The following is a 71,004-nucleotide window of genomic DNA, read 5'->3' on the forward strand; positions in this document are numbered from 1 at the left end:
ATAATCCCTCATAGGCATGCCCAGGGCCCATCTACCAAGTGATTTTTAGAATTTTCAAGTTGACAGTTGACAAGCTAAAAATTGACATTTTAAATTGGGCAGTGGTGTTGTGTTGGGGACTACAGACTCTCATACCCTGAACTTTCTGTGACCCTTTGCCTGCCGGAGTGAACAACTAGTTTTCCTGTGCTTGCAGCTGCTCTGAGCACGAGACCCTCATGAGTTCCTGATGGCAGGGGAGTGGTTTCTGGTGGGCTTGCAGCTGAAAAGTCCCTAGAGCTGGGGTGTGGCCATTAGTCAAGGAGAGCCCCATATAAGCTGCCCTAGAACACAATAAAATTGGCATTCTTGTTTCAAGAATGACCCATGTCTCTGTATGCTTTTTAATCCCCAGACTCTTGCCCAATCATGGTTCCAGGTGGTGCAGGCACCACAGTGGCACATGCCTTTAAACCCAGCACTGGGGAGGCAGAGGCAAGAGGACCTCTGATGTAGGATTTCTCTCTGTATGCTGTGAATACCATTGGTTATAAAGTAACTGTCTTGAGCCCCTGATAGAGTAGAATAGAGCTAGGCAGGAAAAAATAAGCTGAATGCTGGGAGGAAGCAAGTCAGAGTCAGAGAGACATCATGGAGCTGCTGCCAGAATCAGATATGCCAAAACTTTGCCAGTAAGCCACAGCCTTGTGACGATACACAGATTATTAGAAATGGGTTAAACTAATTTGTAAGAGTTAGCCAATAAGAAGCTAAAGCTAATGGGCCAAGCAGTGATTTAAATAATATGGTTTCTGTGTGATTATTTTGGGTCAAAGCTAGCCAGGCGGCTGGGCGGCCAGGAAGAACAAGTTGCCTCCTTCACCTACAGATCTCTGTGAGTTCAAGGCTAGCCTGGCCTACAAAGTGAGTTTCAGGACAGGCTCCAAAGCTACAGAGAAACCTTATCTTGAAAAACAAAACAAAAAAAAATTGACACTATAGTTGGAAAGAAAATGACCCCCAAAGGGAATGGCACTATTAGGTCGTGTGGCTCTATTGAAGTAGGCGTGACCTTGTTATAGGATGTGTGTCAGTGTGCAGGAGGGCTTTGAGGTCTCTTTTGCTTAAGTTTCACTCAGTGTGACACAGAATTGATTTTCTGTTGCCTGCAAGATGTAAGACTCTGAGCTACTTCTTTAGCACCATATCCGCCTGTATGCTGTTCTGTGCTGCCATGGCGACAACGGACTGAACCTCTGAACTGTAAGCAAGCCACCACCATTAAAAGTTGACCTTCATGGGCTGGAGAGATGGCTCAGAGGTTAAGAGCACTGACTGCTCTTCCGGAGGTCCTGAGTTCAATTCCCAGCAACCACATGGTGGCTCACAACCATCTGTAATGAGATCTGATGTCCTCTTCTGGCCTGCAGGGACACATGGAGGCTGAACACTGTGTACATAATAAATAAATAAATCTAAAAAAAAAGTTGTCCTTCAAAAGCATTGCCATAATCATGATGTCTCTTCACAGCAATAGAAACTCTAAGACACTAACCGCCACATGGGTCAAATCTCAACAAACTGAAAAGAATTAAAACCATACAGAATATATTCTCTAACAACAATAGACTCAAACTAGAAATCAATGTTAAAACAATAATGGGAAAACATCTGAATCTTTCAAAGCTGAACAATACATGTCTAAATAGTCACAGGTCAAAAAAGAAGCCTCGGAGAACTTGTTTACTTTTGTGTGCACTCGTGTGTGTGTGTGTGCGCGCCAGCATACACATGCCACAGTGAACGTGTAGAGGTCAGAAAACAACTTCCAAGACTGGGTTCTCTCCTTCTACCTTCAAGTCAGGGTGTCTTGTTTCTGCTTAAGCTTTGCAAATTTCCACGAACTTCTAGGTGATTTTCCTGTCTCTGCCTCCCATTCTTGCTGGGACATGCTGGGAATACAGATGCACATCATCCCACCACAGCCAATTTTGTCTTGTGTGCGTGGTACTATATTTCTACTTGGTTACTTGAAAGCTTTATTTCAGAATTGAACCACAGAAGAATCTTTGTTTGTTTGTAAGACAGGGTTTCTCTGTGTAGGCCTGGCTGTCCTGGAACTCACTCTGTAGATCAGGCTGGCCTTGAACTTACAGAGATTCACCTGCCTCTGCCTCCCAAATGCTAGGATTAAAAGCATATGCCACCATGTTTGGCTTGAGAATTTTTTATTATTACTTTATTTTTTGAGATTATATTATAATTATAACATTTCCCCTTTTCGTTTCCTCCCTCCAACCACCCCATAAAGCTACCTGCCATCCCACCCCCCTTAAATTCATGACCTCTTTTTCTTTAATTGTTGATGTGTGTGTGTACATACATACACACATACATACATACATACACACACATACATACACATATATATTCCTAAATACATAAATACAACCTGCCCAGTCCATATAATGTCACTTCTATGTATACATTTTTAGGGCTGACTGATACTGGATAATATAAGCTATTGGTGTGATCTTCCCTGGGAAGGGCTATTTCTCCTATCTCGGCATTCCTTAGTAGCCTGTTGTTTTTTTCTAGGGTTGAGGACTTGGTGAGCTTTTCCTCTCCTATGGTATGATATCTATGGGTATCATTATTGTTCAGGATGCTTAGACACCCATACTGGTGAAACTTCATGGGTGTAGCTCCTCTGACATTTCTAGAACACACAATCTCACACCAAACCTCTTGTTTCTCTGGTTCTTAAAATCTTTCTTCTGGGGCTGGAGAGATGGCTTAGAGATTAAGAGCATTTACCGCTCTTCCGGACGTCCTAAATTCAGTTCCCAGAAAACCACATGGTGGCTCATAACCATCGAAAAAGAGATCTGATGCCCTCTTCTGGTATGCAGGCAGAACATATAATAAATAAATCTTTCGAAAATAATCTTTCTGCCCCCTCTTCCATGAACGTTTCTGCATTTCGATCAATTGTGGTTTTGTGTAAAGGTCTCTGTCTTTTGTAAAGATTCCTCAGTGAGGGATGAGAACCACACGGATCTGTGGGTATAAGGATAAGTGTTTAAGATGTAGTTAGTGATCGTGATAGTTTAGTAAGCTGACGGCTGTAGGTCCTCCTCCAAGATGCACAACTTCCCTAGCCCTGGGTAGGTGGTCAGGTTTCTAGTGCCAGGCATGATTTCCTTCTTGTTGAGAAGGCTGTGAGTCTAATTTGAGAGCGGCTGGCACCTGTGCCACTGCTGCACCTAGGGTTATTGCGCCATGTTGATTGTTGTTCTGGTTCAAAGGTGTCATAGCTGAGTACAACTATTGGTTCCTTCCCTCCTTAGAAAGCTTGCATGGTGCCTTCAGGTACCATGAAGTTTAGTTCTCTGGAGGAGGCTTTCAGGTCATTTTTTCTTTTAAATTGTACAGACTCTTTGTCAAATACTCTTTTTTTATTAATTTATTTTTATTTATGTACATTGTGTATTGCCTGCATGTATGTCTGTGTGAGGGTGTTGAATCCCCTGGAACTGGAGTTTATAGACAGTTGTGAGCTGCCATGTGGGTGCTGGGAATTGAACCTGGGTCCTCTGGAAGAGCAGTCAGTGTTCTTAACTGCCAAGCCATCTCTCCAGCCCCCAGTTTTGTTTCCTAAACTTGGATTCTGGAAATCAAATTCAGAATGAATTCCGTGAAGTTGTCCTCTGACCCATATGCTTGCTATGACATGTGTACCCACACATACATCATATGTGCACACAATAATAAGAGTACAAAGTTTAAGTGTTATAAAAGTGTTTAAATGTTATAAAAAAATAAAACAAGAGCCAGGCAGTGGTGGTGCACACCTTTAATCCCAGTACTTGGGAGGCAGAGGAAGCCAGCCTGGTCTACAAAGTGAGTTCCAGGATAGCCACAGAAACCCTGTGTTGGAAAAACAAAAAAAAACTCAGATCAGGGCTGGAGATATGGCTCAGCGGTTAAGAGCACTGGCTGCTCTTCCAGAGGTCCTGAGTTCAATTCCCAGCACCCACATGGCAGCTCTCAACTGCCTGTAACTCCAGTTCCAGGACATCTGACCCTCACACCAATGAACATAAAATAATAAATTCTAAAAAAAAAAAAAACCCAACAAACTCAGATCAGAGGTCAGCAAGCTGGCGTAGTGGACAAAGGTACTCGTCACCAAGCCTGATGCTTTGAGTGTGATCCCTGGGACCCACAGAAGTAAAAGGAGAGAACTGAGCCCCACAGTTGCCCTCTGAACCCCACGTGCAAGCTGTGGAGCTGTGGTGGCTTGCACACACAGAAATACATAAATAAATAAACTGTAAAAAAATAAAGCTGATTTTATATTCAACACTCTCAAGAAAGAAATGTCCAAGCCCAAGTAGTTTCATTGAGAAGAACAACTAAAGATTAGAGAGTTTCTGGGCGGTGTTGGCACATGCCTTTAATCCCAGTACTCAGGAGACAGATAGGTAGATCTCTGTGAGTTCGAGGCTAGCCTGGTCTACAGAAGGAGTGCCAAGATGGCCAAAGCTCTTACATAGAGAAACCTTGTCACAAAGCAAAACAAAACTAAACCAAAAGATTAGAGTTGATAGAGACTGGAAAGAAGGCTGAGTGGTTGTGAGTGACTACAGCTTGTGCTGAGGACCCAGGCTTGATTTCTAAGTTGATCCATATCAGGTAGATCACAACTCCCTGTAATTCCAGTTCTAGGGGATCTGGTCCCCGTTGGCCTCCAAGGGCACCTGCACACAGGTGGTGCACATAATCTCAAGGGCACACACATAGTACAAATAGAAGTTTTTATAAGCGTTAATAGGCATTCTATATAGTCTGTTTTAGAAAACAGAAGAACACTTCTGTGTTAGTTAGTTTTCTGTAACTATAACAACATACTCCAGACAATCAGTTTACCAGGAGAAATGGTTAGGCCAAGCCTGTAATCTCAGTACTTGAGAAGCTGAGGCAGGAGGATCTCAAGTTTGAGGTGGGACAGGGCAACATATTGAGTTCAAGACTAGTCTGGACTACATAATGGTTTGGATGGAGGGGAGATGACAGACGAGAGAAAACAAAGAAGAGAGGAGAGAGAAAGGAAAGGGAAGAGTGGTGGTGGTGGTCGTGGTGGTGGTGGTGTGTGTGTTTGTGTGTGTGTGTGTGTGTGTGTGTGTAGGAGAGATTGATTTTGGTTCATGGTTTTGTAATAGTAGAGTTTGTGATACTTGTCACTATGGAGGCCAATGAGCAGAGATGGGGATTAAATCTTCAGGCTGTGCATTATTTGGAGACTCAGCACCTGAGGTGGCAATGGGGTAACAAGGATGGGGCAGGGGGGAAAGGAAAGAGGGTGGAGTAGGGAGAGGGAGGGTGTCCTAGATTGCTTCTGCTGCTTCGGTAAGCACCACGACCAAAAGCAACCTGGGGAAGAGTTTATTTCAACTTACACTTCCAAGTAAGAATGCATCACTGAGAGCAGTCACGGCAGGAACTCAGGGCAGGAACCTGGAAATAGGAACTGATACAGAAGCCCTGGGTCACGGCTGAGGACCTGCACAAGATCCCAGCAACATTCAGTCATGATTGGGGGAGGGCCTTGTAAGATGTTGCTAATATTCCTTCTCAGGAGGTACATAGGCAAAGTCTGCTCTTTTCCCCACATAAACAGAGTCACGATTCTGCCAAAGATGACTCTGGGGAAACAGTTCACTGAGCTTCCTGACAAAGCACAGGTGAGGGGTTCTTAAGTTGTCCCCCTGAAGGCGACACCTGGAAAGCTTCTATCCAACAGGTTTGAGGGATTCTCCAGTAGCCAGGTAGCTGGAGCCCCCTTCCCTGGTTATAATCTCCAACCCCTTCCTGAGATCATGTTCAATTAAGGCAGAGTTGCACACAGCAGGTAGTAGGTGCAACTGAAGACTCAGGGGAGGGCTTGTGACCCTCCTTTCTGCTCCACGAAGAGATGTAATAAACAGTAAACAAGTCCGGCTGGGACAATCCGTTCACAAGGGGGCCAGCTGAACTCCCCAGAGATGGTGGGTGTTTGCACACAACGCGGCGCCTGGCTCCTTCAGGAAAGCTACTGGCAGTTATGGCCGCTGAGCCATTGGCTAGCTGCCTTTGCTCTTGTGGAAAGCACTACACTCATTTCCGTGTGGGCGGTTGGGGGTCACCAAACAGAAACAACGAAAAGACACGATAGTGGAACGGGGACTTATTGAGGAGGGAGTGGGGGTGGGCAAGAGAGGGAGGAAGAGAGAGGGACACATTGCAACTTGTAATTTTTCTTAACTTTCTTTTTGAAACCTCACTCTGGAGCCCAAGCTGGCCTGGAACTAACTAGTTGTAGACCAGACTGGCCTTGAACTTGTGACGATCCTTCTGGCTCTGTCTCCCGAGAGTTGGGATTACAGGCCATGTACCATTAGACCCAGCTCTGTACTGGTAGTCTTCGGCCAAATATACCAGAAGAAATTAAGGCTCAGTGAAGTAAATTGGCCTGAAAGTTCTGCATCGTTTTGACCTCTGGTTCACTGATTGAACGAATGGGAGAAGAACCGCCTCTCTCCACGCTCCCTTCCAGCCGGGTGCCAGGAGTCCAAAGGTCACACAGCATAAAATTTATAATTTTTGTGGGAGGGATCGAAGTCCAACCCCGCTGCTGCACAGCTATTCACCTCGAGCCAGACTCCGCCCCCAAGTCTCAGCCCCAACGAGACTCATGAATATTCAAATTAGAAGATATTTAAAGCCGCCGGCGCCAGGCGTAGATCCCTGCCCCACGCCGTCCGGCCCCTTTCACTGAGTTCATCAGTCCTAGCGGAAGCGCCGCCAGCATGTCTGAAAAACTGCCCTACAAAGTCGGTGAGTCCCAGGGGTGCAGTCCTTCGTGGCGACTCGGCTCCCCACCCTGGGCTTGTTGTCCGTACCAACCCACGTCTGGTCGAGGCACCGGCCTCGGGGCGCCCGGGACCCCTAGGCCGCGCAGGTGCCTGGGGATTGGAGTCCACGCTCCGCCGAGAACTAGGAGTGGGAAGCAGCCACGGACTACAAGTCCCGGCGTGCCCTGCAGCAGGCGCCCCGAGCCGTGGCGCGGGCTACCATTCTTGGTTAGGCAGCGTGCTGCTAGTGGAGAGACTGGCCCTTGGGGAAGCGGCCCTAGCGGGTCTGGCTCCGGCATCTGGCGGGCTGTGTGGCCCCCAAAAAGGGTCCACCACCTTTCGGGCCTTGAGCGGGGCCGGAGAGCGCGCTGGTGTTTCAGGTGTTAGTGAGGAGAGGCCCGGAAGGCAAGTCCCCGGTGCACTGGGGACTTGGGGTCAGCTCAGTCTGTGGGACTATATCTGGTGGATGACCAAAAGAAAATTTAGAGTGCTTAAAAATTCCTCTTCGTTTCCTTCCGGTGATGGAAGGATGACTGAGTAAACAAACGTTCAGTTGAGTGTTTCCAATGGGCTCGGCACCGCCTTGTAACATTATTCTAGACTAATCCTTTTTATTATTATAGCTCCTTAGGGAAGGAACGAGTCTCCTTTTACGATGAAACTCCAGAGGTATAGAGGTTATTTTCCCAGAATCTTGCAACTGGGAAGCGGTTGGCTAGAATTTGTACCCAATACGTCATGACCTCAGGGCTCATCCCTTTCGCTGCTGTCTGTATGCAAGGGAACAAACACTCTTGGAACAACCCTAATGAAATTTCAGCACAGTTCAGTTCAGGCTAGGCTTAGTGACACAGGTTTGTAATGCCAGCGTTCACTTCTGCGGCGCACAGTGAAGTCCAGACCAACCTGGACAAAACAGGGAGACCCTATCAGAACCAAACTACAGACCAAACAAACAAAACCAAAGCAATTCAGGCTGGCTGGCTTTTAAGGTCATTTCAAGACGCCATAAAATTGGGGAGGGTCACGAGCATGAAATGGATGCTACCCCATTATACCGAGGAGGAACCTGAGGAAGTCTCTTGGAAAATTCTTATTAAAATGGTTAACCAGCTGCCAGAGTAGATTATTGTCTCCATTGAGTAGAAGCTGAAACTGAGGCCCAGAAAGGTTTAAGTCAGTGTTGTCCTGGTGGAACAGCTAGAATGGGAACTTGTCCTACTGAGAAGGGGTTGGAGGACCACAGCTTGAATGAATAGGAGGCTGGATTTGGAGGCTGGGGTCTTGACTTTCGGGGTGGAGGTCCACTAAGGAGGGCATGCTGTGCACTAGACCTTGTCCGTGTGGTGTTCTAATCCTTGGGTGTACAGTAAGGCTCGGCCTGATTATCCTCAGTCTGATGAGGCAGGTTTGGGAAGGGACACACGGGTCCTTTTGACTTGTTCTTTTTGACCTGTGTTTCTGGGAACTTCTGCGACCTCTGGTTCTCTTGGCACCAAGCTCCAGAGTTTGGTCACAGGGGCTTTGAAAGAATCATTTCTAGCTAGAGGGACAGGTGATAGTAGATGGAATGGGATTTAAGCAGGAAAGCACAAAACCCGTTGTCCTCTCCAGGAAGGCCTTGAGTCCGGCCTCTGACTGGCTGGAGACTATAAATGCTGGGAGTTAGACTAGCTTCATCTCCCTCCCTCCATCCTTCCCTCCCTCTCTTCCTCCTTTCTTCCCTCCTTTTCTTCCTTTTTGCCATCCTTGTCCTGGGCCAACCCTCTATGAATCTTTGCTCATTTAGTTTTAGCAGTAAACATTTTCTGAGTTCCTTCTCTTTGCTGGTCACTGGAGATATAGAAGTGACCCAGCTACAAGGTTGAGGCAGATAGACCTAAATAGTGTAGCACAGCCTCCTTGTGTGGGAGATCTGTCGCCTTTCACTCTTCATGCCTGCCAGCCCCGCTCTCCTCTCTCCCCACAGGTCTCTATGGTCTTCATGCTACCATTTTGTTTGCTTGATTTTTGGGCCTCAGCTGGCATTGAACTCATTAAACTTCCTTTATCCTCCAGAGCACTGATTTTTATAGGTACATGTCGTTATAGTGGGCCAGTAGGCTCTTTCAGAAGACAAATGATACCTCCTTTGGAACTCTGTAGATGACCTACCTCACTGCGAGTAAAGTCCTGACTCGTCTTAATGCTTCTGTTTTGAGTCAGCTTGGCCCATTTTCAAGTTTTTTTTTGCTTTCTCATTTTTATTATATGTGTATGGGTGTTGTGCCTGCATGCGTGTCTGTACCACATACGTGTGGTGCCCACGGAGGCCAGAAGAAAACGTTCTATCCCCTGAAACTGGAGTTAAAGACGGTTGTGACGCTCTGTGACCTGCTAGGAATTGAACCCCAGTTCCCTTGAAGAGCAGTCAGTGGTCTTAACCGTTAACCGTCTCTCCAGCCCCTCCCTTTCCAGGTGTTTTGAGCCAGGTACTGCATCTGGCATTAGTCTTCCCGGTTAACTGCTTGTGTTCAAGCGCGATGAGGGGAGAGGTCTGTGGCTGAGCTGCTAGTGACAGAACAAGGTGGAGAGAAGCGGGTGGTAGACTCGGGAGGGGCCTGAGGCCCAGGTCAGGACTAGGATTTTACATTTTTAGAAGTTTCTCCCTGGGCTGTAAGTGAGGAGCGTCATATGTGGGAACAAAGGGGACCAACTATGACGCTGCTTGTGGGTCCAGCTGAGAAGTGGTCCTTTAGGCTAGGGTGGGATGCTCGGTGACAAACAAGCTGGTGGAGGTGGGGCATAGTGGCCCATACCTTTAACCGCAGCACTTGGGACACAGGGGCAGGCAGTTAGTTATCTGTGAGTTTGAGGCCAGGCTGCTCGACATAGTGAGTTTCACAGAGTTTCAGGAACAAGAAACAAAAAACATGCTGACAGAAGCAAAAATGGAAGCGGGAAATCTTACATACAGGTTTTTGGCCGGAGTGGCAGATTGAGTGGTGGTTTCATTTCCTAAAATGGGAAGATTGAGGGTGTGTGGCCAAGCAGTCTTGAAGCCTCGTACTTGGTGGATAATAATTGGACACCAGTCCAGAGGTGCTGAGTCAGCAGTTGGATTTTGTGAGTCTCAAATTCCTGGGAGAAGTTTGCACTGGAGGTAAATACGTGGGAGTCATCACCCCAGGGAAGGTATTCACAATCATCCAAACAGAACTTAATTGGCAGGAGTTGGAGGGAAGGCATTTACAATCATCTGAATAGAACTTAATTGGCAGGAGTTGGAGAGGGACCCCAGGCCTCCTAGAGTATATCAGGTGAAGAGCAGCCAGGAAGGAAGGAGGGAGAAGGGAGAATCGGATGCCAAGGGAAAGCAAGCATTTCAGAGTCGGTAGTGGGGTCCCTGCTCCTGTGAGAAACCTGAGCATAAGTAATCACCTCAGTGGTGCCCGTAATGGAACAGTTGAGATCTGAGGGGTGAGAAAAATTAGGGACCAGGGACAGCTGGTCCTTTCTGACAGCCAAGAATGCCCAGTCTAATCACAGAGGATGGTGGAGTTCATGGATGGATGATTTTGTATCCTCAGAGAAGTGTGAAGTGATATTATCAGTCGATGGGGTGAGGAGGAGGGGATAAACTTACTAGGAAAATGTAGTGGGATTGCTAGGATGTGCCAGGTATCCCTTGAGTTATATGTTTATAGTAAGCAAGACCTTCATCCTGTGACTGCAATTCTGCTAGTTCAGGCCTTAGGTACAGTGGAGAGATGGCTCTAACTAGGTGGAAACTTTGGTTTTTGAGACTAGGTCTCTGTGAAGCTCAGGATGACCTCAAAACCATGGCACTCAGCTTCCCTAGTGCTGGGATTCCAGGCATGAAGCCACCCACCTAGCTTCGGGTGTGAGCTTCACCAAGTGAGGTCCCAGAGGCTAAGAGAGCAGGGTATCCTAAACTGGAAAAAGAAGGGGAAATCATGAAGGGGACGGGGTAAGGGACACCAGAAATTAATAAAACCAATGCTTTAGAGAGTCTGAACTGCTCCCAGTTGGTAATGTATATGGAGAAGACACGGCCAAAGGTGGTTGTTTGAAATTCAGATTTCTGAAGGAGCTCTCATTGTTGATAGCCTGGGGTCAGTGTGTGTGTGTGTGTGTGTGTGTGTGAGAGAGAGAGAGAGAGAATAAAGTATTTCTGTAGCAGCCTCCTTTCTTCACCTGTCATTTTCTAGGGTGAGTGAGAAGACCTGAGCTCCCCAAAGGTAAACATGACCCTGGGTGGCGGGGGGGGGGGGTGGTGGTGGCTCATGGAACTCGCCTTCTTGTTCCTGCAGCGGACATTGGACTGGCTGCCTGGGGACGAAAGGCCCTGGACATAGCCGAGAACGAGATGCCCGGTTTGATGCGTATGCGGGAGATGTACTCGGCGTCCAAGCCACTGAAGGGTGCCCGCATTGCTGGCTGCCTGCACATGACTGTGGAGACTGCCGTCCTCATTGAGACTCTCGTGGCCCTGGGTGCTGAGGTGAGGTCCACAGCTGTCCCTGCCCTCTTTGGGCTCAACCACGGGAAAAGACTGAATTGGTAGGAGATGTAGCTGGCAGAGCCTCTTCTGGTCACCTGGGTTTTCTCACCATTTCCCTCTGCTGGTCCCCTGGAACTGGGGCTATGGGTGGTTGTGAGCTGCAGTGTGGGTGCTGGAACCAAACCAGGGTCCTCTAGGAGAGCAGCAAGTGCCTTAACTGCCGAGCCATCTTTCTAGTTTGTGTACTGAGTCAGAATCTCACTGTATAACTCAGGCTGGCCAGGAATTCCCCATATAGCCCTGATCTTCCTGCCACTACCTCTTGAATCTCAGGAATATAGGTGTACCACCATGCTTGGCTCGGTGATTTGTTGCCTTTTTTTTTTTTTTTTTTTTTTTTAGCTCTAGTGATAACTTTTTACTGCTTTGGCTTCTAGTCATTCACTTGCCCAGAGTCCCCAGCCTTTCACTCTTGGCTTCAGGGCTTTCCTTTTCCTATTCCTAACAGGATGCTTCATAGTCACCAGTGCCCAACAGCCTTGTTTTCCTGGCCCTTCTAGGTGCGGTGGTCCAGCTGCAACATCTTCTCCACGCAGGACCATGCAGCAGCTGCCATTGCCAAGGCTGGCATTCCAGGTGAGCGGGCTCGCTGTGGGGTATGTGGGCATGGATAAAGCACTTTGCTTTTTCACTGACCCCTGTAGTAAAGGCTTCCATGTGCAAACAGAGGCCCTTAGCCTATTGATTTATAGTCCTCCCACCTCAGACCCCATGGAAGGTACTTACTGACCGCTGAGCTTGTGGTCTCGAAGGAAAGGATCTGAAGATTGGGAGCCACATGGAGCAGAGGGTGGGGACGTCCCTTAGGGGGACTCTGGATCATTTTCTAAGGAGCTGGTGAGGCGTAAGGCAGAACAAGAGTCTCAGGTGCACTGACTGAGGTATGGTAGTTTAGGAGCGACCAGGTTAAAGAGCAAAGACTTTGTCTCAGACTGTTGCAGAATGGTACATGTCTGTCTGGACTGAGGCAGGGTGGGAGTAGGGCTGATAGGACTTGTTAGATTAAATAAAGTATACAAGAATCTTTAAGCGGGCGGTGGTGGCACACACCTTTAATCCCAGCACTCGGGAGGCAGAAGCAGGTGGACCTCTGTGAGTTTGAGGCCATCTTGGTTTCTGTAGAGTTCCAGAAGAGGCCTCAAAAGCTACAAAGAAACTCTGTCTTGAAAAACCAAAAACAAAACAAAACTTTATCAGGGGACTGGAGAGATGGCTCAGCAGTTAAGAGCACTGGCTGTTCCTCCAGAGGACCCGGGTTCAATTCCTAGCACCCACATGGCAGCTCACGATTGTATGTAATTCCAGACCCAGGAAATCAATATAATTTCTGTCCTCCTCAGGCCCCAGGCAAGCACAGGGTACAGTGACATTCTTGTAGACAAAACACTCATACATTTGGGGGCAGGAGCTGTAGGTAGGGGGTCAGTGGGAGGGATTCCTCACAGGGCTGAGTGCCTGTCAGCACTCCCCACCTTGGCGAGGCTCAGAGGCCCTCCTTCAGAAGAGGCCTTGCTTTAACAGCATTATCTTCTACAATTGTGGGGAGGGAGGCAGCCGGCTACTTGGCCAGTGTCCTGTGTAAACAGGAGACTCTTGCACCCTACACCTGTGGAGTTCCACATGCTGGGAGGAGCAGCAGCCAGCAGCCTGCGCCCTTGCTTCAGGCGCTGCTTTCCAGGGCTCAGTGCTGCGTTCCCTAGTCTCTCTTAGGGTTTTATAAGTGGTGATGGCAATGCTTCCTCTTGGGGTTTGCATGGGGGAACCTGAGAACGGACCCAGAGCAGTTACTGTGCCTGGCACAGAGGAGGCTCCATCTATAGTAGCATGTGCTGGGCAACTTTGACCAGGCATAACCTGGAGTTACCCACCACTGAGACTGCCAGTCCCTCAAGACCTTTCAGTGAGCAAACCAGGATCTTACTGGTGCCCAGTGAGTTGGATGTCCCTCTGGGTGGGAGTCCTGTTCTGTAGGGGCCAGTACCCCTACTTCATGGAGCCCAGGCAGAAGGAGATGCAAAAGGGAAAATTATTTCTGGACACCTATGTCTAGGGCCATGCACGGTCTCTGTGTCACTTGATGTACGCTATTACAGGCCGCATTTATAGAGGAGGAAACTGTGTCGTATGAGTTTCTCAAGGTCACATGGCTGGAAAGTTCTGAGCCAGGGTTTGGGCTTAGATCTGCTTAGCTTTGGGCTGTGTATTTCCCACTGCTGTTTTGGTAAGGGCTGGACGTAGCTAGGCATGGGAACTAGGAAGGACACAGCAATGGCTCCCCCCTGCCGGCTGGCTCTCATGTGCCGCTCTCCTCCAGTGTTTGCCTGGAAGGGTGAGACGGACGAAGAGTACCTGTGGTGCATTGAGCAGACACTGCACTTCAAAGACGGCCCCCTCAACATGATTCTGGACGATGGTGGCGACCTCACCAACCTCATCCACACCAAATACCCGCAACTTCTGTCAGGTAAGCAGGTGGGCTGAAGGGAGCCTGCTCCTTCACAGACACGGATTCTCCATAGAACTGGAAGACAGGAGGCTCCTGCAGGCATGGAGGCTGTCTTCTGACCTGTGATGTAAAGCCAGGGTAATTGGGGTGGGGATAGAGCTGGCTGAGTTTATAAGCCAAGGCCGGCGCAGGGCAGGGCTAGGAATGGTCACAGAGAAACAGCTTTGTTGACTGTGACAGGGAGGAGGAGGATGGAGTTTGGAGAGTACAAAAGGCCCTGAGGTAGGAAAAGATTGACTGTACGAAACTAGCCATGGCTAGTAAATGAAGGGAGCCTTCTCTGGAGAGTACTCTAGGCTGGGACAGGACGACTGGGCATGGTGTCAGCACTGCACAGTGCTGGGTGGAAGATGTTGGGGGCGTGCGTCATTAGGATTCTGTAGGACAGCAGATGGTGCCTCCCTTTTGCTGGCCACGGTGACTGAGTGAACTGAAGGAGAGGGGACACTAGGGAGTGAAAGGGTTATGGGTAGAGATGTCTTCTCTGATGCTGTCCCTCTCTCGTTCAGGCATCCGAGGCATCTCTGAGGAGACCACGACTGGGGTCCACAACCTCTACAAGATGATGGCCAATGGGATACTGAAGGTGCCTGCCATCAATGTCAATGATTCTGTCACCAAGGTGAGCCCTGGGGAAGAGTCAGCTCCCGTTGTTAGTTGCCCAGTGAGCTGAGGAGTGGATCTCTGAAGAAGGGTGGCCAGGAGGGGAGATGGGGCAACAGTCTGAGGATGGTGAGTGTGCTGGGTCACAGCTGTGCAGGGATATTGTGGCTTTGGTTAGCAATAGCTTCAAAGTTAAGCAATTCTTAGACTCAGCAACCTGTCCTGGGCATTGATTTCCTAGAAAGACTTCTAGACCAGCAGAGAACAATGAGGCTGATGAGGAGGAAGGACATATTGGCTTTGTCTAGTGGAGAAGATTCTTAGGGGTCTGTCCAGGCTGACTGAGTGGGCTCAAGTCTCAGCCCTGTGGGATGCTTTAAGGCCTGGCCTCAGGGTCTTGCCTGTCCCCATGGTCCCCTCGCCCCTTCTCCTTTCAGAGCAAGTTTGACAACCTCTATGGCTGCCGGGAGTCCCTCATAGATGGCATCAAACGGGCCACAGATGTGATGATTGCGGGCAAGGTGGCAGTGGTAGCAGGCTATGGTGACGTGGGCAAGGGCTGTGCCCAGGCCCTGAGGGGTTTTGGGGCCCGAGTCATCATCACCGAGATTGACCCCATCAATGCACTGCAAGCTGCCATGGAGGGTATGGTAGAGTAAGGGTTGGCTGTTGGGGCTAGAACAAGGGTGAGGCCACCTTTGCTAACACACGCTCACTGTCCGTGCAGGCTATGAGGTGACCACCATGGATGAGGCCTGTAAGGAGGGCAACATCTTTGTCACCACCACAGGCTGTGTTGACATCATCCTTGGCCGGTAGGTACCGGGTGGGAGTCCTAGGGAGCAAAGGCACACAGGCTGGGGCTGTTCTTGGTCTCCGCTCTCTCACAGGGTTGGGCTCCCTTCCAGGCACTTTGAGCAGATGAAGGATGATGCCATTGTGTGTAACATTGGACACTTTGATGTGGAGATTGACGTGAAGTGGCTCAATGAGAATGCTGTGGAGAAGGTGAACATCAAGCCCCAGGTGAGAAGCCCCGGCCTTCTCCGCCGCGCTGGCAGTGAAGGGCTGAGGAGGGGGAGTAGGCTTGCAGGTTGCCCGCCATGGAAGCTGGTGTGACCTAGAGAGTGGGGTGTACGTTGGAGAATTCTGGTTTCAGAGCTAGGTTTGAGGTATCAGAGTTGATGCTGAGGTCTCAGTTGCCCTTGAAGGTATCAGCATGTGTGCGGTGCACAGTGACCTTGCTGTATGAGAAAGCCCACTTGTGCTTGTGAGTGCAGATCACATACAGCGGTGAACAAAGAGATAAGGCCCTGAGGGTGCTCACAGCCAGGCAGGCATGCGGGCAGCTGAAGGGCGTGGGCTGAGCTGGCAGCAGGGTCAGGATGGGGGAGGCCAGGAAAGGGACATTGCATGTCTGTCTAGAACAGTTCTGTGCAGAGTAAGCCATTAATTGAGCTAGAGAAAGGACAGCTTTGCTGCAGGGCATTCCTTTGGGGTTTATCAACTTAATTTGGCTTTTATTTATTGTTGGTTTATTTATTTACCTGATTATAAAAGTAATGTTCCCAGAAAATTTTTTGGATTTGTATGTTAAGAGCTTTTAAGTTAAGTTCTTTTTTGCCTTGTAGAGCTGGAGATTAAACCCAGTGCTTCATGTAAGCTAGGCAAGCATTCTCTTACCAAGTGATCCACATCTCCAGCCTTGCATTTGATCAAATATATGTATTTATACTGACATATGTGTGTGTGTGTGTGTGTGTATACACATATACACCCACACTGATACTAACATATGTATATATACTGACACACACACAAAGCTACATTTTACTCAGTCATTTTATGTTCATGTGTGTGTAAGCACATATATACTTGCATGTGGAGGTTAGAGGAGCCTATCATAGTTGATTCTCCCCTTCCACCGTGTGGTTCTCAGGGATTGAACGCAAGCAACTTTACCCACTGAGCCATCTCACCATCCTGCATTCAGCTTTTTAATGACAATTGAGAACATGAGACCAGGCCTCCCTCCAATGGTCAAGGCTCAGATTGCAGCCTAGTGTGTAGCTCTGAACAAGTGACTCAGCCTTGTAAACTTCAGTTTATTTGTGAAAGGGGAAGATGAAGCACTTAAATGATAGTCATATGGGGCTGGGGAGATGGCTCAGTGGTTAAGAGCACTGACTGCTTGCTCTTCCAGCACCCACATGGCAGCTCACAGCTGTCTGTAATTCCAGTTCCAGGGGACCTGGCACCCATAGCAAAACACCAGTGCACATAAAATAAAAATAAATTTTAAAAAATGATAGTCATATATGTATAAAGGATTCAATACAGGCTATATGGCAGTAATGACAGTACTCGCTGTTACCTCCTAAGTATGCCAAATGCTTTATAGGTCTGTCTGAATTCATTAAGTTCTCAGAACAGACTGGTTTATTGTATGTGCTAGCTCTGTAGGGTGGTTGTTTGGGGGCATTTCAGGTCATCTTATGCAGGGTAGGAGGTGGGCAGAGATGGGTAGTGCCCACCAGCCCTTACTGTTGCCCTGGGGACTTGCAGGTGGACCGCTATTGGCTGAAGAATGGGCGCCGAATCATCCTGCTGGCTGAAGGCCGACTGGTCAACCTGGGTTGTGCCATGGGCCATCCCAGCTTTGTGATGAGCAACTCCTTCACAAACCAGGTGATGGCACAGATTGAGCTGTGGACCCACCCAGATAAATACCCCATTGGGGTTCACTTCTTGCCTAAGAAGGTAAGCTCTTGACTTTACTGCAAACCAAGGCTTATGTGCTGGTTCCTGGGCTCCCTGTGTGGGTTTGCTAGAGCATATTAAGTGTTTATCTGTATGCCCTCTTCGTTGTCCTCCAGAGTCCTCAGTGCTCCCTGGAGCCACACCCATAGTGCCATGAGCTGTGGAGTGTGGCTCACAGGTCTGGAGCTGTGTCTCCATTCCTCAATTGTAAAGGGAAGGCAAGAGCACTTTCCTGAATATCGGCGAGGATTTCCACATGTCTGCAAGGACTGGGCGGGTACTTGGTAAAGTAGGCCGGGTGGGAGGTGAACAGTTGAAGAATATATGTGCCAAGTAAAGGGGTGGCTATCACTCGGCTGTCACAAGCCCAGGACACAGCTCTACCAGACAAGGCCTCTGAGCTTTGAAGAGAAGCCATATGCTAAGGTCTTGATATGAAATAATTTTTAAAAAAGGGCAACATATTGTAGTTTTTTTAAAAAAATGGATGTGCCCCATTTGGTTTGTTCATCTTTGATTTTGAGACAGAATCTATCATTGCCCTGATCGACCTGGATCTCAGTGTGTAGACTAGGCTAGCCTTGACTCCTAGGTCTGCCTGCTTCTGCCTCCTGAGAACTGGGATTAAAGGCAAGAGCTTGTCTTGGGTTTTTGTTTGTTCGTTTTGTGGTGTTGGACCTGGAGCCCAGGTTCTCCTACATGCTACATGAACATCCCTTAGCTGCATCCTAGCACTTGGGTGGTCAGCTGGGCATGTCTGTAAGATGCATGCATCTAAGGGTTCTTTGGTACCTTAGTTAATGATGATAGGAGGCACCATGATCTTTGTGACAGCTTCAAAGGTGGGTATTTATTATGTGTGCCCTCCAAATGAGGAAACCAAGCTTTAGAGGCTGGTGTGCTCTCCTGGGAATCCGGCTCCAGCTGCCCAGGTAGTCACCCCTATGTGGCACACTGGTAGGGTGCTGTGAGAAGAAAGGTGTCCCGAGCTAGACTGGCCAGGCATAGGAGGCCTTCATTCTGCTTCTAACAATAGGGATTCCAGGTTAAGCCCATCTTGCCTTTACTTGCATCTAGCTTGAACCGTTAAGCACTTTCTTTAGGCTCCTTGTCTGTTGATGTAGGCATCATCCATCCCTTCCTACATCTTGGGAATGCTGTGAAGCTCCAAGAACAGTGAACATAAAACTGCTTGGGAATGTAAAAGCACTCTGGCTGGGATGTAGGCAGAGTGTCAGAGAGTGCCTCAGCTGATAATAAAACATGTCCTAGGCCATAGTTCATTTCAGGATGCATTCTGGCTAGCTGCTTTAGTTAGAGGGTGAGGAGATGCGACTGGTGGTGCCACCAGAACTATATGATGGGAGGGTGTGCTTGGTTCTCTGGGCAGCTAAGACATCACACTGTGAAGCTGGCCGTGAGGCTAGAACAAGGTATAATGAGGACTTGCAGCCCCCACCCCCAGCAGTTTCTGTTGGCTAGGTGCAGGTAAGTGTACTAGAACATGACACTAACTCCAGATTTTTCTGTTTCTCTCCAGCTGGATGAGGCAGTGGCCGAAGCCCACTTGGGCAAGCTGAATGTGAAGCTGACCAAGCTGACTGAGAAGCAGGCCCAGTATCTGGGCATGCCCATTGATGGCCCCTTCAAGCCTGATCACTACCGCTACTGAGAGCCGGGACTGCCCTTCACCTTCCAGCTGCCATCCTTGGTCCAGGCCCTGCTTCTTTCCCAAGAGCACATGTCACCAGCTTCGCAGTTGCTTCACCAATGTTGTCCATGGGGCTGGTTACTGTCTTTGGCTTCTGTTGTGTCCTTCATACGGTTCCAGGTGTGGCAAGGGGAACTGAGAGTCTCCAGTCAGGAGCCATCCACAGGGGACATGAGCCTTGGAAGCCTTGAGGCTGGATGCGGCTAGTGGTGGTCACAAGCCCACGCACTTTACCATCCAGGCTCTTACTTGGTCTTTAGATCTGTGTGCTTGGTTTCTCAGCCTGGGACCAGAGAAGGCGCTCTACCAGAGAGTGGGAACCACTGGAGCTGGAAGGTTCCTCAGAGCTTGGCTTATTTACCATTGGGCCGTCTTTTTAAATCTCAGAATACTGAGGTTGGTACTTTTGGTCCCTATTTCACAGGGGTGAGAATTAAGAGATAATTAACCAAGAAGGGACAGGTGACAGCTGGAGGTTAAAGGGGGCTGGAAAAAACAGGCTAAGGTCTGTCACTGTTTTGTTACTGATGGTTTCTATTCCAAGCCTGGGTCACAAAGAGATTAATTTGGTTTATAGTGTTTGGAATGTTAATAAAGGAAGGTGGAGTAAATAAAATTTCTGGTTCCTAAAGAATTTTGACCCTTTATTCTATACGTAAGATATTGCTTACCACATATGACAGTTTTAAGTGTGTGTGGTGTACCTGTGCTCATGGAGCCCAGAAGAGGATATTGGGTGTGTGAACACCCTCCTTTGTATTCCTCTGAGACAGGGTTTCTTACTGAACCTAGAGCTGGTTTTTCTGTGCACAGACCACACACACACACACACACCCTTGCTGGGTTACAGTAGAACATGGCTTTCTAACGAGTGCAAGTGGCCTTACTGAGCCACCACTTCTGGGAGTCCTGCAGAAATGTCTTTTAAAAGATCAGACTCATAATTTGAATCACACAAAAACATATGAGAAATTGAGCTCCCTCTTATTTGCCCAAGTGATCATTTTCTGAACCCGTTTGACCTTGAAGTCCATTTAAAAACAACCCGCATGCATGGGATGATGATTTGAGTGCCCTCCATGGAATGGAGACCCTGGTGGGGAGGCTGGAAGTGAGAGCTACAGACAGATGGCTGGGATGTCCAGGTGTAGGCAGGTTCTCGCAGGAAAAGCTCTGCCATCCCGTCCCTCCCCCTTTCTGCCCAGCTTCTGGTTCCATGTCCGGCAGCAGGAGAAAGCCAGTGGAGAAGAGGTAGTGCTGGGAAAGAGGACTTTAGGGCTTTGTTGTTTTTGAGACATGGTCTCAGGTGAGGGCTTTATTGTTTTTGAGGCATGGTCTCAAGTGGCCCAGGCTGGCAAACTACCAAAGGTGACTCAATTTCTGATCTTCCTGCCAGTGTGATGTGAGTACGGGCATGCACAAAGAGGTCAGAAGACAACTTTCTGGGGTTGATTCTCTTCCATCTTCATGTGGGCTCCAGGGATCAGACACACTCAGCTCTCAGGCTTACACAGCAAAGCACTCTTTTCCACCCCATTTCCTCAAAGTTTTAAAGATTTCGAATAAAACCCTTGGTTCATTCAGCAGTCCACTGGCACACTGAATGCTCATTCCAGCTCAGGGTGTTGCCCCCCCCCCTTCCCGCAGTGTGTGTAACCGAGGTGTGTGAACTACACGCGTACGTGGTGAGTTTGTGAAAAATAACTGATCAGGTTTGGTAAAGTCAAATGCCAGGGATCCACTTCCTGACTGATCACCATAAAATGGCAAAACAGACTGGGAGGACAGACTGAGAGGACAGGTGTAGTCTCTGCAGTAAGGGAGGGGAAGGAGGAGGGTCAGGAGTTTAAGATCACCCTTGGCTACTTGGGGAATTGCAAACAGGTAATGATAGAAGGACAGGATCAAGATCTACTGAATAAAAGTACAAAATATGCAAGAATAAAAACTTTTTTTTTTTTTTTTTTTTTTTTTGGTTTTTCAAGACAGGGTTTCTCCGTAGCTTTGGAGCCTGACCTGGAACTAGTTCTGTAGACCAGGTTGACCTCGAACTCACCTGCCTCTGCCTCCCAAGTACTGGGATTAAAGGCGTGTGCTACCATCACCCAGCTAAAACTTTTTAAATATTTATTACATATACAATATTCTGTCTGTGTGTATGCCTGCAGGCCAGAAGAGGGCATCAGACCTCATTACAGATGGTTGTGAGCCACCATGTGGTTGCTGGGAATTGAACACGGGACCTTTGGAATAAAAAACAATCTTAATTCATGAAAAAGATCTATCCCCAGTACTACTTCTTGTACACTAATTGTGTGCAAGGTTGGACCAAAGAAACCTTGGTTTTGAGATGGCCTTGCTATTTAGCCCAGGCTGATCCTGAATCTACAGAACTCTTGCCTGGGATTATAGAGGAGTGCCCATTGCATCCTGTTGTTCAAGGGGATCTTATTCTTCATGAGAACTTACTAGTCTTGGCTCTGAGGCTGAGAGAGTTCATTTGCATGTGATAGCGGTTCTAGGTTCTACTAGGTTGGATTCTTGGAACTAAAATCTAAGACCTTTCTATATACCACGGGCCCAGGGTTGGGAGGAAAGGGGGGTGAGGTTTCAGACTCCTTAACATTAGAATAAGTAACTCAAACTGGAACTCTCTAAAAGTCCCTAAAAGCAAGGTTTCAATAGTGGGGGTTGCTTCACCTCACCCTGACAAGTAGACATGGGAGGCTGCTCTTCTGAGTGAAGGTCAATGCATTAGCCTTGTTGATCCCTCCAAGGACCCAGCTGAATGTGAGCACTTCCCCTCAAAGCTATCTCCCCAAAACAGGGCAAGTACCTTTGACCTGTGAGAGTCCCAGGCAACTCTAACCTGTCCTCTGGGATTCTGGCTTTTGTTACCCTGGCTTTTTCCTCTCTCCTTTGGAGAAATTCTCTCGTTCTCAGAACCTTGTTATTCAAAACAACACTTTCATATCTGGTCTCAGATGTCGCTCTACTCAGGTGTGCTATCTGTCACAGTTGTGACAATGACGAGGGTACCCACAATAAAGGATGTGTGTCTCCTGCCTCCTCCACGGCTCCTTGTCAGAGTTTCAGGAGGGAAGAATTAGCTGACCAGGGTACCCACAATAAAGGATGTGTCTCCTGCCTCCTCCACGGCTCCTTGTCAGAGTTTCAGGAGGGAAGAATTAGCTGTGTTTCCTCTCTACCCCAGAAAAACAAGATGAGGCTTGGAGGATTGTGGGGCAGTGATCTGGGGGTTAAGGAGAGGACCCAAGTCACTCATGACTCAGGATAGTGACAGAAAAACCTCAGACCCTTGAAGCTCAAGTTCTATGTCAAGTTTTAAGGGCCAGAATTGGGAAGGGAGTTGGAGGACAAGGAATTTACAATACTTCTTGAGATCTATACAATATTTAACGTGTTTAATAAACGCACGTTTGTACTCTGTTCTGTAGGAAGGAATCTCCTGCCCACATTGCTAATGTGAGTTAATGTTCCACCTAGATGTTCTCCAAACAGCCTCGGCGTATGCCAGCCCTCCCACGTACACAGAGACAATAAACAGGGAGAGCAAGTCCTCCCCTGCTACAGAGTGGGGGTGATGAGAGATACCCCTGCACCACAGATCTCTGGGGAGACTGGCCACCGGAACAGAGGGGGCAAGGCTCAACTCTGGAGTGACTGCCTGTTTCCCTTCCTGTGTAATCTGCTGGCTGCTGTGTAGATGGACGGCAGAGTTTAAGGATGGTAACCCAACATCTCAGACTGTCGGCTCTGAAAAAAGCCCTGTTTAAATTTCAGGGCATGGTATTTGCCTTTGTGTCAGGAGGCAAAGGTCCAGTAGTAAGAAGTACCTGAGAGCATCGCTGAAGGAGAAGTCAGTGTTTCGATGTGGAGACATGACACCCCAGAGCTTTGGAGGTTTATCTGAAGTCACCTTGCAGGTCTGGGTACTTCCTGCCTCGAGGTGGCATGCTGTTGGGGGGAAGACTCCTCAATCTTAGCTGGAATAATAATGGAGAGCTTAGTGGACTTAGCCGGCTGGAGGAAGTTTAGATTGAAGCCCAGGAGGCAGCAGGTAGTAAATGCTTAGCTCTGTCTTGGAGGTCTGAAGTTCCAGGAAGCCAGAGTCTCATCCCGGAGACTCAACCCTATCCCGGGAGACAAAGCCAGGAGACCTGCGCAAAGCAACCAGGGTGCTCACGTAATCCAGGCTTAGCCAACTAACTTCAATTAATGCATTTTACAGCTCCACAAACTGGCTTAAGAATAAACACGTGATTCAAGTTGGCCCAGACTCAAACACAGAGCGTTAGGGATTTTGCTAGAAATCTGGTGTAGTGAACTCGGAAGCTGAGTGTGACTCACGTAGCTATAATTTTACTGTTGCTCCCATAGTCTACACAGCCATGGGGCAGAGGAATTCTAAAGAGGTATCTGGAAGGTGTGAAAACCTTTAAGACTCAAATGGAGGAGGGTGTTGGCTGAGCTTCCCCAATAAGAAGGCAGCCAGCAGCCAAGCATCATCAGCACCAGTGGAGCCAACTCCAGGATGCAACTCTTACTGTTTTTCTGCAAGCTATCAGGAGAAAATTTCCCTCTGGAATGAATACAACATTTTATGATTTTGAAATATTTTACTTGATAAAACAACAACAACAACAAAAAAACCCCACCCCATTCCTTTTCAACTGCCTTCTCTTCTTCAACGCACATGTCTAAGTGTAAAAAGTCTACTCTAGAGGAATCTGAAAGTTACTACAGATGGTTTGGCTAATTTGGTTGCAATCACTTTCTGACCTTCACTTATCGAGTTCCCTCCACATGTGGGAATTGGCTTTGGGAACTAGGTTTCTTTATGAAGCTCCTCTTGGAGAAGGGTAATTTCCTGTCAGTGAGTAGTGGTCCGCATCTGTGCTTCTTGAAACAGATGGAAGAGTTTAGAATCAGGACCTAGCGATTGCCAGTTAGATTGACCGAACATCCACAGTTTAAGGCATCTGGAGCCCTGGGGCCTTCTGCCTCCGAGACTACTAATTTTTTTTTTTTTGAAGTATACTGCTTTGGTGATATCATAAGCCTTAATTTCTTTTAAAAATATCAAAGCCTTTAAAAAGATGTAATAAAAACATGTATGTTTAAATCTTCTATGCATGAAAGTCTGACATGTTGAAAACCCACCTGGACCAAATTCTGACATAAACCCTGCTGTTTCCACTTAACAGGAGGCCGCCTGAGGTAAAGGGGTGGCCTGCTGAAACCATACATCTCCTGGTGATTGAAACTTTCTCCCAAAACCAAACTAAAGGACTGGCTGGTTGACGAGGCTGATATAGGAGGGCAAATGGTGGCATCTAGTCATGGATTTCAATGTTTTTGTGTGCATTATTAGAACATTATATTGATAAAATGCTTTCATGTGCACTCTATGAGATTCTCACTTAGGACTTCAACTTCTGGGGCTGAGGATATAGGGAGGTTGGTGGAGAGTTCGTTTAGCAAACATCAAGCCCTGGAGTGCATCCCAGCAGTGTATACATCATAAGCCACATATGGATTCTGCATGCATGTCATCAAGCACTTAGGAGACAGAGGCAGGAGGATCGTAAGTTCAAAGCCAGCCTAGATGGGGTCAGCCTGGGTTACATGAGACACCCTCTTCCCCCGTGACAATATTTTGTTTGTGCTTTAACAAATAAAGCTTGTCTGAAGATCAAAGTGCAGAGCTAGCCACACTAGTTAACCATAGAGGCTGGGTAGCACATACCTTTTTAATCCTAGCATTTGGGAGACAGAGGCAGACAGATTGTGAGTTCAAGACCACATGAGATTGATCCAGCCTAAAAGAGAAACAGAGACAGGCAGTGATGGCTTACACCTCTAATCTCAGTATTTGGGAGTCAGACGCCTTTAATCCCAGAACTAGGAAGGTAGAGACAGGAAGAGATGTGGTTGGGAGAGAGGGATGTAGGGTGGGAGGAGACAGGAGCTCAGGGCATTCAGACTGAGCTGAGCTCATAGAGACAGGATCTTTCCCTTTACGCCCGAGAATTTCGTAAAGGTAAGAACTCTAGTGGCTGCTGCTCTGCTTCTCTGATCTTTCAGCTTTCACCCCCACTATCTGACTCCAGGTTTTGATTGATAAGGCCAATTAGAATTCACGCCACATATCCACCTCCAGCTCCTGTCATGTCAGAAAACCATTGTGATTTGTTCCAGGTCACATTATAAGAACTTTAGGTGTACAAGTTTAAGGTTGTGGCTGTGAGAAGAAATGAATGGAAGAATAAGTCTTGCCAGGACATAGTTTACCCAGAGTGTGTGTGTGGAGATGGACTAGAGGACTCCTATCTTCATAATATACAATCATAACTTTTTTATATAAATGTCAGCTTCAGTTCTCGTCACCAAAGTGGACTCTAAAGCTTATGGAGGAATTCTGACAGGGTAGAACAACCCGGTATCTTAGAGCTGAAGGAAAACTTGGCAGGTAAGAGGTAAGCACCTAACTAGGGGTCTGAGTCAAGAGTTAAGTGTGAGGGAAGCGAACCCACAGGCTAACAATTGATCTTCTTCTTGTTCTTCTTCTTCTTCTTCTTGTTCTTCTTGTTCTTCTTCTTGTTCTTCTTCTTCTCCTTCTTCTCCTCCTTCTTCTTCTTTTTTTTGGTTTTTCGAGACAGGGTTTCTCTGTGCAACAGTCCTAGCTGTCCTGGAACTCACTCTGTAGACCAGGCTGGCTTTGAACTCAGAGATCTGTCTGCCTCTGCCTTCTGAGTGCTGGGATTAAAGGCGCATGCCACCACCACCCGACAACAATTATTCTTAACCTCTTTTGAGAATCAGTGGTCAGACGCACGGGACAATACCCATACTGGAGTTTTCCATTAGGGTAGTTACAGTACCCAGCATACAGTAGGTGGCCAACACACACACTGAATGAGTGAATCACTGGACTGGTCTTCCAGGTTGTCTACCAGGAACTCAATGACTTTGTAACTAGTGGGCTGCAGGGGTGGTGGCATCTGCCTTAAGTTCCAGTGGTAGGAGGTAGAGGCAGGCGATCTCTATGAGTTCACCTCCAGCCAGAGCTACACATAGTACCATCTTGTTTCAAAACAAAACCAACATCAAAAACAAACCCGCACAAAGCAAGAACAAATGGGCTGAGGGTTCAGCTTGTCATCCCTGTTTCACTGCCGGGAGCCAGCTAGTACCTGGTGTGTGAACAGTGTTTGGAAAATGCAGGAGTGGTTGCTGCAGTGTGTTCCCAGTATTCTCATTACTGATGACATTTGCTCAGCAGCAGCTGTGGTACAAGGAACAAAACGTTCTTGCCTTGTGGGCTTGCAGCCTAAGTGCCAGAAAACAAAGCAAACAACGGGCAGCTTTTCTGAGCATGGACATGGATGAGCACAGACGTGGGTGAGCATGCACGTGGGTGTATTATGGTGCTGCACTAAGGCATGGAGAAATAGCAACTTCCTGGACTTTTACTAAGAACAGCTGGAATTACTTCTCATTTTAAAGATAAGCGAGCGATACAGACATAAGGATTTTCCCAGTGTCAGCACTGTGTGGACAGCTCTGCCTGGAGCACCCGCCTTTTCTTGTGCCCTGTCAGGTGGTGGCTGGGTAGAGGTGTTTGCCTTGGCATTTCCATACTAGGTGAGTTAAGTATGTCACCAAAGGCACAGCCTGGGGCTCTATTTGAGAAAAGGTCTGCGGCAAGGAGGGTGATCTGGAGGAGTGAAACTTATACTTATTACACTTTAGACTGCGTGTGATGTGTGTGTGAGGACACATGTGTAGTGTGGCAGTTAGACTGTGTGTGATGTGTGTGAGGACACATGTGTACCGTGGCAGTTAGACTGTGAGATGTGTGTGTGAGGACACATGTGTACTGTGACAGACTGTGTGTGAGGACGCATGTGTACTGAGGCAGTTAGACAACTCTGAGGAGTCTGCTTTCCCTTTACTTTACACGTGTCCTGGGGATTGAATTTAGACTGGCAGGCTTGTGAGCCATCTTGCCAGCACGTTTAAGGCATTTGAAAGAACAACAGCAAATGGACACAAAGTCCTGAAAATCTGGTCACACCTGTCTTCACCCTCCTAATCCACCAATAGAGAGCCACATGGTGGTTTCGTTTCTCTCTTAAAGTCTCTCTATAGAATCTTTTTTGGCAAGGCCCTTTTTCTTGGTTTTCTTTTGGTAGTAATTTGCACTGTAGTAGTTTGCAGGTGGGGGCAGCTCAGGCTAGGTGATGGAGCCCTCTGAATGCTCTTCTCAGCCTTTTCCCCTAGCGCTAATGGCACAGGCGCCCCACTCAAGGACGAGTACATGACATTATCTAGAGCCCTTCCTCTATATGCCCCCTTCCTGCTCGTCCTTTCTTACCGAACCTGCTCCCCAAACTGCCTCCTTTCTCCAGGTGCTTTCCCTCCCACGGTTCTTCCAGAGTTACAACGTTGCACCTCAGCTTCTCACAGACTGAGACTCTGTGGGATTTCGGGACACAGCCTGAACATTTTTGGCAATTAAAAAATATAAATTAGTGCGACTGTCGCTTCTTTTCAGCCCCCGCCCTCCACACTGCTTTATCGGCCAACGGAACTAGGGTGAAGATCGAGGAAGGTTGTGTAAATTTTGCTTCTTTAGGAGTCCAAACTCTAGGCTATTAGAAGTGAACAAACGAACAAAAAAATGCCTGTCGTAAGAAAAACTCTAAGGTCTAAACAGTTGTGTGCCCTTGGGAGCCCGGGAGGAGTTAATTTCATTAGTGCCTTTGTTCGGGAGCCTCTTAAAAGTTCTGGGATCCTCAACCCAGAGCCTTCTGGCTTTAGAAATCCGCAGCAAACGCATGATCCCGCAGCCACCCGATTGAGACTGCTCGTGGACTTTTAGCACGTCTTGGATTTTTGTGCTCCTCCCCAGGAGGAGAATGGGTGAAAAGACTGCAAGCAAGACCGTTCCCTAATGGTTCCTTTGTCTTGGTCCGGAAGCAGCCGGTACCGGAAGGCTGGAAGGAGTCGGGCAGCATCGTGTCCACTACAAGAGACAGAGGTACCAACCACGTGCAATTTTCCCTACCGGCTGGAGAGCGGCGCGAGCTCAGTCCTCGGGGTCCCCGCAAGGACCAGAGCTCGGTAAAGGGGCCGGAAGCTTTCGGTTCTTTTAAAGAAACAGCCACGCTTTCCCAGCAGCCTAAAGATACTGTATTCTGATTTTAGCCTCCATTAGGATTCCTAGAAAACCTGTCTTCAGAAAGCAGCCAGCGCCTACAACTACAGGCCACGCCCACCCACGAAGTCCCACCCACCAGAGACCCAGCCCTCAGCCTGGAAGCCCCGCTGACCCTGAAGCCCCGCCCAGTCATCCATCCCGGAGGCTGCGCGCGCAGCGCGGGAGCGGGTTCAGCAGTAGGGGTTGAGTACGCGGCAGGCGCAGGCGCTGCGGAAGAAGCGGCACTGGCAAGAGGCGCACGGGTCGCAGCAGGCGGGCGCAGGCGGCTTGCAGCTGTCTCGGGTGGCCACGCAGGGCGTGGGTGGCGGGGGCCGTGCCTCCTTCAACGAAGCGTTCATCTGTAGGAGAGACGTCGAGGGTTGCTGAGCGGCCCTCTCTGGGCCCTCGTTCCCATCTGCTATGGAGGTCTGGGACCAGAGATCTCTGCCCTGCTGCCCAGCTCTGCTCATACGCACAGGCCATGCTGGTGGGTCCCTGGCCGCCGCCCCAACCTGCACACCGCCTTCATCTTCAGGCTCACCTAGCGCCGACCTGGCCCTTGGGAGATCACTCAGCCCCAAGTTTTAAACACCTTCCGGCTTCTTTTCAGGTCTCATCCACCATCCCTGTCATCCACTGCCTGTCATTACCTTCTTCCCCTTAGTGGCCCTGGCCTCTAGAGTTAACATCCTCCAGTGCACCAAGGAAGGCCCTTCCTATGGCTATATCATAGGAAAAAAATGTATACACACACACATGGAATATATATATATATATTCCCATTGTGGGAATTGAACTCAGGCCTTTTGTTATAAGCAAACTTTATTCACTGTATCTCCACCCTTTTTGAAATGTTTATTTTGTGACAGTCTTTTTGCCCAGATGGGCCTTGAATTTGCTGGATAGCTCCAGCAGCCCTTGAACTGGGGATCCCCCTGTCTCAGCCTCCTAAGCAGCTGAGATTACAAGCCTGTGCTGCTAGGTTCAGCAAACAGTGTTTTATTTTAATTGAGTCTTTTAGTCTGGCTACAGCAAGTGATACTAGTTTTCTGTCATACTTCTGTTTTTCAGTGGTTGTGCAGCCCAGGCTCACTGAGAACTTGGCATGTAGTTTGGGATGGCCGTGAACTCCTGCTCTTCCTGCTTCCACCTCCCACATACAGGGAGTACAGCTGTGTGCCACCACACCCGACTTTTATTTTCTAATCTTGGCATTTTCTGATTTTTAAGCAGGTAAGAAAGCTGGGCGCAGTGGCCTGGACCTGTAATCTCAGCACTCAGAGAGCTCTGGACAAGGAGGGTGGTTAGTTTAAGGGCAGCCTGCACTACAGAGCAAAGCTTGCTGGTCTAGGGCTGAGAGCATGGCTCAGTGGTGGAATGCTTGCCTAGCTTGCACAAGGCCCTGCAAAGGAGGAGGGGAAAAAACTCAGATACACAGCTAGACAGCTAGGGTGGTTCTGCGGCAGTTGGGGTTTAGGTAAATACCCAAAAGAATGGAAGGGGTGGGGGTGCTTAACTAGAACTGAAAACTTTTTTTTTTTTTTTTTTAGCAGGTAGCTCTCTTGCTCAGTGAACTTAGGCTCTCTGACTTGAATGGAAGTCTGCCGCAAGGCTCTAGGCCAGGAAACCGCTAGGAAGTTTTCAGTTATTTTGTTTCATGTAGGCCTGGAGATACCTTCCATTTGGGTCTCAGCCTTGGCTTGCAGGTCTCCCACTCCGCCGTGAGAACTCCCAGGCCTACCTTGGATGATCTCTTCCGTTTCTCGGCTTCTTTTCTGCTGATCCTCTTGGATTTCTTGTTCAGTGCTTCAAAGAAGACAGATGGAGCAAAGCCAGATGTTACTGGGGGCCCGAGTTGTGAAGTGGGAGGAGCAAAGGGGGCGCTGGGAAGTCTCAGAGTGGAGAGAAAGAGGAACTTTGGGATGAATCATGTTATGGGAATTCAACCAGCAGGTTCTTATTAGCCTGGCTTCAAACCTAAAGAGCAGTGTGCTCCGAGTGGAGGCAAAGAGGACATCCAAGAGGGACCTGGAACGTGTCTGTGGCATCTGTTAGAGACCTGGACCTGGTCTTTTGACCTTGCTGGCCCTTGATCACCACAGGTGCCCATTTTAGCCTTTAACCTTGCAGGTGCAGGAGTATTGTAAGCCTCTGAAAATGGACTTGGCCTTTTGTTACTGGACACATCTGTGTTACATATATTATTCTCAAAGCACAGAGCCAGGCACACCTGCCTTGAATCCATATAACAGCTGTGTCGTTTCTCTGGTAATCAGTTTCCTCATCTACAAAAAGGTTTCTATCATAAGTAAAGTATATTTATAAAACAAAAAGTCTGACATGGGCCCGGAGAGATGGCTCAGCTGTTAAGAGCACTTGATGCACTTCCAGAGGACCCAGGTTTGTTTCCCGGCACTGACTGGTGACTCACAACTGCCTATAACTCCAGTTCCAGGGGCTCTGAGGGTACTAGGCCTGCACATACAAGAAGGCAGAGCATCCATTTACATAAAATTAAAATATTTTTTAAAAGTCTGACATATCCATGGTGATTAAGGAATATTGGTGTCTCTCCTTTTCCCTCCTTTGACTCCCCAGACCAGAGATTCTCTACCTGTGGGTTGTGACCACTTTGGCAAACCCCCATGTCCAAAAATATTTCCATTACAACTTATAACAGTAGCAAAATGATAGTTATGAAGTAGCAATGACAGTAACTGAGGGTCACCGCAACATGAGGAACTGCATTAAAGGGTTGTAGCATTAGGAAGCTTGAAAATGGCTGCTCTAGGCCCTCTTTTTGTGACCAGTGAAATGCAAGTCAATGAGTTGTGAGCACACATGTGTAATTCACCTGTCTGAGTTCTGGCTCGGCCCATTGGGAACTACTGTCTGTAAGCTCCAGTCTTGTCAGTGGTAAAATACAAATAAAGCTAAGAGCCGCTTCACAGAACCTATGTGTGCTTACTTTTATTTTGGTTACAGGAACTGAATGCAGGTGTCATGCATGATAAGCATGCGCTCTGCCACCATGCTTCATCCTTAGCCCATGTGCTTTATGATTAGGTGAGATCAATCCACCGGATCTCCAATGCCAGACTTTGGTGCTCCTTGTAACTTCCCATCCCATGCAGGACTGGTTTATTGCAGACTTAGTTCTGTTCCATGGTTTTCCTAACGTTTGCTTTGTTGAGGAGTTTTATAAATGCTAAGTCAGACCAAGTCCGCCAAGCATCTTGATGTGAGGCTTCTTCAGATCTCTGACACACTAAATTAGTGGCGTGCAGAGCTTTCCTAAACCCAAGGACTCAAGGCTACTGTATTTCCCTAAGACTGAGCAAGATAAAGCCATAGCTGTGCTGGTAGCAGCCTGGACAACAGGCTTGACATGCTGTCCCTGCTCTCATGGGTCAGAGCCTAGAGGCTGGGTCCCAGGCCAGGCTACTTACCCACAATCGAAACTGAAGAGAAATCCAACGAGTTCACGGAGGAGTTGCTCCTGAGATTCCTGTCATCTCTGAGCGTCTCCTCGGGTCCCAGGTGACTGTAGACAGTAAGGAAGCATAAGAAGCCCACTAGGGTGGCCAGGAGCAGGCGAGTGACATCCATCCTGAGAAGCCTATTGTACAGAGAAGGTGGCCGGTGGTGGGTTTGGCGAGAAGATCGTGGTAGAAGGGTGTGCCTTTGGGTTGGCTGGCTGATTCGGCTACACAAGTATCTCAGCAGGACTGTAAGTTTAGCAAGCCTGAGGGCAGGGATGCTGATGTAGGGAGATGACAGAAAAGGAGAGATGGGGAGAAGAAAGAGATGAGGAAGGGAGGGATTGAAGCAAAGAGAGCAAGAATGTATTGTGTTGGTTTGTGCTGTCCAGAGGGTGGAGTACTGACTTCTTTTCTTTTTTCTTTTCTTTTCTTTTATCTTTTCTCTCTTTCTTTTCCTTTCTTTTTCCTGTATAAGCAGAGGTCCCAGGAGACCTTAGGCCTAGGCAGAGCTGTCGAACCCCCCCGCCCCCCACCCAGGATGCCTCACGGTGGCAGAGGTCTCACTAAGGCGAAAAGAATACAAGTTAAAGCTCAATGAGAGGAGCGAGGACAAGTGGATCATCTCATAGATCAGATACCCTGCAGCCCCAGAGGGATCGTCAGGACATGGCAACATCAGCTAAACAGATTTCTTTATTGGCTAGTTGGAGTTTGAAGCGGCAGATGGATTTTAGCAGGTTTTTTTCCTTCAAATGCCTTCTGTCACTATGGGAGCCCCACCCCTCCCCACCCCACTGCCCCATTCCCCTCTCTGGTTTTGGAAAAGCCTGGGTCTGCTTTTCCAAGGTTTCCTCCACCTGAGACACAAATAATGCAGGGCAGAAGAGAATAGCACAGTTTTCTCACCCTGATCCTACTCCCGGGCTCCCTGTGCAGCTGTCTGATCAGCTCCAGCCTCCTCCTCTCCACTTGGTGTGCTGGCTAGTTTTATGTCACTGTGACACCAGTCAGAGTCATTTGGGAAGAGGGAACTTCAATTGAGAAACTGCCCCCACCAGACTGGCCTGTGGGCGAGCCTGTGGTGCATTTTCTTGATTGATGATTGATATGGGAGGGCCCAGCTCACTGAGGACAGTACCACCCCGGGGTTGGCCATCTTGGGTGCTATAAGAAAGCGTGATGAATAAACCATGAAGAGCAAGACAGGAAGCAGTAATTCCTCCATGGCATCTGATTCAGTTCCTGCCTCCAGAAGCTTCCTGACTTTCTCTGATGATGGACCTGAGATTTGTAACCTGGAATAAACCCTTCTCTCACCAAGTTGCTTTTGGTCTTGGTGTTCTAATGCAGCAATAGAGACACTAAGACAGTTGTAACAGGTTTTCTGCATGTCTGTTACATTACAGGAGAAGAGCCAAGCAATTGGCCTCCACCTCTTCCAGTCTTGACGTTGTAGGGGATGGTTCTGACTTTTAGAGATCCACACACCCATGTGGCCCTGATGCCGGTCCTGACTGCCTCATATTTTCCTTTTTGTCACAGCACTGCCTGTCATAAACTCACCACCAGATTTCTTTCACAGAGCCTCGTTAGTTGAGAGTGGGCACTGGCCCGACCACTGTCTTTTTAGTCTTGGCTCAGCATTAATGAAGATGTACAATTCTGGGCAAAATTGCTCTTTTTGGCAGGTTCTAGTTGCTTTCCTGGTAAAGTGAGAGGAATGGACTGCAACCGTGGTTTGCACTCATCTACAGGCTGACTCTTCCAAACAGCGGGGACAGAATACACACAACGGGGCTGGGTAGCTCAGTTGGCAGAGCACTCACCTAGCACACTCAGAGCTGTGGGTTCACTTCCCAGCACTATATAAATTGGGGTATATGCCTATAACCTTAGCATTCAGGAGAAGGAGAAGTCTAGGGTCATCCTTGGCTACATAGTGAGTTCAAGATCAGTCTGGGCTATTACTAAGACCCCATCCCCTGGTCAAAAACATAAAAATAAAAAAAAAAATTGGTAACACAGATCAGGTCTCACCTGAAGACCATCTCATACCTGGACTTCCACATAAACCAGTGTTTCCCTTGTTTTAACCTAGTATGAGTTGAAAGTTTTCTGCTCAACCCAAGGCTTTTTGTTTTGTGTGTGGGGGGGGGCGTTACTTCTTTTGGTTTTGAATTTTCTTTTTTTCAAACAAGCTCTCACATGTAGCCCACACTGAGCGGGATGGTGGTGGCGCACACCTTTAATCCCAGCACTCAGGAGGCAGAGGCAGTTGGATCTCTGTGAGTTCGAGGCCAGCTTGGTCTACAAGAGCTAGTTCCAGGACAGGCTCCAAAGCTACAGAGAAACCTTGTCTCAAGAAAACCAAACCAAACAAGCAAACAAAAAACCACGTAGCTCATGCTGACCCGGAACTCACAATGTTGCCCAGGCTGACATTGAGTTTTCAGTGAGCCTATGGACACCCAAGTGCTGGGATTACTCGCATGAGCCACCATTCCCAGCTGCAGTAGGGTGCTATATTACAAGTGGTTTAGATCTAAAACCAGACTTCAAAAAACAAAACAAAAGTCAAAGTTCCCTTCTCCCATCTCTTCCTCTCTCTTTCCTCTGATCTCCTCTTTCAACCTGCAGCAGAATAAGCTAGTCTATATTAGGCTGACTCCAGGGCTCATGTTTTAAAAAAAATCCCTTTTCTTTGAACACCATGATCACAGCCTGCACACTGAAAGACTCACAGACAGACAGATACAGCAACAGAGACTGGCTGAGCAGACAGATGGATGTTTCTTTCCCTCCTCGAAGACCCTCTCTGAATAGGACATTGAGTAGAATCATCCACACTAGTAGAACCCCCCTTTCCCCTAGCACAGAGGTAAGGACAGAACTTGACTCTGCCATAGGCCTTCCTCCAGGGACATCTTCTCTAGAAGAGACTCGTGGTCTCCATCTTTGTCCCCCTCTTTCCTGATCTATTTTCTCATCAAGTTTCACTTTATGTGCCCTTCAGAAAATCCACTTGTTTTGTACCCCAGCCTCACTTTCTTTTGTTCCCCCTCCTCTCTTTCTTTCTTGAGACAGGGTTTCTCTGTGTAGCCCTGGCTGTCCTGGAACTTACTATATAGACCAGGCTGGCCTTGAACTCAGCGATCTGTCTGCCTTTGCCTCTTTGCTGGGATTAAAGGCTCCCCAGCCTCACTCTCAATGGAGAAAACTTCATATGGACTCCATCCCCTTCCTTCTCTCTTGCTTATGTATCATTCTGCTCATCTGCCATTTCTTCCTCTCAACCACCCTGGTTCTGTCTCACTCTTCCTCCAGGCCCCACACAAAGGCTGGTTCTGAGCCCCCCTTTTTTTCTTTCAGCCAGGACAGCCCAAATGGTGTGCTCTCCCTCTTTGAACCCCGCTTTGCTCTTCCATTCAATACCATGGACATTGTTCAGTACTTCATTGTTCTTTAATTGTTCACAGGGCCTATTCTCATCAGTTAGACGCAGTTCTTTGTATAAAGAAGATAGGACAGTGAAGCTGGAAGAATGTCGGATCTGTGGTTAGACATACGTGATTCCATCACTTACCACCTAGATGAGTGTGGAGGGGAAAGAGGCCCTCTCGACCCCCTCTTAGTTCTTATGTGGGCTCTTTGGCTGGATCAAGGGACCCAACTAGTTAGTATAAGAACTGATTAATAAGAGAAAAAGCATAAAGTTTTATTAAATTTACATGTATATGGGGATCTGAATGAAATCTGAAGAAATGCCCAAAGCATGATGCTTTTATATTCTTTAGACAAAGAATAATAAATTTGCAAAGCAATGACAAGACAATTGGCTATCTGGATGAGAGGGGTAAATTATGGGATTGTTGCTAAGAGATATATGAGGTGAGAGGAAATGCAGGGGGGATTCTGCATTTAAGAAGCTACAAAGGTTCGCTGAGATGGCAGGCAGACACAAGGGGATGAGGCTTGCAGATGATGCTAAGCGGCTTGAATACTATCTTCAACTGAAAATGCCTGAAGAGTCCTGGATGATTAGAAGGACTTAATCAGATCTGCAGTGCAGAAAAACCACTCTGGCGGCTGTGTGGGAGCAGGAGGAAGGAAAACCATTAGCGACTGCTGCTGGGCTCAGGGCTGTCTACAGCCCGCTCCCCACCATCTTTCCAGTCTTATTTCTCCTGTGTTCCTTTTTACACACACCTGTACATTCACTGGAACTGAGATTGGCCGAGTGTTCAGAAGTATAAATTCCAGTCAAGCTTAGCTGCTTTCTGGCCCGTGTCTGAGCCCATTCTTTCCACTTTTTTCTTTTAATTTTTTTTTTCGTCCTCTTTTTGGAGACAGGGTCCCATGCTTAGTTAACATCATATTCATTCTATGAGTATCTATTAAATATCTATTAAATTATGGCATAATTAATTGCTGCTTTGGGTAAAGATATTAATGACCCTTATTTATTAAAAAGTAGATGCGCTAGCCAAACAGTGGTGGTACGCGCCTTTAATCCCAGCACTCAGGAGGCAGAGGCAGAGGCAGGCTGATCTCTGTGTGCTCAAGTCCAGTCTGGTCTACAAAGGGAATTCCAGGACAGCCAATAGAAACCTTGTCTCAGAAACAAAAACACAAAAGCAAAAGCAGATGTGGTGCTGTGGGTGTGGCTCGGTGGCTAAAAGCTCTTGCCATGAAAGCCTGATGAACTGAGTTCAGATCTCCAGAACCCATGTGACAGTGAGACACAGAAACGGAAACATCAGTAATCCTAGTGTTGAAAATAGTGCGGGCCCCTTGTTCTGTCCTGCCCGGCTAGCTTTACGCAAAATAATTACACAGAAACTGTATTCATTTAAACACTGCCTGGCCCATTATTTCTAGCCTCATATTGGCTAACTCTCACATCTTAACCCATTTCTATTAATGTGTATTGCCACTTGACTGTGGCTTACCGGGATGAGTCTAACCTATATCCGTCTTGGAGAGGAGAGCCATGGTGTCTGCCTGACTCTGCTTTCTTTCTCCCAGAATTCTGTTCTGTCTACTCCACCCACCTAAGGGCTGGCCTATCAAACGGCCAAGGCAGTCTCTTTATTTAACCAATGAAAGTAACACATAGGCAGAAGACCCTCCTACACCAATCCTAGTCCACCACTGTGGAGAGACTGGAGGCAGAGGGATCCCCAGAAACTCCCAGGTCAGCTAGTCTGGTATCTTCAAAGGTGAAAAGACCCTGTTTTAGGTGGAAAGATATACATGCCGTGACTTGTGTGTCTGCATCCCCTACCACCGCAAGGCACACATGTGCTCACCCCCCTCACCCCGCCACACACACACTAAAAGGCAGACATCGGGGAGAATGTAACTTAGCTGTGCTTGTCTAACAAATAGGGCTTGGATTTCCCCACTTCCCACTCTGTCAATATATACACCTATGATATCTGCACTCAGGATGTGGAAGCAGGAGGATTAGAAGTTCTAGATCTTTCTCTGATACATATTGAGTTCAAGGCCAGTCTGGAATGCAGGACAACCTTGTTTTACAAAATAGATAAAGGGGACCTGTTTTAGCCAGTGGATGTAGGTGCTTGCTTTGTAAATCTAGAGACCAGAATTTGATTCTCAGAATCAAATTTACATAAAAGTGGGAGGGGAGAACCAACTCTGAAGAGACACTTGTACTGTGGCATATGGGGCTCCCACCACTATCATCACCATCATCATCAAATGACATCTAAACACACATAAGTAAGGAGCTGGGGAGGTGCTCAGCGGGAAAAGTGCTTGCTGGACAAGCACGAGGACCCGAGCTTGGGTCCTCATTACCCACTTAAGAGCTGGGGAGCCTGCCTATAATCCTAAGGTAAAGTACTAGGGTGGAGCCAAGTAGATTCCCCAGAGCTTGCTGACAAGCCAGTCCAGTCAGCCAGTAAGCACCAGGTTAAGTGAGAGACTGTGTCTCAAAAACTAAGGTGGAATCTGGCCGTGGGGTTATATTGTGCTATCCACAGCAACTTCAGCATTTGGGAGACAGATGCAGGTTGATCTGTGAGTCTGAGGTCAGCCTGGTCTGCAGAGTGAGTTCCAAGCCGGCCAGGGCTACATAGGAAACCCTGTCACAAAACAAGACAAAATAAAACAAATCACCACCAACAATAATAATAATGCAGACAGCAGTAGAAAAAGACAACTAATGTCAGCCTCTGGGACCACACACACACAAATAAATAAAAATAATAATAAGCCAGATGTGATCTTAGGAAGGTAACTTGTGCTATTGTTAACTAATAATATTTTTCATTAATTGTTGTAGAATATTATTTTAAGATGTGTTACATTTGTTTATGCTGTGGAGCATTTGTTTTAATGATGCAAAGATGTGTTGCATTCTTTTATGTTACATTTGTTTAGCTCTGTGAAACTGTGATTCTCTGCCTGTCTAAAACACCTAGTTGGTCTAATAAAGAGCCAAATGTCCAATAGCAAGGCAGGAGAAGGGATAGACCTGGCAGACCGAAAATAAATAGAAGAAGAAATCTGGGAGGAGGAGAAGGAGCAAGAGAGAACAAGGAGAGGAGGAAACTAGGGGCCAGCCACCCAGTCACCCAGCCAGTTATAGAATAAGAATGAAAATAAGAGACACAGAAATAAAGAAAGATAAAAGTCCAGAGGCAAAAGATAGACGGGATAATTTAAGTTAAGGAAAATTGGCTAGGAGCCAGCCAAGCTAAGGCTGAGCATTCATAAGAAGGAATAAGACTCCATGTGTAATTTATTTGGGAGCTGGGTGGCAAACCTCCCCTCCCTCCCCAAGTCAAAAGAGTAAAAAATAAAAAACAATGAATGTATTAGACTTCAGATTAATGCAGGGTTGGGCTCTAGAGACAGGAGTCAGGACTGGTGAGTTTGGATTGTTAGAAGGAAAAAAAGGTTTGTGTCCTGAACAGTTAACACAATGTGTTGAAGCTTTCAGTTAGCCTGTGCTGCATAGAATCGATAAAGCTTCAGCCTAGTAAAGCTTAGACTACAAATAAAAATCTGACTATTAGAAAATATTTTAATTAGTTGCATGCATATTTATTTAAATTTATTTAATATTTATTTAAATTTAAATATGCATGTATATTTAAATTTCATTCTGTAGCTCCAGTCTCTTCCAAAACCAAGTTATGTTTAACGTTGACCTCTAAGTGTGCCAAAGCGACCCCTGTCCCTCAAAGAGCAGAGGGGTGGCCTCCATAGGTATTAATTAGAAGAACGAATGAATGGATATATGGCGGGAGAATCAGGAAGCAGCTCCGATCACGGCGAGACACAAGAAGCAACGGCCCTGGTCAGGAGGCAGTGTGGCCCCCTGTGTTCTCCACCGGGACAGGATGTTGCCACACATGCTCATTGTGGATTCCCGCAAAGAGGAGGAAGGGTGGCTGGGAAATCAGAGTTGGGAAAGGATGTGGGGGACGATTGAGACTCAGGGACAGAGCTCATGAGACAGAACACACACGATGGGATTGAAAGAATAGTTTAATCCAATATCACAAGTCCCAGGGGCAGAGGAGCTCATGAGCATGAGGTGTAACGGACAACACCTGGGGGGTATGGACGTCCATAGTGCTGCCAAAGTGCACACTTACCACTTAATCCGAACACGATGAACCTTATCACCAGAGAGGTCACAGACAAAGCACAGTGGGCAGGAGGGGTGGGCAATCTGACCAGGCCAAATGCCCAAATAAACTTGGGATGCACAATGAATGATAAAGTTAAAAAAAAAAAAAGAAAAGTTCTCCTGGTAGACTTATAAACGTGGACTGAGTTTGAGAAAGATAAAGCCTGAGTGTAATTAACTACACTTGGGTGTTGGGCGAGGGCTAAATGCAATTCAGATCCAGAACACGTGGCTGTGTTAGGGTCCTGCGAGCATAAGTGTCTCAGAATTTCTAATTTGTGGATTTTTTGAAAAGCAGTTATTACCTATATATTATATTGAACCACATATAAAGGTCTAGGTATACACAATTGAAAAATATTGAGAGCTGGGCAGGTGACACTTGGGAGGCAGAGACAGGCCCAAGAGTTTATGGCCAGCCTGGTCTACATTGTGAATTCTAGACCAGATTCTGTTTTAAGAAAAATTGATGGCCGGATGTTGGTCTTTAATCCCAGCACTTGGGAGGCAGAGGCAGGTGAATCTCTGTGAGTTTGGGGCCAGCTTGGGCTACAAAAGCTAGTTCCAGAACAGGCTCCAAAGCCACAGAGAAACGCTGTCTCAAAAACAAAACAAAACAATTAATGTTCCACAGCACAAAAAAAGAGAATATTTATTTATTTTAAGCTTCTAAAAAAATTATGGGCATGTGTTTTGCCTACATGAGGGTGTCAGGTACCCTGGGCACTGGAGTTACAGTGAGCTGCCCTGTGGGTGCCAGGAATTGAACCTGGGTCCTCTGGAAGGACAACCCTAGTGCTCTTAACCTCTGAGCCATCTCTCCAATCTTAACATTTTTTTTTAATTTATGTATTTTTTATGGGCTTTAGTGTTTTGCTTGCATGCATGTCTGCATGAGGGTGTTGGATCTCTTGGACCTGGAGTCACAGACAGCCATGAGTCACTATGTGGGTGCTGGGAATTGAACTCGGGTCCTCTGGAAGAACAGACAGTGCTCTTAACTGCTGAGTCATCTCTCCAGCCCCCAGGAATATTTATAATAAGCAGGATAAAGATGATAAACTTAATTCCTTTGATTCAGGACAGATTTTCTTGTCAAATGAATTCAGGTAAGGTCAGATTTTGATGTCAAAGGTGGATGAGGGCTTGCAGTGTTAGAATCGGCGATTTTGCAATTGGATGTAAAGGTTTACGGACCTGTACAGCCCTCGTGTGTGTTAGTGTTAGATAACGATGCACCCATTGATATACTACAGGACATCACTGCTGAAAACAGGGCTAAGGGCACGTTTGTTTCTCAGACAAGATGTCAGCCATGGTGCCTTCCTTTTGAGGACAAGGGTTTCCCCTCTGAGAAAAAGCCTGAGCTTTGGAAATAGATAATGATTTACAGACTACTCTGGTTAAAAATAGCAGGGTTTTTGCTTAGAAAAATGAGGTGTGGCCTAAATCATAGGGTTTTTAATTATAGAAATAACATAATTTGTAGCTGATGAAACCAAAATTGTGACAGTCAAGTTGAGTGCTTTTCCTCAAAGCTATAAAGCTTGGGAGGCCATAAATTTGCTCTAATGTTGCAAGTTGCTTAAAATATCTTTGGATTTCAGACATGTCTTCAGAAGCAACTTAATAGTTACACAAGAAAAAGCGCCAAGTAAACCAGGAGTGGTGAGTCACTGCCTGTGATCCCAGCAAGGGCGGTGTTGCCCAGGCTAGAGGACTGATTTGACTTTGAAGGCCGCCTAAGCTAATACAGGAAGTGTCAGAGCTGCCTGAGAAGACTCTGTCTTGGTGTCTGGGGAGATGGCTCAGAGGTAAAGCCCTGCTGTGTAAACCTGAGGCCCCATGTAAAAAGCCAGGTGTGGTGGCCCGTGCCTGTAATCTCAGTGCTGGGGAGATGAAGACAGCTGGATCCCTTGGGTTTGCTGGCCAGCTAGTCTAGCAGAATCGGTGAGCTCTGGGTTCAGTGAGAAACCTGTCTTAAAAAAAGTTAAGGTAGACAATGATATAGAAAGAAACCAGACATTGACTTCTAGCCTCCACATGCATCAGCACACATGTGCACACACATGTATACACACATATGTATACACACACACACACACGAGAGCCCAAATTGCACTATTACAACACTAATACTAATAATTCTCTGTAAGAACACACACTCTTGAAGGACTAAGCTTTATTACCAGCAAGGGAAAGACCTGAGATAATCCTTATAAATTCAGATGAATTCTCTTGAAATAATTAGAAACGACCAAGTGCGGAAGACAAAGATGGTTCATGTGAAGCTAATTAGCATCTGTGGGTAGGAGAACACGACAGATGAAAAGCAAATGTAACCACAGCAAGATGAAGCTGCATACCCTACCTGCAAGGCAAGGGATTGTGATTTCATGTTGCTCGCCTTTAAGTATGCTCCCGCCTGCCCGGGTAGAAAACGAATTGGAGAGGGGAATAAAAAAATCAAGACCAGCCAGCACTGGTCAGAATAAGTTGTCAAATGTGGGCTTATGCTCGGCTATGACATTGCTCTCTATGACCATTGTTGAGCAGTAGGGGCAGGCTGAGGGCAGAGCTCGGCACTGCAGCTCTAGAAGCTTCCAATTTGCCGACGAGATTCTTTTTTAACTTGCTTAAGATGTCGTGACTTTTCCCTGTCTCTAAGTTCTACTTCGGGAGCCTCCTCAAGTTCTCTAGCCCACCTCAGGGCTCTCACCTTTGGCAGACAGGAGCCTGCCGTCTTTCCCGAGATCCCTATGGAGTGCCAAGCCCACTTACGTTGTTCCAAATCCTGCTACTTTGTGAATCAAGCTAAAGAAGTCCACATTCATTCTAGCTAATGTCCTCACCAGACAAGCACCCTCCCACTGAACTATGTCCCCAGAATAAAATGGAATTTAAGGTCACCCCACCTCAAAATGCCCACTATTATTCACTTAGTTACCGCAGCATGTCTTACCGGTTGCTAAGGTAATAGAACGAATGAACTCAGGCATGAGTAAGTTGGTAGCAGTTTTGTGTTACTGGATTACTTTTCTCTTTTCCCAAGAGCAGCATTCTGAGGGATGGGGTCAGGAGGACAAATTCTGCCGAGGTTGGGGGAGGAACATTTAAGGGAAGAAGGGACGATGAAAAAGAGGAACCCTGGCCATAAATTCTGCTCATTCTCCAGACTGCCTTCTTAAGGGTGGGTCTGAAGAGAGGCCACTCAAGGCATGGAGCCCAGCATGCTGAGGGATTTTTAAAACCAGCCTCAGCCATGACTGATAGGGACATTAGAAAGTCAAGGCCCACTGAGCATGAGGAACTTGTCAACATCTGAGCTTGTAGATTTTCTGTCATGGGTTAGCGCAATCCTAGAACTTTTTGCTGAGCCACTAACCAGACGCACACAACTACCCTAGGCTGAGCCACCCTTGCTGTTGCTGGGACAAACGAATGCCCCTCGAACAACCCTCCATTCTGTCCTGTCCCATTCATCCACACAGCGGTTTTTCCCCCGAGACAGTTACATCACATTACTCTCTGCTTACGAACCTTTAAGCTTCCTCTTGCTCTTTGTGGTGTTTGTTTGTTTTTATTTTTGTTTGTTTATTTTTTGTTTTTCAAGATAGGTTTCCCTGTGTAGCTCTGGCTGTCCTGGAACTCACTCTGTAGACCTCCGTAGACCTCGAACCCACAGAGATCTGCCTGCCTCTCTCTCCTGAGTGCCGGGACTAAAGGTCTACACCACCACTGCCTGGCTGTTTTTCATTCTTTTGACACTGTCTCATGTATCCCAGGCTGGCCTTAAACTCACTCCTTAGCAACTAGGACTGAACTCTAGAATTCTTGTTTTACTTCCTGAGTGCTGGGATTATAGGCACCACATCCAGCTAGCTTGCCGCTGTTTCTGGAGGAAAATTCACATTTCCTATAAGGTCTTGCTACCTTCTTTGAGTTCATTTGAAATCATTATAAATCATCTTATTAAAGCCATATGGTACTTTCTGTTTGGGGTGTGTGTGTGTATGTGCCAAACTCTGAAAGCTATTCCCTTGACCCTCAATGTTCTTTCTCCAGCACTGAGTTTGATTCCTCCACCTCTTCACATGGCTGGACCATTGGCAAACTTTGGCCTCCCCTTACCATCTCTTTCTTTGACTATGTAGAAGTGTCCTTCTTTCTCTGTACTAGCCTATTTTTCCTCTGCCTCACCCTGGTAAGTACTGAACCCAGGGATTCATGTGTTCTAGATGAGTCCTATATCACTGAACCCTATAACCGAGGAGGTACCCCCCATTTTTTGTTTTGCTTTACTTTGTTTTGTTTTGAGGCAGAGTCTTGCTCTATCCTAGGCTGATCTGGAATTCATTTAGTAGTTCAGGCTGGCCTTGAACTCACAGCCCCTTCCTATCTCAGCCTCTGAAATCTTAGGCATGAACCAATTCAGCTTGTTTTGTAAATCAGGGTGAACTCAAACTCAGTATGTAGCCAAGTATAATCTGGAACTCCAGATCCCGCCTCTCTCCCCCAGATGCAGAGATAACAGGCATGGACCACCATCCCCAGTTTATACAGCACAGGGGATCAAACCCAGGGCTTCCTGCATGTTAGGCAAGGGTTCAACCATTGGCCAACATCCCCAGCCTCAAGAGACATGTTTTTAATAAGCTCCCCGATGACTGTGATTTGTGAGAAACACTAGTTTGGTTCCTCCACCCTGGTTCCACAGATAAAGAAACCGAAGTGCAGAGTAGGAAGAAGGGTAGGAACATAGGAGTCCAGATCGTCGGACTGCTCTCTCCACTGTAAGAACAAACTACGGAAAAAACAAAACAAAACAAAACAGGAGTGCGAATCTCAGTAGCTACCATTCACTGAGTGCCTGCCGTATGGCAGGTTCTGCTGCGTGCACATTGTATACAGTTGACCCTCTTTAAAAGGTATAGCTCTTGGGAGTGATGGCTCAGCAGTTAATAGCACTTACTGCTCCTGCAGAGGATCAGGTTCAGTTCCCAGCACTTATGTTTCCACTCACAATTATCTGTAACTCGTGTTCCAGGCAATCCAACACCCTCCTATGGCCTCTGTACATATGTGGTGTCCATAACACACACACACAACTTAAACAAAGGTACAGATCAGGGCCAAGGGATATAGAGACGGCTCAGTGGGTATGGGACTTTCTGTATGGTCCTGAAGACCCATGTCGGATCTCTGGATCCCTTCTAAAAAGCTGATGCTGTCTTCCCAGCACCCCTAAAGTGAGATGGGAGTCAGAGTGCAGGGGTCAGCAAGCCTGGAGTGGACACAGCACAGCAGCAGAAACCTGAGAGACCCAGCCTCAGCAAGGCAGAAGGAGATCCTCCTCCTAAAGGCATCTGATATCGTCTGATCTCCACACTCAAGCCCCCCCATTTATAAAAAAAAAAAACAAACCTCCCTATCACAATGGTGGAAATGGAACCGTGCCGAGCATCATGACAGCGGAGGAAGTCATTCCTCGATCTGACTCCAGAGCTCCGCACTTTTCCTGGAGTGGAAGGGAAAGAGGAAGGCCAGCCTAAAGGAGTGATGTTGCACACCTGCATGCAATTCCTGCGCATGGGAGGTGAGGCAAGGCAAGAGGCTCACAAGTTTGAAGCCATTATGAGCTAGCTATACAGCAAACTGTCTCAAATAAGACAAACGAACAGCAACAACAACAAAAAAATCTCCCACAGCAAAACAAAGCAAGCCGCCAAAGAACCCTCTGCTGTCCCAGCATCCCAGCATTCAGCATGTGAAGGCTGTATATAGTTAAAGCCATCCTGGCTGCATGAGACTCTGTCTCAAGAACAAGAACAACCAAGAACCTCTATGGATTGTAGTTTGCAGCCCTGGCCAACTCTAATTTGTTATGGGAGAAATTAAAACAAAACAAAACCAGAACAGCCATTCTTGTCCTAATGCCTGGGTTTAGGATTCCTTCAACTCTATTCACGGGGTGGATGCTGTCTGTCAGCTGACTGAAGAGGAGCCAGCAAAATGATTCTAGTTCCGCCTCTGTTGACTAAGACTGCCAACTGGGCTGTCAGGGATGGGGGCTGTCAGGGATGGGGGCTGTCAGGGATGGGACCCTTCTTCTGGGAAGCAAGCTTTCCTGGCTCCCTGGCCAGGGGCTAGATTGAGTCAGAAATATGTCTGCCCATTGAGAGATCAAAAAAAAAAAATAAAAAAAATTGTCATTCTTATTCTCCACAAGGAGAGAGTCTGGGAGATCTAAAGAAAGGGGCTGGCAGAGACTCTTCCTCTCTCCTGCTGTTGTTGCTGAGCGGCATTAGTGGAGTGGGAAGGAGGAGAAGGCTGTGAATACTGCCCAAGACTGTTTTCCTGACCAAACTTCAGCTAGGTTCCTCTGAGCCTGCTTTCAAGTAGGCTTTGATCTTGACCACTGGTCCAGTTTTTAGCAAGGGTCCTGCTAAATCAATTTAGCAACCATCCGCTGTCTGATATATAAGTTCCTAAGCCCCTTTGGTCCATCTTTAGCAAATATTCCAATATGTTCACAAGAATCCCATTATAACTGGTGCTTCCTCTAAGGCAGTTATTCTCAATACTGAGATCCTTTACTATAGTCCTTTATGTTGTGGTGATTCCCAAACCATAAAACTATTTTTGCTGCTACTTCTTAACCATAATATTGGCCTGGGTGTTGAACCCAGGGCCTTGTGCCTGCCAGGCAAGCACTCTGCTACCATATAGCAACCCCAGATCTCTTTCGACTTTTTATTTTGGGACAGGGTTTCACTCAGTTGCCTAGGTAGGGCTTGAACTCACTCTGTAGCCCAGGCTGACCTTGAACCTCTTGTCTTCCCTTCCCGAATATTTAGAATTACAGGCCTTAGTCACCGGGCCCAGACTGAAATACTATTGGATAAGGAAAAACTATCTGTGGTGGTGTTTCCCTGTGCCCTCGGGTGGTTTGGATGTTAGGCACATAGCCTGCTTCAGGATTCAGCTGAGGCCCAGGCATGGCTGAAAGGCCCCTGAGTTCAAAGAGCAGAGAAAGTTTGAAACGATGCCAGTTACCCAGGCAGCGGTTTAGTGTGGCACCTGTCTCCCAGGTCCAGACACCCATTCCTGTGGAACAAGGAATCTGCTGCTGGCAGCAGCTGATGGAGCGATCACAGCTAACCTCCAGACAATTCCCCGCAGTCTGCTCTCCCATCATCCTCAGAAACCACGTTCCCCTGTTTCCCAGGAGTCATGCTAGCTTCTGATTTTCTGAATTCCATTTATTTGTTTGAGATAAAGTCCCAAAGCCAAGGGTAGTTAACGTCGAACTTCTGATCCTCCTGCCTCTACCTTCCAAGTGCTGGGGTTGCCAGCGTGTACCCTGCATCCTGTTTTGTTTGAGACAGGGACTCACTATGCAGCCTTGGCTGGTCTGGAACTCACTATGTAGACTAGGTCAGCTTTGAACTCACAGAGATCTGCCTGGCTCTGCCTCCCAAGTCAGGGATTAAAGGTGCTGGCCACCATGTCTGGCACTATGTCCGGTTTTATGTAGTGCTAGGGACCAAATTCAGGGTTTCTTGCATATTAGGCAAACTACTCTATCAACTGAGATACATCCCAGCCTCTCTGAATTCTGTGTACTTGGAGTGTGTTCTGAACTCCCTCAGTCTTTTCAGCTCCCCACGACTTCACAACAGAAGGAGGGGAGGAGGTTTTAATGTCAGATGCAGCTTCCTGCTGGAAAGAGTTAAGTCAGAGCCAGGAAAGGCAGCTGAGCAAACCTTCAGAGTACATAGGGGATGGCTCTGGAGGAAGCAGAAAGGCTCCCAAAGCATTGTATACGTGCTTTCTAGAGTAAGCCAAGGTTCTCTTGATCCGTTAAGGCTTCCCTCAAAAATCAAAAAACAAAAACAGAAAACAAAAATAAACAAACAAATAAAAAAAAACAAGCCCCAAAGTGGCATTGGTGTGCCACCCATTTGGCCACCTACAGCCCCTCTACAGGAACCAGCAGAACAAGTAGCCAATCTCAGTGAAGCATAGCCGATTCATGCACAACTGCCGACCTCACCAGACTACCATCTGAGGCACATTCAAGCTAACTGGGTACCAATTCTAAACATTCAACACATAGGAAGGAAAAGGCAGGTTGGAACCAATGACTCTTGGGTGTGACCTGCCTGGCTCAGTTTTGCTAGCAGGATGAGCTCAGATCCTACAAGGAATTCTCTGAAGAGAATCTAAAGATGCATTCACATGGAACTCTGGGTCAAAGTGCCAGAACTCTGGCACTGAGGAGCACTTCTTAGAATAACTTGCTTTTTATGCTTTTACTGGCTAGGGAATGGCAAAAGCAGGGTAAAGAGAATTGGGGAGCATAAGTCAGCAAACAGCTTTGTATCCTTTCCATTAATTTCTTGACAAATCTGACCTTCATCCCTGAATCAAATAGATTTTTGTTTAACTTTCCAAGAAATGGGTGGCTAAGTAGTGCTTTCTGGAAGCAGATAAAGTTGCCCACGGAATTCATCTGTACCCCCCCCCCCGAAAAGGGCAGAGGTCATCTAATAAAAGTTGGCTACTTGTTTGGTATTTAATATCTAAGAACAAGAAAACAACCAGTTGTACTATAAACACAATTTCAGACTTCACTCTGTCTCAAGGGCGAGGTACCAATGGGTCCACACTGAAAAGAGGTGAAGCTTCATCAGTCGAACAACCCCAAACCAGTGCTGTGTATTTTAGAGCCAGATCTCCAGCAGCCCAGGCTGTCTAAAAGGGAACCCCAGGGAAGGACATAATCCTGGAAGGCAGCAGGATAAAGAATATAGTTTCCTCCAACTTACAGTACAAGTGTATCTGCTCCGAATCAGTCTCCCCGAGGGAAGCCAGGCCAGGGCGGCTTCCCTGTCCTCGGGTAGCAGAGGCAAGGAGCATTGCTGTGAGACATTTTAAAGCCCCTGGAAGTCCCCGGTAGTTAGCTGCCTTCCCCTTCTTACCCTTTAGTTCTCAGTCCAGTGAACGCTGTGGGTTCAGACTCAACCCAGTAGCCGCAAGTTCTGTGGTCTGCTCACCCTATATTTCTCCTGAGTCTTAGGAATGGGAATTGGTGTTGACACGGAGGTTTAGGAGAGGATGGAAGAGAAGTGGCTGTGCTGAGGGTACTCCAAAAGCACAGTTAATGAGGATTTAATTCAGAATTAACCCCAGGAGACACAAGAAACGTAGGCCTGGTAATTTAACCTGGAAAAACAAATCCCACCATGGCAAGGTTTAATTGAGCGTCTCCGGGAGATTCTGGGTGGGCGAAGCAGCCTTTGGTAGAGAAACTAAATCAACCAGGAAGGCAGACGGCTGAGGCCTGGCCTGCCCTCTTGGTAGTTTCTTGGGGAATTATCAATATTGGTCTACCAATTTTCAGCACCGGAAGGAACGGCTCCTGTGCTGACTCGGTAGAGGATTAGGCTGCGGCTCGCCTCTCTTCTCTTGGTTTTTCCTTGAATTAGTTAGAATTTATAAGGTCACAATTTATGATCCTCTGGATGACGTGAATCTTTTTGTTTATTTTTTAAAATTTTTTATTTACTTTTTTTTTCTTTTTTTTGAAACACGGTCTCATGCAGGCTGGACCAACAATGGCTTTTCATTCATGCTGTTCCTGCTTTTTACCTCCCACGTGTTTCGGATACAGGCATCACCGCAGGCCAGATGTGGAGTTAAATTTTTTTATTTTGCAAATTTGAGGTAATTTGTCAGGAGCCTAGAAAAATAAATTTAAATAAATTTAAAGGTGGAGTTTTAAAAAAGAACACGAGGTCACCCCTCACTCTCTCCCTCGGGCGCACATGTGTGTGTGTGTGTGCCCGCACGCGCGCGTATTCATGGAAGCAAGAAAGTGACATCATATATGCCTGACTTTTTTACCTTTTGTCTGGATCCTCACATTTGCTCTGATAGCTTTACCCACCAAGCTCTCTTCCCAGTCCATGACCTGAGCATTTATTTATTTTTCTTTTTTAAAAATACTTTTCTAATTTTTTAAAATTTATGCATACGAGTGTTTTGCCTGCATATATGTGTGTACCATGTTGCATCTGGTACCTGAGTAGTCCAGAAGCGGGTATCAGATCCTCTGAAACTAGAGTTATGAATTGTTGTGAACTGTCACGTGGGTGTTGGGAACTGAACCTGGGTCCTTTGTAGCAAGTGCTCTTGATTTCTGCAGCCCACAATTCTTACAATTTTATTTCTTGTTATTGTCTTATTGGCATGACTAGGCTCTCCAGGATGCTGTTAAAATAAAATGGAGTATTTGTGTTAATTTCAACAACGAGGATGCTTTTAACATTTTATGATCGTAAGCAGTGTGAGGAAAATGTTGTCTCTACAATATATTTTTATGTGACCAACTCTCTTTAACAATTGTGTATATGTATGTAGAGTATGTGCACATGGATGCAGGTGTATGTGCATGTGTGTGCACATATGTAGAGGCAAGATACTCACTTCAAGTGTCTTTAGCTCCCTTCACCTTGGTTTTTGGAGACAGTGAACAGGGATCTTGCCGGTTCAGCTAGAACTGACTGGTCAGTAAATTCCAGGGACCTTCTTGTTTCTGGTTCCCAAAGTACCAGGGTATCAGATGTGAATCACCACACCCAGGTTTTACATAGGTGCTGTGCTTGCACAACTGTCTCCTCATCACCCCGCTGTTGTGGAATATTTCTTTTCCCTTAAGAAACAGATCCCTGAACATAATACCAATACTCCTCAAATTGTTCCACACAATAGAAATGGAAGGGACATTGCCAAACTCTTTTTTACGAGGCGACAGTTACCCTGTACCCAAACCACACAAAGATACAACTAAGAAAGAGACTTATAGGCCAATTTCCCTCATGAACATTGATGTAAAAATCCTCAGTAAAATACTGGCAAATTGAATCCAAGAACACATCAAAAGAATCATCCACCATGATCAAGTCGGCTTCATCACAGAGCTGCAGGGATGGTTCAACATATGAAAATCTATCAATGTAATCCATGATACAAATAAACTGAAGGAAAAAAGCCATATAATCATCTCATTAGATGCTGAAAAAGCCTTCTACAAAATCCAACACCTCTTCATGTTAAAAGTCTTAGAGAGATCAGGGATACAAGTAACGTATCTAAACATAATAAAAGCAATTTACAACAAGCCAACATCAAATACAATGAAGAGGAACTCAAAGCAATTCCACTCAAATCAGGGACAAGACAAGGTTGTACACTTTCTCTATACCTATTCAACATAGTATGCTAAGTTCTAGCTAGAGCAATAAGACAACAAAAAGGAGATCAAGGGGATACAAATTGAAAAAGAAGTCAAACTTTTGCTATTTGCAGATGATATGATAGTATACATAAGTGACCCCAAAAACTGATGTAGCAACTCCTATAGCTGATAAAGTGCAGCAGGATACAAGATCAACTAAAAAAATCAATAGCTCTCCTATATACAAATGATAAAGGTGCTGAGAAAGAAATCAGAGAAACATCACCATTTACAATAACCACAAACAACACAAAATATTTTGGGATAACATTAACTAAAGAAGTGAAAGACTTGTGTGGCAAGAACTTTAAGTCTTCGAAGAAAGAAATTGTGAAAAATATCAGAAAATGGAAAGATCTCCCATGTTTTTAGATAGGTATGACCAACATAGTAAAAATGGCAATCCTACCAAAAGCAAGCTACAGATTCAATGCAATCCCCATCAAAATCCCAGCACAATTCTTCACAAACCTCAAAAGAACAATATTCAGCTTCATATGGAAAACAAAAAGCTCAGACTAGCCAAAACAATCCTCTACAATAAAGGACCTTCTGAGGGCATCACCATCCCTGTCATCAAGCTCTACTATAGAGCTACAGTAATGAAAACAGCTTGCTATTGGTATGAAAACAGACAGATTGACCAATGGAATTGAATTGAAGATCCTTATATTGATCCACACACCTATGAACACATCTGATTTTTGACAAAGAAGCTAAAATTATACAATGGAATAAAGAAAGCATCTTCAACAAATGGTGCTGCATAACTACTGGATGTCAACATGTAAAAAATGCAAATAGATCCATATCTATCCCTATGCATAAAACTTAAAACCAAATGGGTCAAAGACCTCATCATAAATCCAGTCACACTAAACCCATTGAAGAGAAAGTGGAAAACTTGTTCAAGTTTGTTTAAGTGCCATGCCTTGAACGCATGGGCACAGGAGACTGCTCCCTAAATATAATACCAGTATCACAGAAACTGAGAACAATTAATAAATGGGACCTCCTGAAACTGAGAGGCTTCTGTAAGACAAAGAACACAGTCACTAAGACAAAATGATAGCCTACAGAATGGGAAAAGATATTCACCAACCTCACATTGAACAGAGGGCTGATCTCTAAAATATACAAAGAACTCAAGAAACTAGACATCAAATTACCAAATAATCCAATCAAAAAATGGGGCACAGATCTGAACAGCGAATTCTCAAAAGAAGAATTGCAAATGGCTAAAAGAAATTAAGGAATTGCTCAAAATCCTTACCCATCAGGGAGATGCAAATCAAAATGACTCTGAGATACCATCTTACACCTGTCAGAATGGATAAGATCAAAAAACAACAATGATAGCTTATGTTCGAGAGGATGTAGAGTAAGGGGAACACTCCTCCATTGCTGGTGGGAGTACAAACTTGTCCAGCTACTTTGGAAATCAGTATAGTGGTTTCTACTACCAGTAGCCTTTAAGTTACCTACCCACTTGGGAGTGGCCTCTTATACTATATATGTCTGTGTAAAATGCGCATCCAGCCTCTCTTCCAGCTGTGGGATTCGGTTGCTGTTCCCCATTTGAGCAGAGGACTGTAATCTGTGAGTCTACCCCTAAATAAATAATCCTCTATTATACTCAATTCTGAGTGAGTGTGGGATTTCTCTAAAGGGTCTGTCTTCATCTGGCACCCCACAGAAAGTTTCCCATCCTTGCCTGCTTGGCTTGCTTTTACCTACTAAGCGTTTTGTTTGTTTGTTTGTTTGTTTTGGTATAATCCCTGCCACAGCAAAGCTAGCTGCATTTGGCAACTTGGAAATTTCCCAAGCTTGTGCAACCCCCACCCCTGCCGCGTTCCCTGCAGCTTTCTCTGGTGTGTGATTATTTGAGCAGCTTCTGGTTTGTACTTAGGGCCCTGAGTTCTGGGCTTCTTGCTCCACGTATGGAATTGATTTAATTGCTTTTAATTTGTCAAGCAAAGCATATTTGTCAGTATTTAACCAGCACCAAGGCAAGAAAACCAAAGCATCTCAGGACTGTTCATGGCACCAGCTTGCACTGCTAGTCGCAACTCTGCAACCACGACACCTGCTGGACAATAAATATTATTACACCTAAAACAATTTACCGGGCATCATAACAGGTAATTAATAAATCAATATATAATGACAGACAACAATACCATAGAAAATTTTAGTAACTTTTTTGCTAACACTATGAATTTTATTCTGCAAGGCTTATATGGTTATTGTGATACATCCATTTATTGGAATTTTGGACTCAGTTTTTTTCATATTATTTATATATATCCTTCTTATATCCTTAAGAAAATGCTTTGATAACAGAGCCAAGAATGAGGCACTTTTAGAAATGATACAGTCTTTACAGGCTAATAATGAACAGCTAGCTGACAGAATTAATACCATCAAAAAATCAAAAGTTACCTGAAAAAATTAATACTATTGGAAAGGGTGACATTAATTTGACAGACAAAATTGAATCCATGTCAAAGGGTACTGAGAAATTTTCTGAAATAATTCATACTGTTGAATTTGACAATCAAAATTTATTAAAAAGCTATGATAGGTTAGCAGATAGAGTATCTCTCCAGATACTCTGGAGAGGCAATCTGCATGCTATCAAAATAATGTCCAAGGATGAGATGGTATCTTTAAAGAAAAAAACTTCAGACTTTGGAATCACATGTGCAGAATGAGGACCAGAGGCTAGGTGACTCAATGAAATCACTAGAGATATACACAGGCAAGGAGATCCAGGCTTTACAAAAAACTTTTTACTACTGTAAAAAGATTTGAAACGATGAGGAAATTATTGCTGCTGATGGGCAGGAAAAGAAGGCACAAGAACAGGATTTAACATCACCAATAGCTGTCAGAGATGACTTAACCAGGGTTTTAGCTTCCTACCCTGTAAACTACTCTGACAAAATATCAAGTTCTAAAGGCCCAAAAGAATCCAAAGAAGGTAGGTAAATACCTATAGGAATAAATGATATAAAAGAAATTAAGTAAGCAATAGTAACTTTTGGCTTGCATTCTGCATTTGTTAGGGAGATGGTAAAAACATGGGCTTCTAGCATTAAAGCTATGCCACACAACTGGCTTCAGTTAGTTTCAATAATCCTGGATGATGGGCCTCAGCTGATGTTTAAATGTTATTTCAGGGAAGAGGCTAAAATTTTAGAACAACAGGGAAAAGCAAAAGGACTTGAGACTTCCCAAGATCAAATTCTTGGTGAGGGCACTTATGCTGACCCACAGGCTCAAGCACTTCATGATGAACAAATCTTGTCCCTATGCCACAAAGGAGCCCTAAATGCTTGGGACAGGATTTGAGAACTAGCAAAACAAGTTGAATCATATACCAGGGTTAAACAGGGCCAGAGAGAACTCTTTAGTGACTTTTTACAAAGATTAACTAAGGCTGTACAAATAGGAGTAAGAGACCCAGATGCTAGTCTAGTACTTATTGAATTTCTGGCTTTTGAAAATGCCAACTTAGAATACAAAAAAATACTTGAGCCTTTAAATGTTAGATCAGCACCAATGGATGAATGGATCCTGCATACAAAGAACACTGAAACATTTGACTATAATACTGAATATTGGGTAGAAGAAGCAAGTTCCAAAAGAATGAGGAGACATGAAAATGTCGAATGTTTTAATTAAAAATCAAATCTGGCTTTGGAGTTGGACACTGGCTCTGTCCTTCTTTAAATCCAAGCATGTTGTTAAAATAAAAATTCAGAGTTTCTGTCTCATATTAGGAACCGTGGTATGGGACAGAAAGAAAAAAGAATTTAGAAAAAAATTACTTTTCTTCATACCTATTTTTGTCTCTATCATACCTTTTATTGAATATGTCTGTATAAATAATGTTTAAGTTTTCCACAATGAACAATGAATTTTCCTGCAGTAATCTTTGAAGTTTCCAGGAGGAAGATGGGACCCCACAACAACAACTCCACCTGGTTGATATGACATCATGATGCTGATAGCGCTACTATAAGACCTGTTTTGGATACCAGCTGCTCAAGATGGTTCCAGTGGTGTGGGGCACTTGTCTATATTCTGTCAATTATGTTTTAAATAAACACTGATTGGCCAGTAGCCAGGCAGGAAGTATAGGCAGAACAACCAGACAGGAAGTAGAGGCAAGTCAAGGAGAACAGGAGAATTCTGGAAAGAGGGAAGCTCCCTCTGCAGTCCTGTCCAAACACAGAAGAAGCAAGATGTGACCACACGGCTGAAAAAGGTACTGAGCCATGTGGCTAATACAGATAAGAATAGTGGGCTAATGTAAGTTATAAGAATTAATAAGAAATCTGAGCTAATGGGCCTATCAGTTTATGATTAACATAGATCTCTGTGTGATTTCTTTGGGACTTAACAACTGTGGGAACCAGGCAGGACAGAAACCTTGACAAGAGGTCCAACTTTATTAGCTGAACTGGTGCCTTTTTTTTTTTTTTAACAACATCCTGGCCAGAACTCCAAATAGGAACCTCAGAAAAACCTTACCAAATACTCAGAGACTATTTGTATTACCAGACAGTAATCTTGGAACTTAACCATCATTTTACTTTCATAGGATCCCACAGAAAGGACATTGTCCCAGGAGAGCTAGAATTAATTCTAGACGATGACGTCCCCTCTCCTAACAAAGTTTGTTCTCAGAGTTAGGGACATCATTTAGGGGTTGATTATAATTGGTATAGGGTTGGGGATTGTGGAGGAAATTATGTAGGCTCAGGAATCTCTTTGACAAAAAAAGAGAAAATTGGATGGAATAATAGATTAGTATGAGTGTACTCCACTAATAATAACAGTGAATTATAGAGTGAATACTTGTGAGCTATTATTTATAGGTAATTTACATTGATATAGATTCTTGTATATTAATACAAGCTTAAATTATATTGAATATGTTCCTATTTTCATCCACAATATTTGTATACCTAGGCAAAGTTATTTTGTTATATTGTATGCATGCATGCATACCTATGCTTGAGACATTTTGTATATTAATACAATTTTGGGATATATTTATCATATTGCAATATACATTTCTACCTCTGATCAAGATACTTATACATTACTTACATTTTGAGATCATTGTTCTCATTTGTTGCACAGTTTTTTAGAGATTTTTAATATTATGAAGTCTTAGTCTTTAAGTTATATAGGTATTAAGATTCATAGGTCAATAGTCATCCATGTTTGTCAGACTTATAGTTAGACTAATCAGGTTCTTTAGATATATAGACATTGTATTCTGTATAGACAGGTTATATTCAACCAATTCAAAGAGCTGTAGAATACGGCATTTAAATAACTTAGGGTTCTGCAGACATGAGACATGATTGCTCCTGGCAGCACCAATTTATTCCTGAGAGAATGTTGAACACCGAAGACACTCCACTTGGAACTTGTTTTCTTCTTGGCAAAACTGGCCTTTGGGCAAGGAACGCCCATGCATCAACCACTGATGAAATGCACGATGTCCAGACAAGACAAACAGGATACAAGAAAAAAGACTGTCAAATCTTGCCAAGATAAGGTAAGACGGTTTTGGAATGGTCTGTCAGTTATTCTAGGCCTTAGCCAAAATTGGTTGCTCCAACATTGCAAATGAGACTTTGGGTGATTGCTCAGGTAGCTAGTTGTCTCTGTCATTTGTTGCACATTTTGGAAGGCTAGTTCAGTCGGTAGAGCATGAGACTCTTAATTTCAGGGTCGTGGGTTCAAGCCCCACGTTGGGTGCCAGGCGTTGCGAATTACGTCGGCACGATAAATAACCAGGCCAGCTCAAGGATAGCAATGATATTTTTAATGGTTATAAGGGGAAACTCATGCTACAAGTGTGGGAGCTCCGACTTCCTATCTGTCCGGCGGGAGTCACACAGAGAGAGTGTGCATCTGGGTCTTCCCAGTTTTTCTTCCTGGGCTCCAGGTAGCCATACCTTAACTAGATGTGATTGGTTGACAGAGTTTCCCCATCAGCTTGATTGTACTTCCTGCTTACTCAAGTAATATTATTTCCCTTCTCGGGTCTTTGTTGGGGTTGAAGACTAGATTGTTGTAGTTACTTTCCTCTCATGACTTGGCCAAGTTATTTATTATATAAGACTTAAACTCATTAGGATAAAATAATTATTGAAACATTTATCACATGTTTCTTGCTTGATATTGTTTATGCTGTTGTAATTCTAATTTTTATACCTGATATTTGTTCTTATTGTATACAATTTTGTATTAGGCTTAGAACTTCCTTATTTAAAGAAAAGGGGGAGGTGCTATAGAAATTTCTACCGCCAGTAGCCTTTAAGTTACCCACCAACTTGAATGTGGCCTCTTATACGATATATGCTGATGTAAAGCTCACGTCTAGCCTTTCTTCTGGCTGTAGGATTTGGTTGTTGTTCCCTGTTTGAGCAGAGGACTGTAATCTGTGAGTCTACCCTAAATAAATAACCCTCTATTATATTTAATTCTGAGGTACTGTGGGATTTCTCTTAAGCATTCGTCTTCACTCTTGAGCATATATCCAAAGGATGCATGCTCATACCACAAGGGCATTTGCTCAACTGTGTTCATAGCAGCATTATTCAAAAAATAGCCAGAACCTGGGAACAACCTAGATGCTCCTCAACTGAAGAAATGGATTAAGAAAATGTGGTACATTTACACAATGGAGTACTACTTGGTGGTAAAAAAAAAAAATGCCATCTTGAAATTTGCATACAAATAGAGAGAACTAGAAAAAACCATCCTGAGTGAGGTAACCTAGACCCAGATAGACAAACATGGTATGTACTCACTCATAAGTGGATATTAGATGTGAAGCAAAGGATAACCAGCCTATTATAGTCCACAATCCCAGAGAAGCTAAGTAACAAGGAGAACCTAAGAGAAACATACATGAATCCCCCCTGGGAAGGGGAAAAGAACAAAATGTCCTGAGAAAATTAGGAGGTCGGGAGAAGGGAGAATAGAAGGGGAGGGAAGAAGGGGAGAGAGAAGAAAAACATGAGGAAATGGACTGCTCAAGAAGGGGAAAGGACAGTTAGTGCATGAAGGGAAAGAAATATCTTGATTGAGGGAGCCATTAAAGGGCTATCAAGAAACATAGCACTAGGGAAATTCCCAGGAATCCACAAGAATGACCCCAGCCAAGACTCTAAGCAACAGTGGAGAGGATGCCTAAACTGGCCTTCCCCTGTAATCAGACTGATAATTACCTTAATTGTCATCATAGAACCTTTAACCAGCAATTGATAGAAGCAGATACAAAGATCTACCTACCACCAGGCCGAGCTACCTGAGACCAGCCTAAGAGAGGGAGGAGCAATAATATGAGCAAAGGGGTCAAAACCATGATGGTGATATCCACAGAAACAGCTGGCCTAAATTAGTGAGAGCTCACTGACTCTGGACTGATAGTGGGTGAATCTGAATAGAACCAAATTAGGCCCACTGAATGTGGGGGATAGTTGTGAGACTTGGGCAGTCCGTGGGGCCACTGGCAGCGGGACCAGGATTTATCCCTAGTGCTTGAACTGGCATCTAGGAGCACATTCATTTTGGAGAGATACATTGCTCAGCCTAGATATAGGGGGGAGAGCCTTGGTCTTGCTTCAAAATTGGTCTTGTTTCGAAATGAAGTTCCAGACTTTGTTGACTTCCCATAGGAATCTTTACCCTTTCTGAGGAGTGGATGGGGGAGTAGCGTGGCAGGAAGGTGGGGGAAGCAGCAAGAGGAGAGGGAACAGGAACGGGGATAGCTATGTAAAATGAGAAAAGATTGCATTAAAAATCTTTATAATAAAAAGAAAAAAAGATTTTTCAACATATTTATTGGTTATCATACACACATAAAAAAAAGGAGAAATTTTTCTATTGCCTTTTAAAAAATCATGAATGGGGGCCAGAGAGATTGGCTGAGTGGGAAAAGACACTTGTTACCAAGTTATCAAGAGATCTTGAGTTTGATCCCTCAACCCACCACATGGTAGAAGGAGAGAACTGTTTCCCACAAGTTGTCCTCTGACTCCACATCCATGTGGTGACACATTCCCTTGCACACACACACACACACACACACACACACACACACACACACACACGAATAAATGTAAAAGGATATATAGAAATAAAAAATGACTGGGTTGTGGTGGCACATGCTCTTAATTTCAACACTCGGGAGGCAGAGGCAGACAAATCTCTGAGTTCCAGGCCAGCTTGGTCTACAGCATGAGTTCCAGGACAGCCAGGTCTACATAGAGAAGCCCTGTCTCAAAAAACAAAAAACCCAACCCAAACACATCACGAATGAACATTCTGTTTTCCTTTTCAGTTGGTATAGTCACATGACTTTTTCTTTACTCTGTTAATGTTGTGAATTAGGTTAATTTAATTTCCTTTACTAAATATAGGCTACCTTCCTAATACAAACTCAAGAATGTAATGTTAGTCTTATAGATTGCTCGATCTCCTTCTCTAATATTCACAATAATTTCATCCACACATGAGTGGAAACAACTCATGCTTTCCTTTATTTTACTATTTTTGCTTGATTATGTGACCTTCATAGGACAAGCTAAATGTCCCTCACTTCATGATTGGGACTGAACCCAGGGCTTTGTTGCATGCAAGGCAAGCCTTTTACCACTGAGTAGATTTATTCGGCTTGTCTCTCCTTAGAGAGATTTTTTTTAAAAAAAAAATTAAATTAAATTATGCGTCTGTGTGTGGGTATGTGCACATGAGTGCAGGTTCCCTTGAGGCCAGGAGTGTCTGATACCCCTGGGGCTGAAGGTATAGAAGGCTGTGAGCTGCCCAATGTAGGTGTTATAACTGAACCAGGTCCTCTGCAAGAGCTGTACACTTCCTTAATTGCCGAACCACCTCTGCAGTCTCTGTCTTATCTTTACATTTTCCCCACTGGAAACATTGTACACAAATATATTATATAAGTATATGTTGTGTATGGAAAGATTGTGAATGTATATAAGACTTTTTTCTTTCCTGAAATTTTAGTAGGCCTCCTTAATCTAGGCTGACCAGAGTGCATTGTTTAGAATGTAGTAAAATATTCCATCCTATTACTCAATTTATTTTATTGTCATAAGACAATTTAAGGTTTTTCATTCTTTCTATTTGACTCTCTCCAAGTTTGTTGGCCTGAGATTGTCCGTGCTGGTTTTATTTAACCTCTTTATTACCTGCCACAGGATTTCTTGCAGCAAAAGGCAGCACCAAGGGGCAAGAGTTTTTTGTTTGATTTTTGGTTTTGTGAAACGGTCTTATTCTGTGACCCAAGCTATTCTAGAACTCACTGTAGAGCCCTGGCTGGGATTACAGATGTGATCGATGGTACCTGGAGCTCTTTTATTTGGTATTCTGTTCATCTTGTACCTTGGTACTTATACCGAGAAGCAGTGAAATCCGTGATAATTCATAATGGTTATTTTATTTTTGTTCCCCTCCCCCACAGGATCTCAAGTATCCCAGACTGGCCTCGAACGCTCTTGAACCTCTGGCCCTCTCACCTTCATCTCTGGTGCTAGAATTACAGGCATGCGCCAGTCTTCTGCTCGGTGTTTTGTCAACGCGACACAGCCCAGAGTCGCCCGGGAAGAGAGAACCTCAGTTGAAAGCTTTTCTTGATTAGACGGCATGAGCGCATGTCCACGGAGCACCCACCTGACCGAAGACTGATGTGGGTGGGCTGGGCCCGCTGAGGGTGATGCCGTGTCTATGGACAAGAGCTAACTGGGCACGAGACGGAGGAAGCAATCACCAAGCCGCCCACGGTTTCTGTCTAGTTTCTGCGTTCGTTCCTACGCTGACTTCCCTCGACGATGGAGACCTGAGAGTTGTAAATTGAAATCAACTCTTTCCGCCCCCAAGCTTCTTTTAGTCATAGTGTTTACTATGGCAGCGGAAAAAGCAAATTAGGGCAGTCGCCACGCCTGCTTCACGGGGTGCTGGGGACAGAGCCAGGGCCTGGTGCAGCGCTGCTTGGCACCCCTAGCCTGTGCTCTCTCTTTTAACCTAATTGTATTAGAAGTATTTTTAAAACATCAGCTTGTGACTTTGTTCATCTCCTTTGTGGCATGTTTGCCTTTCTTTCCATTAATTTACTTCTCTCAGAATTCTTTTTTCTTTCTTTGAGCTTATTCTAGTATTTCTCTTAAGTTCATACTCTGGATATTTACTTCATTAATTTGGGAGCACTGCCAGAAATGGAAGGTAAATATTTGTTTTAAACTTTATTAGCTATTTCCAAATATGATAGAAACTGTCCCAAGATGGACTGGGCTGTGCAGAGAGCCTGTTGCTCTGGAAGAGGAGCAAGCACTCTACCGCTGATGTCCCCAAGATTTTATTAGCATTTTGCATTCCTCCCCCCGCCCCCCAGCCGGTTTTGTAGCTTGCACTCCAGGTCTCAAACATACTAGGCAAGAGCTCTACTGCTGAGATACACCACAAGCCTCATCTTTGATTTTCATTTTAAGACAGGGTCTAATTCAGTTGTTCAGGCTGGCCTTGAACTCACTCAGTCTGTGTTGACCCCCCCCCCACTTTGCTGAAGGTTGGAAACAGAGGCTGAAGCAGGGCTTGAAAAGGCTATAAGAGAGAAGAATTAGTGATTTAGTAACTTAGCTAAATGCTAGAGACTTTGAAGTTTAAATACATTCTGAATTTTAAAGAGAGCCTCTGGATTTTAGAGAGTGAGGCTTATGTTGGGTTGATGGCAGCGCTGAGGTGAGGGAGAGGATGGAGGCAGAAACTTTAGGGCTTCGGCAGAGGCACAGGGAAGCAAGGGCCATGGGCCAGAGGCCATAAAACACAGAAGGAATCCTGGAGAAGGGACAGTATTAAAGGCAGCTTAGATTTCATTACAATTGGCTAGTGTCTTGCCCCAAATGGCGCTACCTTGACAGACGTTTCTTAGTCTCGTAGATAACAAAGATTTTTTGATCTTGATAGGAAACAAGAAAGTTTTATTATTTTTAAAACAAACATCAAATGTCAACTATGCACTGGAAAAAGCCAAGAAATATAATGAAGAATTTTAACTGGAGCAGCAACGGAACAATACATTTTGGTTTTGCAAGAGTAAAGGCATCAGAAGTTGAGAAACAGAGACCAATCCTAGCCCCAAGCCATCTTTGGGGATACTAAAGCAAACTTAATTACCACAGGATGATTTACAAGTACCACAGCAGTATAAAATCTGGGTAACCCACTTACATAAATTCTACTGCTCGGCAGGCTAAGTACTGAGGACAGAGAGATAAAGGTGATTTATTTTCTAAATTCTAAATATTCACTATTCAGATGGATGCAAAGCCTAAAGTAAATCTGAACAGAACTTACAATCAAGCTAGGACAATCACAGAATATATCATACTGAAACATGATGCTCCCAGCGGTTTAAATAAAAGATTTTATTTTTAATTACATATAAATGTGTGTGTCTGTTCGTGGATATGTGCTTATGAATGCACAGGCCAGAGGAGGCCAGGGGAGAGTGCTGGAACCACTGGATCTAGAGTTGCAAGCCGTTGGGAGCCACCTGACCTGGGTGCTGGGAGTCAAGCCCTGGTCCTCTGGAAGAGTAGCAAGCATTCCACTACTGAGTCATCGCTCTAGCCCGGATGTCCCCAAGACTTTGTCCCATTTGCCCCCTGGTGTTGTGGATTGCACTCCAGCTTTTGAACACATTAGGCAAGAGCTCTCCTACTGAGGTCCACCCAAGCCCTCTCTTCACTTTTCACTGTAAGACAGGTTGTCCCTGTCTTAACTGTTGTCCCTGATGGCCTTGAACTCACTCCTGCAATCCTTTCGCCTCACCCTACCAAGCACAGTATTTATCTCTCACCTTTCATGTATTTGAAATCTGTTTAAGAATTTTATGGTGTCAAATTCAAGATGCTTCAAAATAAGATGCAAGGGCTATTATCCCCTCAAATACTGAAGAGTGGTTCTCCCACCCTGTGCCTGCACCGGTGCACAGTGTACAGGGCAATGACTGTGGAATGTCTCTAGCCTCTACTCTCCATCTACCCGGTAATGGATTCTGCAGCTAAAGCAAGCGTCTCAAAGACTCCCGGAGCAGGGTAAGGCTTAGGAATCCCTACAGGAAGTGATAAAGCCCATGAGTATTAAGAGGACAAGGGCTGGAGAGATGACTCAGTGATTAAGAGCACTGACTGCTCTTTCAGAGGAGCCAGGTTCGATCCCCAGCACCTAAATGGTTGCTCATCGCCGTTGGTAACTCCAGTCCCAGGGGATCTGATGTTTCTTTCTGATCTCCTCAAGCACAAGGCAATCTCATGGTGCACAGACTCACACAGGAAGGCAAAACATTCACATAAAATAGAATTAGCAAATCTGATTTAAAAGTTTAAAAAATTGTGAAGATGTATTATATAAACTGGAATTATTTCCGTAACATTGAACTCGAGTCCTGATGAGACAGATAAGAGAGACCCACTTCTTCCTGGGCCACTGGGGTCACTTTTAGGCACTTTAATCTGCTAAAATCGCTATTAATGTTACTACTGTAAGCACTTCTTCTGATGTTTATTTTCTTCTATCTAAGTAAAGATGACACCTTGACTCCCTAATTGGCAGCTGCTACATTTTTTTCCTTGCTGCAAAAGGGCTGTCAATCAAATGGCTACCCTTAGGCTAGCACCATTTGGACCACCTCTTGAAAACGCCCTTGGACAAAAACTGCGTGATAATCATAGCTGATTGCCTCAGCCAGGGCTGTTGGAGTTTTTGCTACCACAAGCCTGGAGGAAATCTTGGTTTGCCTGCAGTTGTTTATACCTTAACCAGAAGGAGAGCATTTTTCCTTGGTTGCCTAGCAGAGGCACTTCTGTGACTAACGCCAAAGAGGCAAGGCTGTGATGGGTCAACGGTGTTAAGAGTTTCATGGGATTTGTAAACACCATGGAAACAAACCACTGGGGGTGGGGTTGGTCTTGGGCTTCATAACAAGGAGAGAGCTAGGGGAACGGCAGCATTTATCACTCTGCTGCCCGACTTCAGACGCAATGTGAACAGTCGCCTTCAGCTCCTGCTGCGGTGATGGACTGTACTCTCAACATCCGAGCCAAAGAAACCTGTCTTCCATACGTTGCTTTCGTTAGGTGGTCTGTCACAGCAACCGGAAAGTCTACGATGCAAACACAAACCTCCACGGCTGCGACTGGTGCTAAAGAGGCAGGCGAGGCTGTGTTGATCCAAATACCTCTTCTTTGGCTATAAATGTGCACCGCCCAGGCTGGCTTATTGAGTGGCTGGGAGACACTCTCCTGAGCTGTCTCTCCTATTGTACGGTTAGGCCCAGCACAAAGCTCCCCTCCAGCGCTCCTTTGTTCTCCTTTGTGAAGTAAGAAGCTGGGGAGACAATGAAGGTGGTGACAGAAGAGGCAGTGGCAGCAGCAGCGGAGCAGTGTGGCCAAGCAGCCAGCTGCGTGACAGCTAAGGAAGCAGCCGAACAGTTCAGGAGCAGCCGAGGAGGGAAGAGCAGCAGAAACGGTCGGCAAGGGAGGCTGAGAAGCTGAGACTGAAGGATCAAAAGGCTGTAAGGAAACCAGAGAAGAGAAACTGGAGGTCCTGGCCACCAGAAGCTTTGCCACATCTTTGGGGTCGTTAAACCCCAGGCCAGGAGTTACTTACTAATGTTAAGAGCTAAGGATTGCTGACTTCCTTCCTAGACCTACACAGAAGTTGTAAGGTAGACGAGAGTACAGGTTTGAACACCCGAGACCTGCTTGAGACCTCTGGCACATGGGGTATGACCTGCTGCAGCTCCTACCTGCCTACTGCTGCAGCCGAAACAGCAGAGCCCTAAGGCCAGCTCTTACAGAGCTTCTTGTTTACCTGGGCAGAGCAAAAGGACCCCAGCCAGATGATTGGCAACACTCTGGCCATGGGAATAAAATGTCACTGGGGCCACAAAGACCTGCTCCAGAAATTGTGTGGCAGATTTAGTACCACTATGACTTCAAATCTAGTTTTTTGTGTTGTTTTGTTTTGAGACAGGGTTCAATGCTTATAGGTTTTTTTTTTTTTTTTTTGTTTTTTTTTTTTTTTTTTTTCTTTTCGATATCTCACTGTGTATCCTTGGTTGGTCTGGAATTCTTTATGTAGACCAGATAGTCTAGAACTCAGAGTTCCACCTCCCTGTACCTCTCAAGTGCTGGGATTAAAGGCACGTGCTACCACATCCGGCTGCTTGGAGATTTCATACATCATCTTGCCTGCTTGTGATCAGGACTTGACTGATCATCAGCGGAGTATTTGAACTTTTCACAAAACTGTACCAATTGCTATTTTAAAAACAATAACATGTCAGGGAATTACCTCATATTACTTGGTTTAGTGGGGGTTAAGTTTGTTAAGTAAAAAAGCTCACTCAAAATACAGTATGCTTTCAAGACAAACATATTTACTAAACATGATAAAAAGCAGAAGGTCTTGTCTAAATGACAGAAAATACTAATATACACTTAGCAACATTTAAGTGTATAATCTTAGATTCATCCTGTAGGGAAACCAGAAGAAGTAAATTTTGTTCTGAGGAGCTCACCTTTCTTGCAGGAAGTCAGGCAAATATTTCAACTGCAGAGAGGAGCAGGGGTGATTGGCGGTGACGTGAGTCACACGGTGAGTCAGGGCCAAGACTCGAGTTCCTCGACTGTTGAACTGGCAGTCAACACCAGTCCCAGGACTCCAGCTGTGCCCCAAGGCCCAGCTTCATTTCTGACCCACCTCCCCGGAGGTCACAAACCCCAGAGGCCTCCTTTTGTCTAAGAGACAACGCGGGGAGCGTTTGAGAGCCTGCCCCAGGATTCTACAGCCTGGAGTTTCATGGAGTTTGAGTTGAATCTGAGAGAAAAAGAAAGTGTCTGTTTTCATTGATGGGGAACAAACGCTTGGAAAAGGTTTCATGCCATCTCAGGGGCTGCTGACTTGAGACACCATATGACAGATTATCCTGCCACTGCCATTTCCTTGTTTTTATAGACCTAACTGGCTCGTGAATTGTTGAAAGATTTAGCAATGCCTAATGAATAGGAACACAATGCCACTGGATTTTTCACAGCTTATCTAAACTCCTGACCTTACTGGAGATGTCCAAGGGTGTTGTGGTTCAACGCTACTATTTATTACTTGAATACTTGGTTACCGGTTGGGACAGAATAAGCCGTAAGTGGTGTTTGTCTAGTTGTTACCTGATGTGGGAGTCCCCTCTGTGTGTTGCTTGTATTGGTTAATGAATAAAGAAACTGCCTTGGCCTGATAGGGCAGAACTTAGGTAGGCGGAGAAGACAGAACTGAATTCTGGGAGGAAGAAAGCAGAGTCAGGAGATGCCGTGAATCCTTTGCCTGAGAGAGATGCAGGTTAGAATCTTTGCCAGTAAGCCACTGCCACGTGGCAATATACAAATTAATAGAAATGGGTTAAAGTAGTATAAGAGTTAGCCAATAAGAAGTTAGAGCTAATGGGCCAAGCAGTGCTTTAATGAATACAATTTCTGTGTGGTTATTTTGGGGCTCAGCGAGCTGGGTGGCTGGGATGAACAAACGGCCCTTTCCTACAACAGCTACCTTAATTCATCTTTGTACTGGTGAGCACCTCTTACTCTCATGGAATCTGTACTTTGTTTAGAATTAAATAGACATACTTACATATATATGTATATATGCATATTTATATATATGAATGCTTTGCATTTCCTTTTTAGAATATCACAGTGGGAGCAGAGGCACTTAAGTATGTCATTCTCCAGGTGCTGCAGTAGGCCTGGCCCTAAAATGGGAAATTAATGTCCAGTGAATGGTGAGTAAATGTGCAATGTGAGAATTGTTGGGTTTCAGAACTGAGGAGACTTCCAGCTTGGCTTCGTCTAACCATTTAGTTTCTATGGAATAGGAAGCAGAACCAGGGAACTGAAGGGCTTCTTCCATCATTACACATAATTGTGGTGGGGTGAAGACTCAGACGAGTCCCTGTAAATCTTCCCTTCTTTATGTCATTGTACCCATGTTTAAAAAGTTTTAGATTAACAACTTTAATTTAATGAAAATTATCTTCATTTAATTTAAATTGCACTGATCAGACATAGATATAGTGGGCAGAACGGTCCTCCAGCATTTGTTCCTACAACATGCTATTTCATGTTGAAGCGATTTCTTCTTTTTTTTTTTTTTTATTTGTTTGTTTGTTCTGAGACATGGTCTCATGTGCTATAAGTTGACCTCGAACTTGTTCTGTAGCAAGGATGGCTTTGAATGCATCCTCCTGTTTCCACCATCCAAGTGCTGAGATTCTTGAGATGGGTCATATATTTGACTTTTTGTTTTCTGTTCACAGAGGTTTTTTTTTTTCCTGCCAACTATAAGGATGTTTTCTCTACTATATAAGTAGATCCTGTGCTTGAGATAATGTTCTCTTTTGTTAAAAAGCCGGCATCAGATAACTTGTTTGACAAACCCAGAATAATAAAAATAAATAATTAATATTAATATTAATGTACAGTCACTATATGTTGGGTTTTGCGATAAACCCTTTTGTGCATTGCCTTACTCGACCGCCATAGCAGCTTTGGATGCTAAATTTTAGAGGAGGAACTGGAATCTAGAGAGCTCCAGAGCTTTGCAGCTGGGAAACTCATGGAACTGGGCTCAAACTCAGGCAGCATCCCCGAGATTTTTCTCATAAACAGTACTTCATAATCAAAGAGAAGTCCAATGCTTTTTTTTAGTGCACAAAATTAATGTTTTGGTTTTTTTTTGCTTAGAACAACTGACATTTTATATTTGTTCATTATTTAAATGCACAAGAGTCAAGGAGATTCATTTTTAGATATTGGATACCAATAACTACCACAAATCATATAATCATTTGAGTGTATTTTCTTCCAAATTCTCATCCTATGCAATGCACCACACATGCCCTTAAAAAGAAAGAAGGAGAACATCATATTTTAGGTAGGGAGTAATGTAGTATATTGAGAGACTCAGAATTTCGACTTGGGAAATTGAGCCAAGTCCTCGTGCTCCAGGTTCCCCATTTATCATTATTTTTATTTATTTATTTTTGTCTTTTTCAAGACAGCGTTTCTCTATATAGTTCTGGCTGTCTTTTGGAACTCACTCTGTAGACCAGGCTGTCTTTGAACTTAAGAGATCCACCTACCTCTGTCTCCCAAGCACTGACATTAAAGGAGTGTGTCATGCCTGGTTCCTATCTGTCTTTTTAAAAAGTTTTTTTTTCTTTTTTTCTCCTGACTGGCCTAGAACTCACTATATAGACCAGGTTGACCTTGAACTCAGAGATCTGCCTGCCTCTGCCTTCTGAGTGCTGGTGTTAAAGTTGTGCGCCACCACACTCGGCCTGTTTTTTTTTTTTTTTTAGGGCTGGGGACATAGCTCAGTGGTATCCAGCTTGTATAGCATGTGTCAACCTATGTTGCTGCGTATATTAACAGTTCATCCATTACATTCTGTGGCTGAGTAGTCATCTCCCACATGGATATTACATTTGCTCATCTGTGAACCTATTCACAGAAATTTAGGTCATTTCTAGTTTTTTAGCTGTTATAAACAAAGTGCTATTAATATCCATGTAAGAGACTTTGTATACTTTCATGTCTTTTGGATAAATACATAGGAGTGGAATGGTTGGGTAGTATATGAAGTATATACTGGAAACTAACAATTTTTCAGAGTGATTGTATCATTTTGCACTTCTTCCATAAATGTATTATTGTGAGACACTCTTCCAATATTATCATTCTAGTTGTGCCAAGAATACAAAGGCTTGACTGCTGTCTAGTTTTCCTTTGTTATGATAAAAGATAAAATAGATATAAATATTGTAACTGTAGTTCTTATTTGATACCTGTTTTGTTATATGTAATTTTACTATGTTAAAGTTAAAGTCTTCCTTTTTGTTTAAACAGAAAAAGGGGAAATGGTGTAGGAGGTCCTTCTGTATTTGAGTTGCTTTCATTGGTTATTAAAGAAACTGCCTTGGCATAGTTGATAGGGTGGAACTTTGGTAGGTGGAGAAGACAGAACTGAATGCTGGGAAGAAGGGCAGAGTGGCAGATGCCATGGATCTCCTGCCTGAGACTGATGCTGGTTAGAATCTTTCCCAGTAAGCCACGACCTCGTGGTGAATACAGATTAACAGAAATGGGTTAAACCAAGATGTGAGAGTTAGTCAATAAGAGGCTAGAGCTAATGGGCCAGACAGTGTTTAAATTAATACAGTTTTTATGTGATTATTTTGGGTATAAGCTAGCCAGGTGGCCGGGACCATACCTCCAGCTACAAGGGGGGTTATTGTTTTGTTTCGTTTTGATTTTTTGATGCAGAGTCTTGATATATAGCCTTGGTTGGCCTGGAACTCACTAGGTAGATTAAAAGCATGGTCCACTATGCCCAGCTAAGCCAACATTCCTATACAACCCAGAACCAACTATCCAGGGGTGGCATAGCTCACAGTGACCTGGGCCCTTCTACATCAATTAACAATCAAGAAAGTCCTTCCGCAGACTTTTTCACGTGGTGACCATCTAATGTAGGAGGCAATTTCTCAAAGGAAATTCCCTCTTCCAAGTTATATCTAGGTTTGGGTCAAGCCAAACATTATATGGAAAGTGAGTCCAAATTAGAGATCTCCATTGGTCCCCTCCTCAGAGCTTGGGGAACCCCATGGAAGAGGGTGAGGAAGAATGTAGGAGTCAGAGGGATCAAAGACACCAAGAGAACATGGCCCACAGAATCACTAAGCAGGGATCATAGGGGTTCAAAGAGACTAAAGCAACAATCAGGGAGCCTACGTGGGTCTGCAGTAGGTGTTCTGCAAATACATTATGATCGTTAGCTTGTGGGACTCATAACAGTGGTCATGGGGGTGTTTCTTGACTCCTTCCCTTGCTCTTGGGACCCTTTTCCTCCTAGTGGATTGGTTTGTCCAGCCTTGATATATGAGGGTTTGTGCCTAGTCTTATTGCAACTTGTTATGGAGTGTGCAGCTGATATTCCTGGGAGGCTTTCTCTTTTCTGAAGGGAGATGGAGGAGAAGTGGATCTGGGAGAGAGGGTAGGTGTGGAGTGGGGGTAGGGGAAGGGATGGAGGAATGGGAAACTCTGATATGTATCATGTGAGAGAAGAATAAAAAAATGGGAAGCAACATAAAAAAAGGAAGAAAGAAAGAAAGAAAGAAAGAAAGAAAGAAAAAACTAACTATGAAGTAGCCAAAACTGATCTCGAACTTTTAATATTCCTGCTTTCATTTTCTGGATGTTGGGGTTCAGTGTGCTCTGCCACACCCACTTCATGTGGTGCTGATGCTGGGTTTCGTTATGCTCTACCGTACCAACTTCATGTGGTGCTGATGCTGGGGTTCAGTGTGCTCCACCACATCCACTTCATGTGGTACTGATGCTGGGGTTTGGTGTGCTCTGCCACACCCACTTCATGTGGTGCTGATGCTGGGGTTTGGTGTGCTCTACCATACCCACTTCATGTGGTGCTGATGCTGGGTTTTATTATGCTCTACCGTACCCACTTCATGTGGTGCTGATGCTGGGTTTCATTATGCTCTACCGTACCCACTTCATGTGGTGCTGATGCTGGGGTTCATTGTGCTCTACTGTACCAACTTCATGCGGTGCTGATGCTGGGTTTCATTGTGTTCTACCGTACCCACTTCATGTGGTGCTGAAGTTTGAGGCTGAGGATTTGTATATGTTAGGCCATCACCCTATCATCTGTATATCACCTGTCTCTGGTCAATTTTAGAAAATCTGGATGAGACTCAGTGGCTTGCCCCTAAAATCCCAGCACTTGGGAGGAGGAAGACTGTCACAGGCATGAAGTCCAAATTTGTAACACAAGTTTTTAAGCCAAAGATGGATGACCCAGTGTTGCAGAGGAACCTTGGGTGACTGTCCAGGTAGTCAGCTGTTTCTCTCATTTCTCACAAGTTTACAGAGATCAGAATGCCTCTGCCTCCCAAGTGCTGGAATTAAAGATGTGGGCCACCACTGCCTGACTAATTTTGTTTTATAATAATATTTATCATTGAAGAAAATAGGTTGTCTGTTTTTTTCTTGTATCTCTCAGAGTCAATAGTTTTTTTAATTTATTTTATTTGTATGTGTATGGATATATTGTATATATGTGCACCACTTGTGTACCTGATGTCCTTGGAAGCCAGAACCCAGAAGAGGACATCAGATCTCCTGGGA

The 71,004-nt window shown here is 45.2% G+C and overlaps 2 protein-coding genes and 1 long non-coding RNA gene across 3 annotated transcripts; 2 read left to right on the plus strand and 1 right to left on the minus strand.

The window, feature by feature from the left end:
• The first annotated feature begins 6,697 nt into the window (after positions 1–6,697).
• Positions 6,698–19,653, plus strand: Ahcy (adenosylhomocysteinase). The gene is made up of 10 exons (XM_087911086.1): positions 6,698–6,858; positions 11,189–11,379; positions 11,940–12,015; positions 13,754–13,903; positions 14,455–14,567; positions 14,986–15,193; positions 15,276–15,363; positions 15,457–15,574; positions 17,114–17,308; positions 18,849–19,653. Exons 1-10 carry the CDS (start codon positions 6,831–6,833, stop codon positions 18,978–18,980), a joined length of 1,299 nt encoding a protein of 432 aa, XP_087767212.1. The 5' UTR covers positions 6,698–6,830; the 3' UTR covers positions 18,981–19,653.
• Positions 19,654–28,226: 8,573 nt separating this feature from the next.
• Positions 28,227–32,102, minus strand: Asip (agouti signaling protein). The gene is made up of 3 exons (XM_048431532.3): positions 31,695–32,102; positions 29,987–30,051; positions 28,227–28,604 (listed from the first exon to the last, which is right to left on the minus strand). Exons 1-3 carry the CDS (start codon positions 31,852–31,854, stop codon positions 28,437–28,439), a joined length of 393 nt encoding a protein of 130 aa, XP_048287489.1. The 5' UTR covers positions 31,855–32,102; the 3' UTR covers positions 28,227–28,436.
• On the plus strand, positions 28,600–31,198 carry LOC125398668 (uncharacterized). The gene is made up of 3 exons (XR_007231515.3): positions 28,600–28,732; positions 29,317–29,478; positions 29,796–31,198. It is a non-coding gene; the product is annotated as an uncharacterized LOC125398668 (long non-coding RNA).
• Positions 32,103–71,004: the final 38,902 nt, after the last annotated feature.

This window comes from Myodes glareolus, chromosome 10 (genome assembly GCF_982192425.1).
Source record: "Myodes glareolus chromosome 10, mMyoGla1.1, whole genome shotgun sequence".
NCBI lineage: Eukaryota > Metazoa > Chordata > Mammalia > Rodentia > Cricetidae > Myodes > Myodes glareolus.

What these genes read in the sequence shown, in the direction of transcription:
- Asip (XM_048431532.3), bottom strand. Translation starts at nt 31,854, where the DNA reads ATGGATGTCACTCGCCTGCTCCTGGCCACCCTAGTGGGCTTCTTATGC. An exon ending in CTCTTCAGTTTCGATTGTGG is followed by an intron (nt 30,052 to 31,694) that starts GTAAGTAGCCTG and finishes TCTTCTTTGAAG; the next exon opens with CACTGAACAAGAAATCCAAG. An exon ending in AACGGAAGAGATCATCCAAG is followed by an intron (nt 28,605 to 29,986) that starts GTAGGCCTGGGA and finishes TCTCTCCTACAG; the next exon opens with ATGAACGCTTCGTTGAAGGA.
- Ahcy (XM_087911086.1), top strand. Translation starts at nt 6,831, where the DNA reads ATGTCTGAAAAACTGCCCTACAAAGTCG. An exon ending in TGCCAAGGCTGGCATTCCAG is followed by an intron (nt 12,016 to 13,753) that starts GTGAGCGGGCTC and finishes GCTCTCCTCCAG; the next exon opens with TGTTTGCCTGGAAGGGTGAG. An exon ending in TCAATGATTCTGTCACCAAG is followed by an intron (nt 14,568 to 14,985) that starts GTGAGCCCTGGG and finishes TTCTCCTTTCAG; the next exon opens with AGCAAGTTTGACAACCTCTA.